The sequence below is a fragment of the Sciurus carolinensis genome, unplaced genomic scaffold (assembly GCF_902686445.1).
Source record: "Sciurus carolinensis unplaced genomic scaffold, mSciCar1.2, whole genome shotgun sequence".
NCBI classification, from domain to species: domain Eukaryota; kingdom Metazoa; phylum Chordata; class Mammalia; order Rodentia; family Sciuridae; genus Sciurus; species Sciurus carolinensis.
Genome location: NW_025920236.1, coordinates 226,406 through 298,494, shown reverse-complemented (window position 1 = coordinate 298,494; position 72,089 = coordinate 226,406). Strand labels below are relative to the sequence as shown.

General features: G+C 38.7%; 2 pseudogenes; both read left to right on the top strand.

The window, feature by feature from the left end:
* Nucleotides 1–37,129: 37,129 nt before the first annotated feature.
* LOC124975277 (high mobility group protein B1-like) lies at nt 37,130–37,811 on the top strand (annotated as a pseudogene).
* A 26,580-nt stretch (nt 37,812–64,391) lies between these two features.
* On the top strand, nt 64,392–66,610 carry LOC124975275 (RING finger protein 145-like; annotated as a pseudogene).
* The last annotated feature ends 5,479 nt before the right edge of the window (nt 66,611–72,089 follow it).

Sequence of the window (72,089 nt, the reverse complement as noted above, 5' to 3'; positions counted from 1 at the left end):
GGGATGGTGCCCAGAAATTTAACAAACCCTTCTGGTGATTCTAATGTCAAGCCATGGCTCTGAGTGCAAAGTATCTCACCAAGTCTAAGCTCTCTTTAAAAATTAAGGTCATGCAGATGGATTTCCCAGAACCTTCCATTTTTCCAGTAGATGAATACTTTTATAATGCTAGTTTTCCCAGATACTCATTTCCTCAAATATGAAATGAGATGTTTTGAAGCACAGAACACTAGCCAACAGGATGGTGACCCTGGTGGGGTTTCACCCTGGTCTTCAGAGCTCCCCCCAGATCAAGTCCCTGCAGTTTCCACCTGCAAAGACCCCTGTGCCATAGCTGGGCCTGGGCTGAGTAGGGAGTCAAGTAGAGCTGCTGCTCCACCCACTTTAGTAAGGCCTAGGCAATGGTGGACCATTCACATCTCAACCTTCCCACTCCAAACTGACCTAGTGCAACAAAAGCACTCCCTTGGTTTGTTCAATTAGCTTGCTCCTCCTGAACCAAGAGCCTTCTCTCCCTTTTTGTGTGGCTATGAGTGAAAAGAGCAGGTGGCCAGAATCATGTTGCTCCTGTCCATCAGGCACAGTTCCTGCTCCTAACACCTAGAGTATGGTTGTCATGTCCTATCCACAGACTCACTTCCTAAGTTGGCAATCTGCCTGAGGAAGATCGAGTTAATTCTATCCCTTTAGGCAAAGGACACAGGAATTCACTCAGGGTAGGATGTGACCATCCAAGACCTGCCTATCCCTGGCCTTTGGCTGTATTCTTGGAGCAGGTCAATAGATCTGGCACTTCACCCACTTGACAAACATTCACTGATTACCCACATTATAATAGGATTTCTTATGGGATACTTTTCAATGACAAGATTGTCTTATGTACATAACTGTCTATTTACAGATCACAGACTCAGGGTAGGTAAGAATAGAGAACCTCAATGCCAAAATAAAAAGTACATCATTTGCTACATCACTTACTTGAAATAATTACAGACTTCAAGGGAAAATGGGATTTGAGGTACATAAATTCCATTTATTCTAAGTTTTCTGCACAAAGCCATTCTCTAAAGGGAGATTTACCTTTACTAGGAAGCTTTGACTTGTTACATTGGATTTTACATAGGCCTGGATGAGATGCCAAGTTTTTCCACAGTAATATTTAATACAATTTTCTTAAAAAATAATAATGATCCCCTCTCTTAAAAACCAATGGTACTTAGCATAGCCATGAAAGTAAATATCCACGCTACAGTTAGCAAGAGCAACTTTGACCAGATATACAATATTGAAGGTAGAAATGTGTAGCTTAGAACAAAGATTTCCACTGCCTTCACTCACCCAAAGCTGATTCAGCTTTTTCAATTACATCAGCTACAGAAGCAACAGATTTATTTCAGGAATCACAAGACAAAACAGATATGAAAGAAATCACTACATCCTCCAGACAGTATTGGAGTAGGAGGAAGACAACCCTTCAAGAAATGAAAAACCATTAGAAGTTACTGCTTATTTCATGTTTAGAATGTGGTAAGCACTATGTTCAGTACTCACATATGCATATAGTTACTGCTGCAACAGAGGGTGATACCTCATATATTGGTGACAGAACCAAGGATCAGAGATGCTGAGTAACTTGCACAGAGTGCACAGCCAATAGAAGACAAATCTGGGAGCCAAACTCAATTCTAAAACGCCTAAGTTACTTGCTCCTTCCAAGCACCCTTCTAATAGTACAGGCCCTCACTACTTCTCAGTGTTACTAACTAAAAATGGTATTCATTTTATACACAGATCCCTTCCCACCTATATGATTCTGCTTCTATGTGGATACCCTGCTCCAAGCAAGTTCACCTTCCTGTGCTCCCTTGAGCACATGTGCTCGATATCATCAAGGCTCTGCAAAGTTACTTCACTTCTCTGGGATTCAGTTTCCTCATTGGGGAAATGGAGAAAGACCTTGGTCATGGGCAATTTATGAGAAATACGTTATGTATATAAACATGGATTAGAGGAGTATTTGGTATACAGGAAGTACTCAATAAATGGTCATCTCCTCCCTATTTTTAAGGAGCTCTATTCCCAATAACTCAGAGAGAGAAGCTACCTACCTAAAAAGGACAGAAGATGTCTTATAATGCTGCCCAGAAAGGGAGAATACTCTCTGCAGGACCCACACAGGACAGATGGAAAGCTGAGGGCTTGGAGGGGCAGGACCTCTGAGTGACTAGCACAGAGCTCAGGAAACAGGCAGGAGAGCAGGATCAGGGAGACCCTGGAACAGAGCATGAGAGTGAGCCAAGAGCACAGGGATGACTTCATCCTGCCTGCCCCAGACACATGCCAGTGCACACACCACTGTATGCTTAGGGTCAGCCTGCACAGAAGTGAGGGCCCAAGACACAAGCTACATCAGACTCTCTCTCATGAATGTGTGATTGGTTACAGAGGGAAGTGGAGACCAGAGCATGCTTATGATGGGAAAGTCCATTAGGATGGAGAAATATATAGAGTTGCAATCCCTGGAAAACTGAAGTGAAATGGAAAAGATCAAGGGTGGAATTAGCATCAGAAAAGGTGACAGGAGAACAGTAAAAGGAGGAAATCAAAGCCTCCTCACAGGCATAAACATCTTCCATCTTTGATTCATCTGTGTTGACATTCATTCTTTCATTCAGTAAATATTTGTCAGTGCCTTCTGCATCAGGCACTGACCTTGGCCCCAGGGGTGCAGAGGTGAGCAAGGTAACAAGGCCCTCAACTCTCATGAGGCTCACATTCTGGTTGGAAGAGGTCAACAAAGAAGTGTGTAAATAAACAATATCTGATAGCAACAAATGCTAGTGAGGCAAAAGGATAGAGTGGCCCCACAGATGCTCAGGAAGATCTCTTTGAGGGGGGAACTTTTTTTTTTTGTACGATTCAGAAATGAGAGGAACAATATTCCAGAAATAGACATCTAGTGTATAGAACCAGATTGGAAAGTGGGGCCCAAGTTGAGAAGGAATGCAGCAAGTTGGAGCTGCCAAAAGCAGGACAGCATGACCAGAGCATGGCAGAAAGGGGAATGGGGACAAGCTGGGTTTGGAGAGGTGAGCAGACACCTGATCTTCCAGGGTTGTGCATAAGAAGTTTGGGTTTTATCTGAATGTTGATAGAGTAACAGCAGTTGCTTCAAGATGCCTCAAAGACACCATATTATAAAAAAAATACATGGGGGATGGGAGCTGGGATTTAAATGTATTTCAAAGGTAGAGCACTTGCCTAGCATATGTGAAGCCCTGGGTTCAATTGCCAGTATTAAAAAATAAAATAAAAATTAAAGCACATCAAAAACACAATTTTCAAGGAGGGAATCACTGTAAACAACTCTTATTGACAGTAATCAAGTATCCAGAGATCAGGCTGCTCACTAGGCTTTTCTAAATATATCAGGACAAATTTTTTAAATAAGGTTTTCTTTCTTAGATATTAGAAAATTAATGTATCATAAAAGTATTGAGAGAAATCATTTTATCATTAATTCAGAAGAGGCATTTGATGAGAACCAATACCTATTCATGTTAAACAACATTCAAAATTTTAATTTATTGGCATTATAATATATGTACTTCAATCCCCAAAACAGCATATTACTTTAAGGGACAATATTAGAGGCTTTTCTACCAATGTCAAGAGTAAGACAAAGAGGACCATCATATCAGCAACCACTGAATTCTGTTAGAGATGCTGGTCAATGCAGCTAAAAAAGAGCTCAAGTCATAAAAGGCAAAGGAATGAAAGAGGAAGAAGTAAAATTCCCCTGTTTGCATATGATATAATCGTGCATATGGAAACCCTAAAGAATTATAGAATACAAGGAAATTTTAACAATAGGTTAAATATAAACATGCAAATTAGCATTGATATTCAACTTAAAACTAGTCAGAAGAGAAAACCCTGTTAGTATAGAAAAATACTGAAATACTTAGATATAAGCATGAAAGATATTCAGACCTATGAGAAAACTATAAAAACCCACCAAAAAGACACAAAACTAGGCTCAAACTAATGGAAAGGCATAAAATATTTTGGGATAGACATAGAAATGTCAGTTTCCCCAATTTATAAATTTGATCCCAATAAAAATACCATCAGGATCTGTGTGTACACCTCTGCAAATTTATTATAACATTCACTTGGCAGAAAAAAAAAAAAAACAAGGACACCCTGAAAATAAAAAGCAAAAAATGAAAATGAAAATGAGATACTGAAATGTAGTACTGAGAGTTTCTCATTAAAGCAGTGCCATGCTAGTACATGAGTAGGCAGATCAAGTGAAGCAGAATGGAAAAACCCACACACAGATCCAATCATAATAAAAATTTTAGTATTAAGGCAGCATCTCAAATCAGTGGGTCTGGCTGGTCACATATGCAAATGTAACACTGGATCCAATTCTTTTACCCCATAGCAAGAAAAAAAATTTAAGTGGATCAGAATATAAAATATGAATTCATTTAAGTACAGGAAATATTTTCTTAAAGGGGAGGAGAATTTCACAGCCTGGGAGTAGATAAAATTCACCCAAAGCCCAGGCAGAGAAAAAAATTGATAAAATTGTCAACATTAAAATTTTAAAAAGAAAATTTCCTATGTGATCAAAAATCATTAACAAAAAGAAAATACCATTTAGGACTTCCAAAACTAGAGAAAGTCCAAACACAAAACAAAACAAAACAAAAAAGAGAAAGAAAATGAGTCAGAAGAAATGCAAATGGCCCTTTAACACATGAAAAGATAACCTTGTTCATACTGAGAAACATGCGAATAATAATACTGAAAACTATTGTATTTTTTTTAAAAAACAGGGTATCACTATATTGCCCAGTCTGGCCTCAAATTTCTCAGTTCAAATTATCTGACCTCTGAAACAGTTGTCTCTATAGGTATGTGCTACCACTCACAGCTATCATTTGGATCTAGTCTGTCTCTGAAAGGCCCATTTGTTGAAGTCATGGTATCCCAGTCATAGTGCCATTGAGGTGGTGAAACTTTAGGAGGTGGATCCTAGAAGAGGAACTGAGGTCACTGGGAGTGTATCTTTGAAGGAGAGAGTCAAACCTAGGCACTTTCCTGTCTTTACTTCCTCTATGCCATGAAAGGAACAGACCTCTTCTACCACATACCCCAGCCATGATGTACTGTAGCACCACAGGCCCAAAGCAATGGAGTTGTGCAACCATAGACTGAAACCTATGAAACCATGAGCCAAAATAAATCTTTCCTCTTTTTAAGTTGATTATCTTTGGTATTATGTTACAGTGATGAAAAACTGACTAACTCGAACTGATTGTATTTCTCAACTAGACTGTCAACATTTTAACTTTGGCAACACCTATGTTGGAGAGGCTGTGGGAAAATAGGTTGCCTCTTACATTGCTGGAAGAAATGCAAAATAGTGTAATCTGAGGAAATGCCCAATAGTGTCATTGCTATGGCAGGAAAGTTGGCAATAAGCCAATTACACATACATTCATTCTTTAACCATGCAATCTCATTTGTAGTAAACTATACTAAAGAAACACTATCACCCATGATATAGAAAGTTGGAAATGTTGGCTCTCTGATCTTAACATAAAAATACAAATACAACCATTAGAAAGACAAGGTTGCATGGAAACTAAGCAGCTTATGGCCAAGGAAAGCAGGCTCTTCCCAGGAGACAAAAAACACTAGCACTGGCACACCTAGAGCAGGGCATGAAAGTGACACCAGGTACCACACAGGCAAATAAAATTTCAGCAAAAATTCAACAAACTGCTAAAGCCCAAGTGTAGTCTAGCATGAAAGTCTGAAGTTCCCAACAGAGGAGTGCTCATGTCTGTTCAAAGACTTCTCCTTGGGACTCCATCCAGCACTTATGAGAGAGACTAGGGGTAAAGGCTAGTCTTAATGGCAGTTTTTTGGCAATAGCAAAAGAATGGAAACTAACTAGAATCTGGAAAGTCCCCCAAAGGCCCATGAATAAAATGTTTGGTCTCCAGCATGGCATTTTTGTGAGGCTGTGGAAACTTTAAAAGGTGGAGGCTAGTGGGAAGTCTTTCAGTCATTGGGAAAGGGGGACACTTAAAGGATTGTGGGACCTCATCTGCTTCCTCTGGCCTTATTCTTTTAACTTTTCGGTCATGAGGTGAGCAGACTGCCCTGACACATGCTCCTGCTATCATGTGCTGTGTGGCAACAGGTCTGCAAGCAATCATGAACTGAAACCTCCAAAACCATCAGCCAAAATAAACATTTTATAAACACATTGCTGTAGTAACAGAAAGCTAACACAACCCAATCTATAAATGTCTGACTGAAGAAACCCCACATAATGAAGTGCTATAAAGCTATTAAAAGTGATATTATTTATCTCCAGAAGTACTATGATGTGGTCTCCAGAATATATTAACATACATCAGAAAATGTATAAATTTTTTATATAGATATTTATAGCGACAGGAAGGGGAACATGGTAGAGGAATCAATGATATAAGTTTATGAATTAACTTGTTTTGTAAATTTCACATTGAAGTCATGTAAACAATTTGCATAACTGAAAATATAAGTCAATTATTTTAAAAAACAGTTCCTAAAAATTGAGCATCAACAAAATAAAGAAACCTAAGTAAGCATTCAGTTTGTGGCATAACTACGAAAACAACAAAAGGAATTATTTCAAGTGACTTTAAAATACACAAGGATAAGTTATCTTTAGAACCACAGGTACAGCCAGACATGGTGGTATGCACCTGGAATCTGAGCAACTAGGGAGGCTGAGGTGGGAGGATGGTAAGTTCAGAGCCAACCTGGTCCATTTAGGAAGGCCCTAAGCAACTCATTGAGATCCAGTTTCAAAAGAAAAAATAAAATGGACTGGGAATGTGACTCAGTGGTTAAGTGTTCTTGGGTTCAATCCCCAGTACCAAAAACAAAAAAACAGAAAAATGAACCACAGATACAAAAAAATCTTTTTTCAGTATTAATAATTTTGTCACTGTTTCTTTACACTTTTGCATCTTGTATGAAAAATAAGCATTTTGAGTCAATATTAGAAATCAAACTTTTTAGCATGAAAAATGATTAAAATATAGAAAGTCAAAGGAGGTAAGAAAAAAACCTGTTAATCCTATATTTGAGTAGGAAATAGTATTCAGAACTGTTTTTCTTAAAACTGATCTAGTCCCTGCATCTGCTGAAAATGCATAGGGAGGAAATGACCAACATAAGAGCAATGAGTTTCCTTAATCTTGAATTATTGCTTCTAAAATATACCCAACAAATATCTCTCTAGAAATGGTCAACTCCCGTATTGGATGGCAAATGTACAAGAACGGTTCTCTGGAGCTGACTTGGACTCCTTCTTAAGGGCTCAGGAATGGGGCTGTGACTTCAGAACAATAGCAAAGCATTTAACTCCAGAAATATCTTGTAATTTTCTTATGCAAAGGTCCCTCAGGAACTAAAATTGGAAGGAAATGAGCAAATTTTATAGCACTATATGCCAAGCACTGTGCTAGGTACTATATTATCTCTTAATTCTCATAAGAGCCCTGAAAAATAATCCCGTATTTTAAGAAGCCTCATGACCTTATTTCTGGTCACATAATCAGTAAACTGCTAACTCAGGATCTAGCTCAGAGTATCAAATGCCAATTCACTCACTCAATATTTACCATGTGCTTATTATGTGCCAAATTCTGAGAATTCAGAGACACATAGCACACAACTTCTGCTTCAAGAAATATAGATTCTAGTAAAGAGATGCCAAAATCAACAAGAATTTCAATGTGGCAGGATATTCATCCCCCTTATGGACTATAAATTTCATGAGAGCAAGAACCAAAGCCTGACACCTACCAGATCCTCAATAAATACCTGTTGGGTAAGTCAAACATCAGGTCAATCTACAGGAGAACAATATACTGTAATAAGACCCCAAGGCCTCTGCTTGCTCTGGCAATTAGAATAGTAACCTGCAAATGAAAGATGATCAAAAGTAGTTAATTAATTATTATATATAAAAGCATAAAATAAATAGAAATGTGTTTATTCCTCTGCAATAAGAAATTTACCAGACTGAAGAACAATTTTTCTTGACACCTACTAAGCAAGTAATCTTTCTCAGCTATCAACACACTGAAAGCCAGGATACCAAGTGATATAAGGAACATCAATCCTATGCAAATTCTTCTTGATTCCTTCTGGAAATTAAAAATTGGAAATCCTGTGTGCATGTCTGTGATATTCAAGATTTTGTTGCCTGAGCATCAAACAACAGCAGTGATGGGAAGGTAGATCTCAGTTTGCTATAATAAACTGCAATGTCTGCACAAGGCGGTGAACTTCCAGTTACTCGGTAAGTATAAGCACACGTAATAGAGGGTGCTGAGACTTAGAAAACTGGAAGGGATCACCTTTAAGATTGTTTCTAGCCTCAGGCTTCTGAGTCCAAGTTTCAGGGACATTTTGAAAACATCTCCAAGTACCAGTGCTCACTCCCAGAGCAGCGGCACTGGTCTGATAACTACATCAGTGAATTAGTACACTCTGCCTGGGCTAATGCACCTACTGTGGCCCTGATAGTTTATTTATTACAGTTATGACTGCCATACTAATTAGAGCCTCACAGTGCGTCATAATGAGGCTTGTGGAGTCCAACGATGTGGTGCTGCCTGTTGAGAGCAGGGTGGTATCTGTGTTGCTAACTGTCTCAAGGACAAACAGGACTGCTGGGCCCCAGTGCTTACCAAGGTTGTTAAGAGATATTTGTCCAAGGAATGTGCGGTTGCCTGGAGACCTTATCCATGAAGGACGGGAGCGGGGCTTAGCCCCGACTCATCTCCTGCATAGTTCACCCCTTCCCTCCTCCCTTCTTCCACTAGGACCGTTCAGTTCTGGCAGGACCCAATGAGAATCAAATAGATTGGCAGGACCCAACCAGAGGAGGACTAATGTTTAGCTGTTCAAATGTTAACCAATTAAAAGAACACTGTAAAACTGCTTGCCTTTCATTATAAAAACCCTGCTAATGAGGGCTCGGGGCCTCTCTTAGCGTCACCGGTTAAGGACGCAGAGGACCAGGCTCGAGCTTGCTAGTAAATGACTCTTTCTTGCTTGCATTGATCATGGTCTCTGGTGGTCTTTGTGGGGTCTCGAGCCTTTGGGCACAACATATGGAGGCTCTTCCAGGATGCCCCAAGCCCACCCAGACACCTGATCATAGAGTCAAAAGTGACACCTTCGGCCGGTGAGAAAGGTATTGCCGTGTGTTTTCTGGTCTGGATTGCCTACAGGTTCTGGTTCTGGGCTGGCATAGTCCTGGTGGACGCGCTATAGGACCCCAGCAGGGTCTCGGGAGACGTCCCCTCAATCCATCGGGCAACTTGTCGCATCTGGTGACTCTGTCACATCTGGGAAGCTTTTGTGCTGCATCTGGGAAGCTTTTGCACTGCATCTGGGAAACTCTGTCGCATTTGGGTGACTCTCACATCTGGACACTTCTGTGCTGCATCTGGGGAGCTTCTGTGCTGCATTCGGGCGACTTGTGGCATCTGGTTAATTCTTTGTCCCATCTGGGAATTGTGTTGCATCTGGGCAACTTTTTGACACAATCAGAAATTGTTTGTTTTTGTTGACAAAGTACCAGCTAGCCAATTTTTGATTTAGCGCGCTATGTGTCTGTCTGTTTGTGTATTGTACTATATGGTCTTTACTCTTGCCTTCTATTAAATTCTTCATTGTGTTAATTTGATCTTAGGCTTAGGGATACTCATTGCAGGGTACTTTACAGTCCTTCTCCTTGTTCCTGAGAGATTTGTTTACTCCAATCCCCCTAGGCAGAGAGCTCAGCAGCTCCATTCCTCAAAAGTAGTAAGAAATAATGTTTTGTGATTTTCTGCATTCAAAACTAACCTGATTTCTCAACCAGGAAGAAAAAGGGTTAAAAAGTCCTAGGTGATCTCTCCCTCCCCCCTGCCTGGCCTTGCTGAAGCCTGCATTGGAATGTAGACTGCAGCGGTCTCGGCGGGAAGGGGGGAGTGACCTGAAGAAAAGAAAAAAAAAGGTGTCCATTTTAAACTCCTGGGCTGCTACACAGAACTAACTCATTCTCTAGGATTCTTGGTTTGTTTTGTTTTTCTCTAATGCTGTATTTTTGAGCTCATAATTTTGATCCTGCATACTTAGGTTAATGATTTTTTTTTTGATCAGTTCTACTTTTATTCAACTAGAGTTTTTGAACATCTGTTACATTGCAATGGAGATTCACCTATAAAGTTACAAGGCCTTTGATTTTGTATTATTTGTATGCCGTGCTAATGTCATCAAAACTGAGCGCTCCTAAAATTAAAATTTAAAAATGGATCCAAATACTTTTATTCACGTGATTTAAAAGGCTTTAATTTAAATTGGGTAAACTAATAAAAGTAAAATGTCTTTAGAAATAACTCACAAGTCTCTAGGTGGTCAAACTAATGAAATGTTGATGTTAAACAATGTCTAATATCAATTGTTTCTAGGACTTTTCTTCAACAGGAAAGAGACAGCAAATACTGTTCAGGACACTTGTCTGATATCTTGGTTTTTACAGAATAAGTGAATTAGAGTTAACATGCATGGGATTACTCAAATGTATTTGTTGGTGACATCTGATTAAGTTGCAAAGTTAAAATGCTCATTGTTAAATAACATCAAGTACTTTTAACTCCTTAAATTACATGGGGTAACATACTTAAATATTACTGGTGTTTTCATAGGTTGGTAAATTAAAAAGGGTTTAAAATTGCTTTGTGTCATTACTAAAAACAAGGTTATTAAGAGTTATGTTCTAACAGATAAAACCTCAACTCGGAGGGTGAGCATTCCATCTGCTCCCTTACCACTTCCGCCTGCTCCCCCTCCAGTTCTGCAAAGCTCCAAGAATCTCTTAGATTTGGATTTAGAGCTACCATCTCCCCTTTCACTGTGTTTCAGTTAGAGTACTATAAACCACAAAGTTTTTATCTTGTTAAATCGGAGTAATTTGTCTAAATTCAAAAATTTCATAAGAGTTGTTTCAGAATGTGGACAAAAAGGGGTCAACAGATAGGAAAGAGAAAAATAAAAGGTTCTGGGTTTGGAAATATATTTAATAAAAAGGAAAAAAAAATGTTTCTGGATAAGAAAGTGCCTGTGTTATGGAATACATGAGGGTCTAAGTAAGTGCTAAGAAAGTCTGTGTGTAACTAAGTTGGTTGTGTGTATGTGAGACACCTAAAGCTATTTAAGGTTTTCCCTAAGGTGAAATACTAATGTTCTGATATAAACCAAAGTTTAATCTATATGGTAAAATAACATGGTAAAATAACAAGGATTTCTTAGAAACACTAATTTACTCTTAACTTTGTGTCCATTAAGTTTTATTCTTTAAAACAATTAGTCTTAAAAATTGGGGTTTATACAATTATGGTTAAACAACTGTTAAGAGTATTGTACTATGTTACAGAGTCTAAATTTTTCTTTAAAAACTGAATTTAGTAAGATTAAAGTGTCAAGGTAATTGTAAAATGGTCATTCCTTGTATATTAAATGTATTCATATTTTCCAGGTATACAAGTTTTTAAAGCAGCAAATTTGTCAAGCTGCTATTCTCCAGAATAAACTTGTCTGTACTGGTAATATTAAACTTAAAGAGTACATTTTATTGGGGATTTATTTCTATCATTTAATTTTCTATTATGGGACATATTATCAGTAAGGTATATGTAAAATTGGTTACTTATTTCACTGAGATAAAAATTTAAATGTAAATGTATATCTAAGAGTTAGTGACAGCCTGATTTGTTTAAAGGTTCATATTGTAGAAGGTGAAAGCATTTTGCTACACAAAAGAAAAGTTAAAAGCTCTCTCAGTCTTTCTTTGATTGATTCCTGTTTTGGATATAATGTTAGACTGTGTTAACTAATGTTCATATGGACTCAGAAATCAATATATGTAAACTTCTTAAAATGACATTTAAGAAAGAGTATAATGCACAATAGCAAAACTGGGACAACAATGACTGAGATTGGGGTCCCTGACTTCATGACTATAGCATGCCTGGTGCCTGGGAGTGTTCCTGTGTAGGAGCGCAAGATGCCTAACTGTTGTAGCAGTAGCCTCCCTGTGGAGGCTCTGTACAGGAGTCCTGTGAGCTCTTACATTGATCTCAGGCACACAGCTCTTGGGCCGAAAGAAATTGTTTTGCTAGATAACCAGTGTTCATCAGTTCCCTTCGCTAGTTCCTGCCCACCTTACAGTAACTTTGGACAGTGAATTTCTTTGAGAGCTACACGGAGTTCCTAACATTGTACTTTGCAGTTGTGGGAAAAATTATGTAGATGGTCTAGTCTCTGGAACTCTCCTGAAAACAAAGAATAATGCTTACATAGTCTTTAACCTAATAATAAGACATGTATAAATGTTGCTAACATAACTCTTTAGATCTGCATTTCCATCAGAGAAGAGAGCTCCATCTGACCTCAGCTTAATCTTCAAAATCTGTGTTTATAAATCTTTATTTTCTAATACTCCTTTGACCCTCACTGAACTTGAACATTTGGTCATGCTGGTCATGGCAAAAGGGGCAAAAATTAGCTTTAGGATTAGAACATTTTACTTAAGACTTGTGAAGAGCCCTGCCTTACCTGAGATAAGGCTCTGCCTCACCCTGCTACATGTTAGAATGACTCCAAAATAAGCCAGACTTTAACTCATTTAAAGTTGTGCTCAAAAGTTTGATGTTTGTTGTAAAGATTACTGTGATCTCAAACAGGGTATATAATGTAGAACTCAGCCAAAATTCAAGATAACTATTATAAAAGCTAAATATGTTTTTACTCTTGCTAATTTCATTTTGTAAAACGGTTGCCTGTTACCATTTTGCAGAAGGAGCTGCTTCCAGAACATACAACCTAGGTAACTTGTGATAATAGGCCATCACCTTCAAAACAGATAGTATGTGGTAGTACTTTAATAAAAGGGTAAATGACTGTAAAGTTATGGACATTAAAGTTAAAGCCCAGTACTCTTACTGTATGACTGGTGAGACTGGCTTGCTGGATGATTAAGATCAAACTTAGCAACTGGAATTAAATACAGAGGCCAAGAAAAAAACAGTATCTTGTCCACAAAGTCAGCCTGAACCCAGGGAATAAGAGGACTTCTCTAAGGAGTGCTGCAACTCTGGGTCACACAACCTCCTGATCAAGGAGATTGTTGAGACTAGAGGATGAGAATCGCTCAGTGCATCTGCTGCAGAGGAGGGTCATGGAAAAAGGGAGACACCCCTAATGCTTTCAAGGAAAGCCACCTCATCGAGAAGACCCTGCCTAACCAATGGCACTAATGGAGCTAAGAAGTTGCTCTTAAGTTCTCTATGAGTGGCCCCTGTGGAAACTCAGCTGACTCTTTAACAAGACAGGAACCAGGTCAATTTGACCAGCTTGGTCTTGGACACCCAGCAAAACAGTTAAAACCAAAATATAGCCATTCTTGGGTATTTAAAAAAATAATAGTTAAAAGTAACTTAAGATGTACACATGTGTTAACCCACTAAAATTAAGAGTGGAAGCTACAAAAGAAAGATTCTTAGGCAAATGTGCCTGATAACTATCAAGGGAAACTGCCAGAGTCAGAAGATTTTAGTCAGTTTAAGGCCTACAGTCGCAGGTAGGCTTTATCTATGTTTGCTCGTATGATTATCTATCCCTAAGTAACAGAAGTATAGAGATCTCTACTAAACACAGGTTATACCAATAAAGGAATATTTTACAAAAATCAGATGACATTAAGTAGCTTAACTATATTTTTCTGGGGACCTCAATGACATTAAGAGTTATATATTGTGTTTACATTCCTGATAACCTGGACAATGTTAAAGTCCCCAAATAAAGGCCTTGTCCTCTCCAGCCTTTGCTAGGCCTAGTTATGGGAACAATTTCTCAGTTCTTCCACCTCCTGGTGAGAGATTGACTTCTGTCATTTTCATGATATTCAGTGGCATGTTTCAGATGCTGCAACATTTACTTTGTACTAATCTCATTTCAGTACTCATGTCTTTTTGTTCTTCTATCATAGAAGCACCCACCCCCAGATGAGTTTACAACCTCCTCTTCCCCAACCAGACTTCTACCTTGGACCCCTCGATTGACCCGATTTTTAAAAAAAGGAACTCCAAACTGCTTGCCCCTCGCTGCCCCCTTTTCAGCTTTGAAGCAGCCAGAAAGATCAATGCCCCCTTTCTTTTCCTTACAGCAGTTAGGAGTTCCTAAAGCTAAAGGGGGGAATGAAGCCAGAATTAAGGACAGGTAGTTAGTGTAGAAATAGGAAATTGGGTCAATTCGAGGAAGTGAAGCCATGAAGCCATCTGCCTTTGGAAGTTGGTGACTGCCCCTGGAAGAATGAAATGTCAAGGATCTCTGGAGCTCATTGATTATTAAATTTACCTGCCTTTAAAGACTGTAAGCAAGGAGGTCTATGTGCAGCTCTGGGAGAAGAATGTTGGTTTTATGCTAATCATTCTGGAGTAGTGAGGGAATCCATGGCAAAAGTCAGAGAAGGACTAACAAACAGAAAGAAAGAATGGGAAGCTAGTCAGAGCTGGTTTGAATCCTGGTTCAATTTTTCCCCTTGGTTAACTACTCTGGTGTCCGCTACAGTGGGACCCCTAATATTGTTGTTACTAGCTTTAACTATAGGACCTTGTATAATCAATAAGTTAATTGCTTTTGTTAAAGATAGAATAAATACAGTACAGTTAATGGTGCTAAAGGCCCTATATCAGCCCATTAAGCAGCAAGAATTAAAACAATAGAGACCCAAGATTGGCTTTCTAAATGTTCTTGGAAAGGGGGTAATGTTGAGAGCAGGGTGGTATCTGTGCTGCTAACTGTCTCATGGACAAACAGGACTGCTGGGCCCCTGTGCTTACCAAGGTTGTTAAGAGATATTTGTCCGAGGAATGTGCAGTTGCCTCGAGACCTTATCCATCAAGGATGGGAGCGGGTTTAGCCCCGACTCATCTCCTGCATAGTTCACCCCTTCCCTCCTCCCTTCTTCCACTAGGACCATTCAGTTCTGGCAGGACCCAATGAGAATCAAATAGATTGGCAGGACCCAACCAGAGAAGGACTAATGTTTAGCTGTTCAAATGTTAACCAATTAAAAGAACACTGTAAAACTGCTTGCCTTTAATTATAAAAACCCTGCTAATGAGGGCTCAGGGCCTCTCTTAGCATCACCGGTTAAGGATGCAGAGGACCAGGCTCGAGCTTGCTAATAAATGACTCTTTGTTGTTTGCATTGATCGTGGTCTCTGGTGGTCTTTGTGGGGTCTCGAGCCTTTGGGCACAACACTGCCCACGTGCACTCTCAGAGCATAGGGATTTATATGTCATTCCATTTAGAGGAGACTGTGACAAGGGAAGGATTAGGCTCACAGAGTATGTCCATTGCAGAATGTGGACCAGAACCTATGGTGGGTTCCAGGATTTGTTCTGGACTACCAGGCTACCTGCCCACCAATTCCTGGTCCTTCCTCCCAGGCTGATTTTGGCTGTTTGAGAATTAATCATTAAAAACAGCAATGAATTGTGGCCAAAAAACTGCAAATGCCACACAGCTAGTGAGCACTGTTTTAGAAGCCCTTGTTATAGCCACTTAGCAAGACACATGAAGGGTGATATTTATACAAAGAACCACATTTAGATCACAACCCTTGCCTTTGCCTCCTCAGTTTACAATCTTCATAGTCTTTCAGTTATACAGTCATTTATCCCATTGTTAGGCTGCCCAAGTTTGGCTTTCACATTCCTGCTAGGAAACTGGCTTAGAGACCTGGAGGTAAAAACTAAGTCAAATCTGTAAGAAAGTTTATACCTAGAATCAAGAGACCCTGATTAGCCCTGGACTACCTGACTTAATTTCAGAGAGCAGAAAAGACCTTAGAGCTGAACTGTTCTAACCACCTCACTTGACTGATGAGGAAGCAGAGGATGAGGAAGAAGAAAGCATTTGAAACACATCTATTGGCAAAGCTGAGCTGGTACACTAGGCTCCAGTTCTTCATTGAAGGTGCCACCATGCTGCCTTGTCTTGGCCTCAGGCAACATCTGTTTTCCAAGAGGCTGAGACAGTGACTAAGGCAAGCTTCCTGATAACATCACATGCTAATGGGCATCATCATCCATGTCCAGTGTGACTACAAACGTTTTTGCTTTTTATTGTTGTTGTTATTGTTTTTTAAGTTACCTGGTAGACATTTGTTTGAGAGGAGGCCTGACTTCCTTTGGAACTCAGCTCTCACCCACTGCATCCAGCTCTAGTGACACAATTCTCATCCTTACTTTCAGTAAGAGCATGAGCAAGGCAAACAGACTAAGTCAATCACTGAGGCTGATTTATCTCAGGCATCGCAAATTGACATGACCATGATACCACTTTACCAACATGGCAGAATAAATTGTTAAAGAAACCATTATAAATGTAAATCGCAAGTCCATGTCCCCTGAAATAATTAATGTTTCAACAATTTTCAATTTTCAAGGCAATGTCACAAACATTTCTTAAGCCATAAGGATAAGAGGGCTCTTGCATTATACCCATTTGACAACCTAAGTAAACCCATACACAGTACCTAACAGGACCTGGCCCACAGTAATCAATCTGAACTTAATATATGAATGAATGAAGATTTAGTTATTCACCTACTGTTATGTTACTCATAATTGACCCAACTTTAACTTGAACTCAGAGCTCCTCACTAAATACAGTGATTTTTAAAAAGACTAACATGGGCTGGGGATGCAGCTTAGTGGTAGAGCATTGCCTACCATGTATGAAGCCCTGGGTACCTAGAACAAATAAAATGACTTACATATTATAAATTAAATTAGATGCTTTTCAAAAGATGTTTATAATTTCTGGACTAAAACAGATTTTTCTTTTTATTCTTAAGGGGATCTAGTGGCTTTGGGAACATAAAATGCAGCTATAAGAGAATCTTAATTGTTGGGACAGGGACTATGGATAAGGGTTCCTTTATATTGATGAAATTAAAGCATTTATTCATGAATTTTTAAATATACATGGTATCCAGAAGTTCATGGAGAAGGTCTCAGATCTAGCAAGACAGAACACTGGATATACCAATTTTTTGGTGACTATTGCATCCTTCTAAGAACCGACTAGCCTATAGCTCAAGGGTGAAAGTCTACAAACTAACACTTCCTAGATTCTTTTTCAGCTGATTTCTTATTAAGTTGTGCCAGAGCTGGGAACATTCAGAGATGACACACACAGGTTTTTTCTAGCCAATTCTATACTGGAGGCCTCCAGAGATTCCACCTGGCTCTGCAGCAGATGAGCTCAGCATCAGGAACTTCTCACAGCCTTCCCAGTCTTCACTCCTCACTTCCCCTCTCTATTATGATGTGCACCTCTGGTTTCCTATCCTGAATCCTCACCACTCAATACCTAGAGTAGGTTTGTCTTCCTGGCCCAACACCAAAGCAACAGATAAAAGATGGCAAAGGTGCTGGAGCAAAAGAGAAAAGGGAAATGACAACGATAGAGATATGTGTGCCTGGCAATTTGAAGCATCTGGAAAGGACAAGTTGGGGAGAATAAGTCTATGGACCAGAGTCAGAAAGGAAATTTAATATGTAAGATAAACTGCAATAAACTAAACTTTGTACTAGATGCTGGGGGGAAAAAAAGTATCAGAGCAGTTCCCCGAGAATCCAAACTAGCAGAGGAAATATAAGGACTCCCAGTCAAGGTAGCAAATGCAAAATAGGAGCCGAGCATGGGATGCTGTGGGAGCTCATGAGAGAGTATTCCTATTGCACTGACATGGAGGTAAGACAGAGGAAGAATGCAGGAAGGGCTTCCCAGAGGTGATACTCTCACTGGGCTTTGAAGATTGAGTGGCAGTTGGACAACCTGGTGTGAGCTACTTCCAGACAACAGGTCCATTCCAAGTATTTAGGTTTCTCAAACTAAAAGTCAACTGGCAATGACACCCCACCTCAGAGCATTGCTTGGGCTGGAATTTAATGTTATTGATAGAAAGGGGAGCTGGTTCCTGGGTCAGAGGAGATGGCAATAGATGCTCTCATCTTTCTCCCAAGCAATGAAGTCCACAGAAGCAGTAATATAAATGGGTGAGAACTCCACATCCATCCCCAGTGCAACTATGGGTAGTTCCATGCTGATCTTTTTGCCCAGGCTGCCTTTAACGACAGAATATTTCCAAAGAAAGAACAAGGATATATGACTTTTGCATTTACCCTGCTCAGGAAAAACTGCATAGAGATATGGGGCCTTAACAGCTGCTTATAAACTGGGCCTCAAGTACCCAAAGCTTCAGGATCTAAAAAACTATCAGACCAGACATTAAGATGGTTGCACTCTGAAAGACAGGTAATTAAGACTATTTTAAAAAAGTCACCAGGTCACAAAAACTTAAAGCAAATGTTAAAACTATCACCATAATCCTAAAAACTGAACATCTTCTTGGCACCAATATGTTTATAATCAGTTATTTTATTAAAAACCCATCCCATCCCATGGCATTTACTTATGAATACATTACAATGCATGATTACTCATGGTAGGTGTTTGATGAATTCCTTCACGATGGTTTGAAAACTTGCCATTGTATGATCACTCAGGAATTCAGTTTTATCTGTTGGAACAGTTGAACATTTAGTTCTGCCACCATTTGAAACCCAAGATCCACAGATCTGAAAAGCCTCAAGTGTGTTGAACTGGGGTGCACTACACAGGTGTTTCTCTCCTTTTCAAAATGAAAAAAGGGTCTTATAACCATAATGTTTTTAAATGCCACTGTATCTGAAAATGCTGCTCAATAGATTTTTAAATAAATTCAACCTGTCATTCACTAGTTTGTAACCTTTGCCTTCTCAGTTTTATTTTCATACTAACTAAACACAGACACCTTGAAAATAATACCCATTTGATATCTATTCCCTACTTAAATGCCCAAGATTCAAGCAGAGAGGCAGGGTTTTAAAACAAGTTCTCCAGGTCTTTGTAGTCTCTCTCACCCTAATTACTAGCAAAATTTCTATGTCTCTCTTTGGGCATCATTTTCACTCAGATGGCTGAGCTAACATAAGTAAATATGACTTTTCCCATCTATAGCATTCTATCAAATTCTTTTTATTGAAATTCAGAAGGAGAAAATAAAAGAGCAACCGTTTGTCAACGGGATATTAACCCAGATGACAATCCAGCACAGGCAGGGTGAGAATGGGGAGCAGAGACCAGTGCTGAAGGGTTATGGGAAATAATATTCCTAATAGACAGCTCCCCAGGAAAAACAGAGGGACACTGTGGCTCAGGAGGAAGGAGGGGAAATTGACCAAACATTATACCTCTCCCAGTGCACCCTTTCCTAATAACAATGGGCCCTAAGTTTAGATCTTCCCCCATTGCAAATTAGCCCTAATGGAGGCATGGCAAATACTAAAACTTTGGGAAACAATGAATCCCAGAATAAGAACAATGAGTTTCAACCTTCTTACAACCACCCTCTTAAGTTTTAACCTGTACAACTATCCCCTGATGGTCAAAACTGCATGTATGCAACTTCCAATGATTACATCATTGCACCCTATAAAACCAAAATCCTCTCTGCAACTGAGGGCCATTTTCCCTTTCCAGAAAATGGGCCCCAATGGTGCCCGAGTCCACAAAGGAATAAAGGCTTCTCTGAATCCGTCCAGGTCTGTCTGCCATCCTTTGTGCTTACAAGTGTGACACAGATGGACTGGAGTTCTCTGGACTGGGTCACCAGTACAAGGCCTGTGACTATGACACAGTTGCTCTCCCCAGGACTAGACAGGGCATGCACAGGAGACTGATCAGCGCAACAAAGGCAGCAAGGAAAAAAAAATCACAAGAGCCTGCAAGGCAAACAGTAAAAATGACAAAAGTACCCAGCCTTTCATAAACCATCAGGCCAATACTTGCTTTGTTTTTCATCACAGTGCCAAAGCTGAAGTCAGTGGGCCAGGTCTATAGCCACTGTGTCAGCAGCCAGTCCACCACTCAGCAGCCTCTGGACAGAAAGGAAGCCACTTCAGATGACTGGCTGATAATGCTGCTTGGCCTTTAGGAATGCATACAGCTTTAGACATGAAGGGACCTTCAGAGTTCTCTAATCCAGTGGATCTCGATCAGCTTGAGTTATCAGTGGTCCACATTTGAGTTATAAAAATTAAATCTCTTACATTAAATTTTACCAAACATGATTACAAGATTCAAAAGGAGAGGGAGGGAGAGAGGAAGATCTTACCTCAAACAGTAATTATAGTTTAGTATCCCTAATCTATAAATCCAAAATGCTTCAAAACCTGAAACACTTCTAGTTGCAAGTATTCCAGATAAAAGTCATTCAACCTATATTTTGTAAAAAGCCTCCAAATTTCCAATTTCACACATTTCAAGGACAATTAAGTTTTAGTACATTTAATTGAAACACTGAGAAAACAGTATCATATATACATTATAACACAAACCCTACTCTTCTAGACATAAATCCACTCCAGACAACAAGGAATTTAATTTATTTTCTTTCTCTTCAAAAAAATATTGAGCCTCCATTAGGTGCCAGACACTGTCAGGTGCTGGAACAAATAGTCCCCTGCTCACAGGAGTTGGAAACTTAAGGAGGCAGCTGATGATTAAATTTAAAAACCTGCAGCAAGCCCAGCCTTTGGGAAAGCATCCTGAAGAAGAAAAGGGCCTGTGCATGGTCCTAGGAGCCTGCTGAGAGTAACAGGTCCTTCATTTCTCCACTGTGCCTGGAAGATGGAGGAACACTGGCTTCCTTCCAAGACATTAATAAGCTCAAAAAGACCTGTGGCTGCAGGGCTGACTTGCAGTATGAACAGCAAATGCCAAATAGGAGAACTTCTTGTAAAAAAGTTCCTTTCCAACTAATTTGTAGCACTAGCTTGATAAGTTTTGAAACTCTCACAGTTTTTAAGTTAAAAGCCAGTGGCCATATGTGTCTTTCCTGTGTTGTGCTTTCTATTGCTCTTTTAACAGGATAACCTGAGACTTTTAGTCTGCTTAGGCTCTACTAGCACTTCAAAGATAATCTGTTCTTTTTTCAGCCATTTATACTAGGAAAAACAAAAATTATCCATTAGGAGAGCTAAGACATTTGTTTTTCACAGCAGAATATATCAAATTATACTAAAAATCATGTCTGTAATTATTCTACGAGATTTCTTTAATTAGAGCACAACTTTATGGATATAATAGTCTCTATTCACAAAATAAAAGAGTTTAATTATACCCCATTTATGTGCAGGTAGAATTTCCCACAAGCTCATTACACAGAACACACTCACAAGCCAATATAATGCAGAAAAAAAAAGACAGAAAGTGTAATTGCTACCACCAGTCCATCTATTGAATTCTACAAGACATTTGAATCAAGCCACATACATGGAGAGAGAACCCATTAGTGGTAGTTACACTTTGCAGATCATCAGATAAACAAAAAAAAATGCAGAACCGCAGAAATCAGATAGGAGGACTATGAGAAGATGCTAGTACATGCTGGATTTAATTTAGAGAGAAACAGTCCCACATGGCCTATAAAATTTTAATCATACCATTTCATTTTTAAAAAATATCATTGGAGTTCATGTCCATGATCTTAGAGTCACTGGTAATTCAACAAATGTGCAAAGAGATCAACACTTGAGCTTAAATGTACATTTAATGTGCGCCTCTGTCCAACAGTATACAGTAATGTCAGGCCAGATGTTAGGCCAGATGTTAGGGGCAGTTTTGGTTCATCGATAACTCCCAGAAAAACGCTCCGCAGACACAGGTCCCACATGAGGAACTTTTTTATTTTATGTGGACGAATCATGCCCGCTTGGGGGAAAGGGGAAAGGAAAAGAAGAAGATGGCGCAGGGTTTCTCTTCAGTTTATCGGAATTTCGCGGGCTGGGAGGAACAGACTGACTGATGGACCAATGACATATTAGAACGTAATGTGGGAGGCAGGAAGGTTATGGCAACGTAAGCCGGAAATTCCTGTAATGGGAGAGGCGGGCTTAACGCAGATTGTCAGGTGGGTTGGGAGGCTGGGTTCCTGTAAAGGGAGAGGTGGGCATAACACAGATTGACCGGTGGTTGGGAGGCTGGGTTCCTATAGAGGGAGAGAAAGGTGACTTTATACCTAACAAGTAAGGCACCATAGAGTGATGTTTCACAAATACATTCATATGACCCAAGTTTATAAAAAGTATTTTCTATCTTTTAGTATTTTTAGTGGTAGATGGACACAATACCTTTATTTCATTTTTTTATGTGCTGCTGGGGATCAAACCCAGTGCCTCACACATTCTAGTCAAGTGCTCTACCACTGAGCCACAACCCCAGCTCTGTATTTTCTATCTTAACCCAGTATTCACAAATATATAGAAGTTGTGATAGCTTGTCTCCAAAACAATATTCAATGATCCCCACACTCCTGGTGTTTACACCCTTGTAGAGACCCCTCTCACATTGCACCAGGAGCTGTCTGTGTGACTAATGAGAATCACAGCAAAAGGGATCACATTTCACTTTTGAGATTAGGTTATAAAAGATACTGTGGCTCCTGCCTTGCAGTCACTCTCTTGTTCTTTCTTTGATCATGTGTCTGATGGCAGCAGTGATGATACATACCATAAATAGTCCTAAGGAAAGGTCCTGGTGATGAGAGGCCAAACAAGGCCCCCTGAAACACTCACAAGGGTAAGCATGGAGATGAAGTGTGAGCTTGCAAATGGGTCCTCCAACTCCCTCAGGCCTTCAGATGCCTGCATCCCTGTATGATGGCTTGTCTTCAACCCGAGTCAAACCATCCAGTTAAGCAGCTCACAGATCCCTTATCACCACTGCCCCCTGCATGCGCATGTACACACACACACACACACACCAAAAAGTAATGCTATTCTAAACTTCTAAATTTGTCATTTGTTCCAACTAGATAACAAATACAGGTATTCCACTGCACAGAAAAATTTAAGAAACTTATCTTTACTCTGAGCAGTACATAGTGTTACTTTCTATTCTACTCCACTTTTCAAAAGGCTATCTAAAAAGCACTAAAATGATTATGAGCTACAATAGGTCATAATCTAAGTAACTTATTAGATAGTAAAAATATAACATATCTGGAATCACATTTATACATACATTCAGAGAGACCTGTGTTAAACCGTATTCAGGTCTATTATTTCAATTGATTCTCACGATAATGGAGTAAAGCAAGAATTAATATCTATACTCCAGATGAGTTTAAAATGGTGCTAGAAAAAAAGACTGTTTAATATGCCTATACTTAAAGATCAAAGAGTAGCAGAACTGAGGTCAACACTGGGACCTTCTGACTCCTAAAACCCTTTTTACTAGGCCACATTTACTGTATTTCCTCAGTTATAATCTATCATAGAAATGTTGTAGCCCAGGATATACAGTTATAAATAGCTCATGTAGATATATAACAAAATTTCAAGAAACTTCACTTGCCTTTACTGAGTTAACATAGATATGTATCTTTTTATATGAGTATTCCACAGCGAATCTTATCATCATGTATATCCACAAAACTCTAACCAAAAAAATAATAATCTCAAAGTAAATACCAGATGAGAAGAGGGAAGGGAACAGGAAGAGGGAGGTAAAGGGGAAATACTAAACTTGAGCAAATTATATTTCATGTTTTTTAATTACATAAAAATGAATCCTAATGTTATGTATAACTACAAAGAAAATATACTAAATATATGTAATATTTATAAAAAATATTCTGCATTGTACATTGATGTAGTGTTTGCAATCTACTGCACAGATACCCTTTTTTTCATTTAGTTGTCCAGGACATTCAGTACTCTCCAAATTCCCTCCTACTCCCTGGTAGTTGCCCCTGGCACCTTTGCCAATTCCTGCCTCTGACTGGAGAGCCCAGAACACCTCAGTCCTTGGTCCTCCTCTCTACATATTCCAGCCTTTGCTAGTCTCACAACCCAGCCCCAGGGTCTCAAATGTTCTCTCAGTGAAAAAGGCAATCAAGTTGGTATTTCAATTCAGACCTCTTTCAAATACTCCAGGTCATGTATCTCCCCATTTTCACATCTTGACTTATATTATTTGTAAGCAATTTTCCATTTAGCACATCCAAACTAAACTCCCAATTTCCCCTTGTATCTGTTCCTATATAATGGACTTCCCAATCTCAGTTGATGGCAGTCACTTCCTTCCAGTTGTTTGGGCCCAAAACCCTGTTGTTATTAACTCTCCAACCCCCACACTCAATCTAAACTGCTATCTGTACAGACAAATGCATAATCTGATGACTTCTCACCACTTCCACTTCAAATGCCCTTCTTGCTCTATAAAATGTCCTTTCTCAATAGAACAAAAGAAGGATCCTTTGAAATCCCAGAATCCATCATTTCTTACTTAAACTCTGCCATAGCTTCCCATTTCACTCAGAGGAACACCAGAATCTTTGCTATGGGCTGCAAAGCATAGCACATGCAGAATCAGGGCCAAGTGGAAGCATGTTCAGATCTGAGGGCTTTGGTCAATAGTGAGTGCCATGAACTAACAGGTACCACCTTCCCATCAGAGAATTCTGACATTTAGCTTCAATAGAAGAACAAAAGAACTGGGCATGTTCTGTGATAACTAGACTGTACCTGGAGGGTCATTCTCAATTTCAATTGCCTACTTCAGAGAGATCAGCAAAGAGAACCATACTTAGAAGGTACCATCTAGGATGAAGAGGGGATTTGAATGTAAACCATGTGAAGGGGTAACATAAGAAATCACTAAGTTTAATATAGATAGACAAGTAATAGATCAGAAAACATCCCTGGGTAGATTTTAATGTGATTATACCTATAACCAATAGACTGCCTTAGGAACATTCCTGACATGAGATCAAAATTCCCTTGGTAAGCTCTGCAAAATCCAATCTCAAGTTTGTAAATGCATTCTATATGTTAAAGAACTCCAGATTTAGATTTCTAGCTTTGATCTCTTGCCCACATTCCAAACCTGATATGGCTAATTCTGTCTCAACTTGGCTATGTCATGATCCTATTTATCTGTTCAAACATCCATCTATATGTTGTGAATGCATTTTTTACATGTGATTAACACTTCAATCAGAGTTTGGGTTACCTTCTATCAGGTGGTGAGTCTCATGCAATTGGTTAAAGGCCCCAGGAGCAAAGACAGAGGTCCCCCAAGAAGGAAGCAATTCTTTCTCTACATTCTGACTCAAGACTGTAACAACTCCTTCCTGGATCTCCAGCCTATTCTGCAGATTTCAAACTTGCCAATTCCTTAAAATGAATTTAAATATTCAAGTGGATAGACTGTGGTCCCAGATGACTAATGCACAAGGAAATAATTGCCCCCCTTTCTTCCCATATTCATATATTATTTATAAAATACATATATACATGCATATAAAGACATACAAGCAGAGAGACATATACACGTGTGTGTGTATATATATATATATATATATATATATATATATATATATATATATAAAACCAAGCAAAAATGGTGTCGTCTGGCAGATTATGATATGGTTGCATAATAAAGATACTTAAACACACATTAGCTGCTTCAATTTTATCTATAAAAAACTTTTTTCCTGTGCTCCTTACCATGTGTTACTTTTAGTCTTTTGCTACCAAAGAAGTGTTTTTATAGTGTCATATTTTAAGTGTTTTCTAAATTCAAAGTAAAAATCTCCACTTTGGAATGTTTTCTTGGTCAATGACTATTTCTACAATCTTTATCAAATTTACTCTTGACTGAAATTAAGACATGACACAAAGATTAAATGCTACTGACCTTAATTAATTTTAAGTTCTGGTAGGATGCCACCAGAGGTCAGGCGGTCCCCGTTTCATTTCCATTGTGAGAACATTAGTTTTGACTAATCGTCTCATTAAGGGGTTTTGCCTAAGGACACATAAGGATTTCAAATCTGGGAAGGTTTCTAAGGAGGTTGATTCAGACGGAATACCATTTCTTGAATGAACTTGAAAATTCCTTGGTTTTTGAACTTCAGCTTTTCTGTCTGCCTAGACTCTCTTTAGAGCATTCTCCTGGGAGCCAAGGGTAAGCAAGGGCATTTCAACTCCAAATGGAGATGTCCAAGGAAATTAGCAGAGATGTATTTCCCACTCAAATTTTTACTCACCATTTCTAGATGATTTGCTGGTGGTTAAAATTTCTGGCATGCTCAGAGATCTCTTTCCTTTCTTTATAAAGTATCCCTGATTTAGCAAGTCTCTTTCATTCCCTCTTTCAGACCATTACTGGGATCCCACTCCATTCAGGCCTAGTGTAACTTGGAGATCCCAGCAGCTATGAGCCTGGAGAGCAGAACAAAGTTCAGATGCCAAACCTGGGCTGACATGGATGTCACTGTACTGGTGACTGGGTCTCAAAATGGCTTCAGATAACTCAGACCTTTTAGAGTGATTGTTAACTAAAATGAGCCCTTGATAAGCTTTGCTTCCTTCTGCATCTCAGCAGTTAGTAAGAATAATCTGTAAGGACCACACACCCAAAAGACATACCCACTCAGCTGGTTCAAAATGATCAGGAATGGCATAATCTACCTTCACAAAGGACTGGCTCTGTACACTAGCACACTGGGGATGGGTACCTAAGATGAGCATTCAGATTCTCCCCATGCCCCTGATTAACTAAAAGCAAACCATTGAGTATTCAACTTCCTTCTTCATCTGATATCTAGGACACAGTACAATGCCTAATCATATAATGACAGTAATTAATTAGGATAGGTTTACACTCCTCATTTACAAGGAAATTTACAAGGATTCTTTACAAGGAAAATTCATTCAAGAAAGTTGCAGGTAGACATCATAATATTTGGCATACCAGGTACCAATACTGAATGAGAAAATTGGGAGATGAAGAAGTATCAACAGTGATCACGGCATGGTACACCTACAGCGTATGTCAACACATGCTGTGGAGAGAAATCACTCTACCACCAGATTTGAAAAGTTTACTCTTAAGACCCAGTGATCAAAATTTCAAAGAGTGATCATCAGTCTATTCAGCACAGACTTCCCGAGGAACCCTGGGTAATTAGGAAAGATAGAGTGCTAATCGAGGGGAAGACCGGATTGCTGCCCTCCAAGAGTTTATGTTCTGGTGGGATGTAGGCAAGTGGACTGAGACTATTGCTCTGGAGAGTACAGAGGCCTCCATATGCATCGGTTCCATGGGGTGGGCATTGCAATATCTCTATCTTGCAGGGAAGCAAACCAAGGATAGGAGGAGACAAAAGCTAGTAAAAAGTACAGTCAGGGTCCAAACCCAGGCAGTCTGGCTTCACAAATGCACAAACACCACTCTGGTGACTGATACCTTCCCTATGAAGATGCTCTGATGTCACTTGTGTCAGACTCTCTTTATACTGGAAACCCAGTCTAACAGCTTATCAGTAGTAAGGGAACTAAAAGTAAAAACAAACAAACAAACAAACAAACAAACAAAACTTCCACACAGGGAGAAAATGGAGAGGACAGACTCTTTGAGGCCAAAAATAAATTCCAGGAAGCAAAACATAATCATGGTTCATAAAATTTGCCTCAAACTTGGTATTTTCTTCCTACTTTGATCTATGAAGTCTATGCTTGGAGAAAAAGGAAAGAGGGTGTTAAAACATAAATGTTAGAAGGAGGAAAATATTTCCTGAGTCTGTTGACATGGAATCATGAGAAAGAAGCATTGACTAGGATATTTTTTTAAAAAGTCATAAATGTGTATATTCCAGTAGCTGGAAACCATTTGCAAAGCCATATTAATTAACAGTTCTGCTTGGGACAAAGGAGGTCATACTGGGAATGCCATTTTGAAACACATCTTTCACATATCATTACCCATCCCTACAACACCTTTTCTCTTCAACAACCATATCAGGTTTTTCTGAGAAATTGGAGAAACTATGGAAATTTTATTTTCATACCAGTAACAATGATTATTAGGAAATATTTTAGCGTCTATGATAGGATTGCCCAGAAATCCGTGCTTCAGTACATAATCTTTATTAGCATAACCACCCAGGAAAGCAGTACTCTGATTAGCAGAAAATTGAGGCATAACATTAACAACCTGCCCAGATAGCAGGAGTAGAGGTGCCTGTTTAGTTTGGCGGGCGCCATAGCAAGATGGAGGTGTTGGGGAACAGAGGCACCATCTAGTGTCGGGAGTCTGCTTCTAGTCTTTCATTCAACAGTTGAGGAAAATGACACAAAAATGACTTGACCCAGTTCCTCTTCTGAGGGCAGAGTCCATAAATTTACCACCATAGTCTATCAATTGCCCCATCTCTGGCTCCAAACTGGCTGCAGCTTTCCCTCACTCAACCCATCAGTGCTCACCACTACCCAACCTGGCTTATCAGAAGAAAGACCTCTCAGTCACCTCTGGCTTTGTTAGTTGTGAACCCCCCAAAATTTAAGAAGCTGCCACTACCTGAGGATCTACTTTACATCAGGTTCAATTAATCCTATCATCTCTCTGGGATAAACAATATTATCCCCATTTTTCGAAATGGAAGGATTGACCTATAGAACTTAAATGACTCATGTAGTTAGTAAGCAGCAAGTTCTTAGTCACTAGGCTGTCTCAAAAAAAGAAAAAAAAAGTAAACTCCTATTGATAGCACCCATTTCACCTTTACTTCTGGATTCTAACTGTCTCTGCTTTGCATCTAACAATGCTGGCAGATTATGGCATATATTTCACCAACTCCATGCCTCCAATTTGCCCTGCAACTGGAAGTTAAACACGATCCAAAAAGTGGAATAATGTGAAGCCAGCAGTTTGTGGAACGGGTTTTATCATCTACTGCATGCCTGAACTAACTTAGGAACCTAAATTCTTCTGACCTACCAACCCATGCAATCAATGCCTGGCCAGAAAAATGGGACTCAGACTCCTCCTCTTCCCAGGCTAAAGATATTCCCCATATATTAAGGTCTAGCAGTCACCAAACAATACTCAGATCCCTCTCGGATAAGCAGTGATGCCTGAGTGTCTGTGAAGACCTGAGAACATCATAAGTCAAGAAATGCAGAGGGAAAGCAGTGCAAGATTCCTGAGATATTTGAAATTGACCCATAACTCACCAGCCACCATGGGAAATTCTATCACTTTGCAAGTTTTGCTTCCATAGCTAGAAAGCAAATCAGAGGGACATGATCAGATTTCTAATTTGAAACTTCGGACACAATCTCATTTTTAATGACTCTGGGAAAAAGATACTCATTACAGATCTCAACCCATCTAAATTAAAACATGAAAACTAAAAATTAAAGCAGAAAATTCTCAATTTCTCAGGTCTGTGTGACCACAGAAAAATCAAGCAAGTGGGAATACACACACTCCTAAGTGCTTTGCTAAGCCTGCAAATATTTCAACAGGAATTCCATGAAAGAGAGCCAGGAGAAAACAAATAAACAGAACCATCAGGTCCTAATTTTTAAGTTTGGTCATTTGGTGAACAACAATTTTTCATGGCCAATTTAAACTATCATGTCAAGGAAGATTATCTCTCTGCTGATGGCCAATTTTATCTGTTCTATGATGTAGAGCTCAGATTTCTCTCCAAAGGTAGGCTACTGGCTTCAAGTCTTCTCCCAATGCTAAGGACTGAAAAATGGAGTAATTAATCAATACTGTATCCAGATGCATAAGATGCCTTTGACAAAGTGGGCTAAAAATTCATATGTCCTCAGTTCTAAAACCCATTCAACGTGGATTCCCTACAAGTTCAGATGACCATAAAATAATCTCCAGAGACAATTTTAAATCTCTTCCTTCCACTTCCTACCCACCCTGCCCTTTATGTTACTGCATGAATGACTGCTATGGCCTAGCAGAATAATGTGGATCATGGCCTTTCACAACTGCTCATGATTAAATCCTTCCTAGACCCAAATTCAAGCAGAGGGATCTACTTCCTGTCTGTGGCAACACCTCAGTAGATAGCTCAGAAATATTAACATGAATTTAGCTATTAATATCCATACAAATTCAAAACTTGTTTTCCTTAAATATTCATTCTTAAAAGAGAAAAGTTAAAAGAATGGGGACCAGGGTCAAGGTTATGCTACCAGATACTGAGCATGGAACATGGTAAACACCTTCCTAAGTGAAGGAACTTTTGCAAATAGCACAAAAGCTTTAATTTTGTTTATTAAGTTAATTTGGAGCCTTCCATTATTCACTATAGCTCAGAGACAGTTAACCTCCTTTCCAAAATTCGACCATTTAATATGAAATGTTATTGTGTAAAATAACCTAAGTGTTCCTAAGACTAATTGGCAAACTGGAAAACTCTTCAAGAAACTTCAAAACGTACAGGGAAAATTCAGACCCATGCAATATACAGAAGCTAGGACAGGAGTATATATCACAACCAGGAAGTGCCCTTTGACCATTTTATCACTTGCTCTTGTAACTATCTTTCAGAACCACCTCACTCCCAGGGGTCAGTTCAGAGTTGCCTCCCCATCTTTGTCTTAAAATTTTAATTGGGATGGAGGAGACAGTGGTTCAACAACCTGGAGGCTAAACTGTGTGAAATATTTCTAATCAAGACAATAAAAAATACTCTTAGTAGACATGTTACTCCATCCCAGTGATTTATATAGAACTGAGGGCCTTTCTTAGACAAAAAAATAAATAAATAAAGGACAACCAGACAGTCAGTCTGAGTATAAAATGTAGTCAATTGTCTGAACTGCCTCTGTGACAATCAATGGGTTGGTATTTGTGGATCAGGAGTCTGGAGGCAGGCCTGCTGTGGGAGTCATGGTTTTATGATATGAGTGGACACTGAAAAGTCCCTGAGGAGAATGTGCTTTCCAAGAATGCATTAGTGCAGGCATTCATACTTCAGAGGCAGAAGAACTGTGTGAGGCTCAGAAATATTTGTGTCATGTCACCAAATCACGCTGGGTCCCAAAATATCAATTCAGGAAATTACATTTATGAGTAGGTTGAAAGTTAATGGAGCTTCCAAGTCAGGTCCAATTTTTAACCAAAAGCTATTCCATGGCCTTCTTGTTAGGGAGAGTCCCTGATGTAACCTGCATCTAATCTTGCCATTAAAACAGGGCAATCTGGTATTCAATGAAGTATTTAAGGACCGAAGTAATTGACATTCCCTGTGATAGCCCTATGAAATATCTAACCTCCCAAATCAAACTAGACAAAAAATTAAATGCACTGAAAAAGACATAGATAAATTTAGCATCTATCCTAAGTTACTATGGAAAACCAGGATGTTGAGGGCTGCCCACCTCCTTTCGAATAGCAACATGAGGTATGACAATATTCACTGAGCTCTTCTCTGATAGAGAAAATGTAAGACTTGAGCAAGCCACATGGATGAGGAAAAAAATGAAAATTCTGACCAGGACCAGAAGGAATCAGACAAAGTATCCAGAGGACAAATTTTAAGCAGGCACTGACTTCTAAGGTTGAGCCAGTGTGCCAACTCCAAGCTTCATCCTCTAGGTGTGTGATTGCAAAAGCATTTTGTCACTTTTTATACACTGACAGTGATACAAAAAACAGCCACAAGCAAGTCTATCTGAAAAACACCCAAACAATGGGGGGAGGGGACTGAGGGATCTTTTGGAACAACAAAAAAGAACAACAAAAATCCAGGCCAATCCTACTTTTTGAGACAAAAAAAATCAAGAATAGTAAAAAGAACTCAAAGCACCTGTCTATCCATCTTTACTGAGCATAGAAATGGTATAAAGCTAAAATCTAATGTGTAAATATCTGCTATGTGCCTGCTGCTCTAAATGCATTAGCTTATATAATTTTCAAAACAACCCTTGGGGTAGGTGTTATCTTTATCATTACTGCTGAAGAAATAGGAAACAAAGATTTAGTCAAGTCACCCAGATCTAGCAAACAGCAACAGTGGCCTATGCTGTTATCTTGAGACTACGGATTTTAAATCATCTACAGATGTTATTTTCAAGGAAAACAAAGCAACAAAATAATCAATATATAGTAGTCCATCCCTAATAAGAAATCACTTCCAACATAACCTCTGGTGCATGGTAGACAGATTTGGTGAGAAATTATCTTGCCTGTGTTCTAGCTTATTGATTATTTAGCTTAATGATGATTTGGGGAGGTACAGAAAGCCTAGATTGTTACCATAGTAGTGAGACAAAGAAACTAAAGTGCCAGATTTGGCTTAGGTGAGGGCAAGAGAAACAAAAATAGTACTCAAGCTCTTTGAAGCCAAATAAGCAGTGGTTCCTCCCACTAGACAACACTTGAAGGACTTTAGAAACCAAATTACTGACCTCCACATCCCCATGAAGTTGAACATGGTGCTCACGCAGCGAGGGAAGGGTGGTGGGTTGAGTTCATCCAGGCGCATGAGCAGAGCTGGGACACCAAAGAGCACCAAGTACTTCACATAGAAGAAGAGCACTTTGGCCAACACCAGTCCTCCTGAAAGACAAAGGGGCCCATTAGATACACCAGCAAGAAGGGAGCAGTCTTCTGGGACAGAGGCAGACAGACACTGAGGACCACATCCCCTGCCCTACTTCTCCACCAACTCTTTTCTCCCCCTCGTCTCACACATTTAAAACGTTATTAACCCACATTGGTTATTCAATAGATGTCTTGAATATTGAAGTCTTCTTTATTATTGTGACAGGCAACATGACCTTCATCAATCATTCTTTTACATGACAGGCAAGAGTACCTAAAAAAACACACTGTAGTTAAAAACTATTAGAAAGGTAAAAAAATTCTTCCCAAATCTTGTCAAAATCTATATCAGTTCATACCCACTAGGAGGGTAGAATCAAAAGTTAGACCAACAAGTATTGGTGAAGATGTGGGGAAATAGAACTGTCATACAGAGGCAGTATAAAACAGTACAGCTGCTCTGGGAAATAGTCCAGTGGTTCCTCCAATAATACAACAGTTACCACCTGACCCAGGAATCCCACCCTTTGGTGTATGCCCAACAGAAATGCAAGCAAATCCACACAGCAATGCTTACGCATATATCCACAGCAGCATTACCCAAAGCATTAGCCAAAGGTTGGAAACAACCTAAGTGTCCCTCAATGAACAGATAAATCTTGGTATATCCATACAAAGGACTATTATTTTACCCTGAGAAGGGATTAAGTACTGACATGCTACAACATGACTAAACTTTGAAAGCATTATGTTAAATCAAAGAAGTCAGTCACAAAAGATCACATACTGCATGATCCATTCAGATAAAATCCAGAATGAGGAACTCTATAGAGTAAGTAGAATAGTAATTTGTGCATGCTTTGGTAAGGGACAGGCAGGTGGGCATGGGGCAAGAAGGGTAGCTAAAGGCAGAATTTGTTTTTGAGATAGAAAATAATTCTCTAACTAGCAGGTGATGATAGCTGGATGCATTTGTAAGTACACTAAAAGCCACTGAACTGTGCCCTTTGAGTAGGTAAATTTTATAGTATGTAAACTGTACCCCAGTGAAAAATTAGGGAAAAAAACTACTTGAGGTCTTGTACTGGCCTCTTAGTCTTTCTCATGTGGGAATAAAGCAGGGTGTGGACAATGGGTTTGATAAGTTGATGAGGCTGTCATTCCCCAGTGAGACCATCTTACAGCACAAGCTGGGACTCAGAGTGTTCTGTGACTCCCAACCTACTCAGGTGTCCTGGATGACCACTTTGACCTCTTTACCCAGGAGGCAGGTGAAGGGCCTGGGCTACATGCTGACTGGATATCATGCATGCTGGCCTTGTCAGTGTGGTAGAGGCAGCAAGACAGGTTTCCAGAGTAGCACCGGCAAGGAGAAGGCCAGAGGCAAAGCATGGCAGGCAGCCAGGGAGAAGATGACCATTAGCCATGTGCTATCTAACCTCAAGCCACCAGTATGCAGGGAAATGCTGCAGGACATGTTGGTGCAGTTGATCAGATAATCTTCTGGAACATTGTAAAGGAAATAACTAAGCCTCAAAGAGGTACCAACAGAAAATATTACCATCTGGTCTTCTTAATGCCACAAGAGGATTTTTGAAAGAATGTCACTACTGTGAAATGTGTGGTTGTAAATGGTAGCTCCGTGCCAGAAGAAACAAAATAATTTGAGTGATGGCAGAGGGTGGTTCAAACATGAAAGTTGTACATCCCCGCAATGAGAAGACCTCAAGAATCAGTCTGGTTCCCCTTCAGAAGTGATCAAACAGGTTCTTCAGATGTTTGGAAACATGCTGGAAAGGCTGGGTATATACTCTCAGAATTCTTGAATGTTTGTGGTAGAAGTAAAGAACAAAGATAATATGTGTGTGACCAAGAAGAGAGATCTGTGTTAAAACACATCTTATAAGCACTTGGGGTGCAGGGGGACATACAGTCACTCCGAGATCAGAAACATCAGAGATAGAGAGATGGCCCCACACAAGAAAGGAAGACTGATTAAATAGCACAGTGTTTCTAGAGTTGAAAATGATCAGTGTGAAAAGTGGAAGGCATGAAAGGACCTGGGGATGACCAGGCATGGTGAAGTCTGACTTGAACTCTTACAGATAGGAAGCAGCTATACATAACAGCATTGCCCTGTTAACAGGATGCCAGCTCAGGAAGAGTGGGTTGCTTTGTGCCTCAAGTACTGCCCTTAGGACTAGGTATATAACTCCGTGGTACAGTCCTTGCCTAGCATAGCAGGGTCCTGGGTTCAATTTCCAGAACCACCAAAAATAAAAATTTAAAGTTAAAAAAGCCCAAAAATGAGAACTGCCATGATTTCGATGCTATTTTTGTACAGATGTCATATCTAAGACATATAAATTAAAATAATCAATAGCTAGGTCTACATATGTATGTATCACCACTTGTACCCTTAGAATTTGTTAGTATTTTCATATAAAAATGTGAGTAAAGAAAGGATTGTGTATATGTGTTCAATGTATCTCTATGGCTAGATCTAATTGAATTGAAGGTTTTTTTTTAATCCCAAAATGGATAAAAACCACAAAAGTCACACATTATTATGTAACAAGTACCATATTCTGTTATTAAATATTTCTTATAGATAAAGATACTAAAGGTTTAAATATATGTTTCCTTGAAATTTTAATAACTGGTTAAGAAACCTAAGAAAAAATGCATAGTGATCTTCAAAGCATTACAGTTGTACAATATCTGTTCATTTCAAAATTGTGTTTCACCTGTGGGATTAACTATTCTGTCTTGCTATTGATTTTCATTATCCCCATGAAAGATGCACAGCTCATTTTTTTCCCCCTTGAACTAAAAAATTAGTCTTGTTCTTGCAAGATTTAATTAAGTTTTGGGAGTTGACCCTAAGGATTTTGCTACATACTCTCATGCACACAAGTGGCAAGAAAGCAATAGAAGAATATAAATTACTCTACCCTGACTGAAAGTTATTTGACATATAAAAATGGAGCAACCCTTTTTGGGTTCAAAGATACAAAGTTTGACTGTATTTCAATATCATAAAAAGTTGCTGGGTACTTAAAATATACTCTCAACTAGTCAGTTATAATTGATTTTCTCTAACCTAACCCCTGTACCCCACCAAAAATCCATACATAAGTTTATGTGTAACGTTGTCCCATGACATTCATTCTAAAGAATCATTTACTGAGCACATGACCCCTGGAATCAGTTAAGGACTATAGGAAACAGACTAGAAGTCAAATCAGATAGGAGTCAGTCTTTGTGAGTTCATGGTCATTTTTTTAATTATTATTATTTTTATTTAACTTTTAATTTTTTACAGACTGCATTTTGATTCACTGTACACAAATGGGGTACATCATTTCATTTCTATGGTTCTACACAATGTAGATTCATACCATTCATGTAATCATACATATACATAGGGTAATGATGTCTGTCTCATTCCACCATTTTTTCATACCCCCCTCCCTCTCATTTCCTTCTACATATTCTAAAGGTCAGTTTTATTAGCCATATTTACCCTTCCCTTTTGCTATTTTCTTCTACCTTTGGTCTGCCTTCTTTCCTCAGCAAAATCTTATTTATCATTGAGATCCCAGCTCAAATATGGTCCTTTCTCCTTCATATAACATTCCCACTGAGCACCAACTTCTTGGTAAGCACTGAGCAATATAGTGGTGAATAAGGAGGCATGGAAACTGCCCTTGGGAGCATTGGAGTCTGAAAAAAAGAGGAGACTGGAAATCAGGAGTGGGATTAAAACTCATAAGCCTGGGATAGGAAACGACTTGAACCCAATGGCTCAGACACTATTTGTTTTATATTTCACAAGTATTCATTCTGTGTTTGTGTGCCAGGCACAGTATACATCAAAGGACATTGGTACTTTCATGGAGCTTATAGATAAAAGAATCAACCAAAAATAGACAAAATTGAGCTCTATATTAACCATCTAGGAAGTGTGCAGAACATAACCCAGCAATGGCGGCAACCATATCTTCCATCCCACGTGTACGTCTGCAATGTGATATTGCCTCTCCCTCTGGCTGATGTCTGACTGAACCACAGGGAAGACCCCAAGCAGGAAATACCCACTGAAGACCAGTCAACCAAAAATACAGTGAGAGGAAACCATTATTAATGAGGAAATTTGAGATGATTATTCTGTTACTGCAAACTGAGAGGATATTAAATTCAATGGAAAACACAAAACTGAAGAGGAGAGAAAAGAAGTACATAAATACAGTGGATGCTGCTGTTTTGAAATTGGAAGTCAGGATGGTCTTCACTGAAATGAAGGAAATTCAACAAAAGCCTGAATGGGGTAAGAGGTCAGCTGTGCAGTCACCCCATTTCCTCTTGGCCTACCATCATACTTATCTGTTCTGATTGTCATATCATACCTGTAGTTATCCTGCTGGATCACAAGCTCAAGATCAAAACTGGTGTCTTAGATTGCAGTACATTGAGCTCCACAGAGACAGCACTGGGGCAAGTGACAGCCGGACAGGCACTGGGCAACTCTGTGCCTCACTGAGGAAAAACAACTAAACATGGGCAAAGGAGATCCTAAGAAGCCGAGAGGCAAAATGTCATCATATGCATTCTTTGTGCAAACTTGCCGGGAGGAGCACAAGAAGAAGCACCCAGATGTTCCAGTCAACTTTTCAGAGTTTTCTAAGAAGTGCTCAGAGAGGTGGAAGACCATGTCTGCTAAAGAGAAGGGAAAATTTGAAGAAATGGCAAAGGCAGACAAGGCCTGTTATGAAAGAGAAATGAAAACCTATATCCCTCCTAAAGGGGAAACAAAAAAGAAGTTCAAGGATCCCAATGCACCCAAGAGGCCTCCATCGGCCTTCTTCTTGTTCTGTTCTGAATATCGCACAAAAATCAAAGGAGAACATCCTGGCCTATCCATTGGTGATGTTGCAAAGAAACTGGGAGAGATGTGGAATCACACTGCTACTGATGATAAGCAGCATTATGAAAAGAAAGCTGCTAAGCTAAAGGAAAAATATGAAAAGGATATTGCTGCCTACCGAGCTAAAGGAAAACGTGATGCAGCAAAAAAGGGAGTTGTCAAGGCTGAAAATAGCAAGAAAAAAAGGAAGAGGAGGAAGATGAGGAAGATGAAGAGGATGAGGAGGAAGAGGAAGATGAAGAAGAAGATGATGATGATGATGATGAATAAGTTGATTCTAGTGCAGTTTTTTTCTTGTCTATAAAGCATTTAACCCCCCTGTACACAACTCACTCCTTTTAAAGAAAAAAATTGAAACGTAAGGCTGTGTAAGATTTGTTTTTAAACTGTACAGTGTCTTTTTTTTGTGTAGTTAACACACTCCCAAATGTGTCTTTAGATAGCCCTGTCCCGGTGGTATTTTCGATAGCCACTAACCTGGCCTGGTACAGTATGGGGGTTGTAAATTGGCATAGAAATTTAAAGCAGGTTCTTTTTGGTGCACAGCAAAAATTAGTTATATATGGGGATGGTAGTTTTTCATCTTCATTTGTCTCTGATACAGTTTATATGAAATCATTGTTGTTCTGTTAACTGAATACCACTCTGTAATTGCAAAAAAAAAAAAGTTGCAGGTGTTTTGTTGACATTCTGAATGCTTCTAAGTAAATGCAATTTTTTTATTAGGAAAAAAAAAAAACTGGTGTCTTAGATCTTTTGTATTCCCCGCACCTAATATCTGGTCAATAGTTGTTTGACAATTCAGTTACTTCTGAAGGAAATATTTAATAACTCACTTAAAGCATGAAGGCTACCCATATCATAATATTTCTGTAGATAGTATTGATGGTCTACATCAGCTTGGAGGATTGAGTTGTTACTGAAGCTCAGACCTGCCACCAAACAAGAGTATTATGTGGGTTTGGGACCTTACACTCCCACTATCAAGAATACCAGTGAGATGGGGAAGTCCTAGCATTGTTTGCTGCTGCCTGGAAATTACTAGATTTGTGCTTAGTTCTGCCTACCAGTAGGCTATCTCCAATTTCAAGTGCATCAAACACACCTCCAAAACAATTTAACTCTCTCCCTCAAAACTAGAAACAGTACATTTTCAAGACAGAATATGAATGTCACAACTCCCTGGAGTTTGGTCCTTCCCAGATTGACCCACTGAAGTACTCAGCCCTCTCCCCACCTCTTTGTATTACCCCACCATCATTTTAATTGGCATGAAGCAGGCTGCAATTGGCTTCCACCTGGCTTATTACCATTCTTTCACCTAGTTCTCAAATGAGTTGCTAAAGATCTCACCCTGAGGGGTTGGGGAGAGCAGCATGGAGGCAGCAAGACCCATGCCAATTTTCCTGCCCTGACTTTCCCACCCTTGCTGAATTTTCCCTCATTTTACCCACTTAAACTTACACTTTCTTGTTGCTCATACTCATTCTTCTGCCAACCCATTCCATATCCTCCATATTTTTTTCTGTCAAAATTCTACCTTTCTTCAAGGTCCCACCTAAATACCATTATAGTTTTTCTAAACACCTCAGCCAAAAGAGTCACATGCTATCTTATGACTACATAACATGGTACAGCTTTCTGTGAAATACTGTGATCTCTAAGTTCTGTGGGGCAGAGACCATGGCTGGCTTCTTCACCTACACCTCCTGAGTGCCAAGCAGCGCCAGGTATATAGTGCCAATAGGCAATGTCGGCTCAGGGAATGAATAAGCTGAAAAATTAATCATTTTCTTGTACATTATCCCCTTAATTTTTACCCAACCCTGTGCCATAATATTGTTTCTACATATCAGATTAAGAAGGAAAGATTCATAAGGATTAAATGACCTTTGAAAATCTCAGGGTTAATAACATGAGGGACTTGAAACCTGTTTCTTGGTTCCAAAAATCAATTGAACATTTCCCACCAAATGTGATGTTTTTAAAATTTATATATATTCATATAACATTTACATATTTATAAATGGTTTTTCTTTAGGAGAAATGCAAGGTTATTTTATATAAACAGATTCTAAATATTTTCTCATTTTATGATTTTAATTCTAATATGCTATCATCTATATTGTCATGGTTTGGATATGTGGTATCCCCCAAAAGCTAATGTGTGGGACAATACAATCAAGTTCAGAGGTGAATTAGGTTAAGGCTCTCATAAGCCAATCAGTGCATTAATCCACTGATGGGGATTAACTGGGCAGTAACTGCAGGTGGGTAGGGTGTGGTTGGAGGAGGTGGGTCACTGGGGCCTGCCTTTGGGATTTATATTTTGTTCCTAGTTGAATGGAGTTCTCATTGCTTCCTGATGCCATTCCTGAGCAGAAATAGATCAATTTGGGAAAATCTATGAATTTGTCTGAAAAATAATTCAAACCAATAACAGAACTCAGATACAAAAGAATACAAATAGACAACACAAAATACATTAGAGAAGGAATTCAGGATATGAATAGGAAATTTTCCAAAAATAAAATCCTAAAAGAGAACCAATCAGAAATCTTACAGTCAAAAGAATGGAGAGCTTTTGCAACTTAAGGGATACCATTAAGTGAACAAACACTCCCAAGGGAATTTGAAGGTACTTAATACCCATTTCATGAATACACAGAAACTTTCAAAAACTTTAAAGCAGTGTAACATCCAGACACAAAAAGTGTAAAATTCCCCCAAATAGAGTCAATCAAAAAAGACTTTCATCAAGGCATATTATACTAAAAATGTCAAAAAGTATAAGAATTTTAAAAATAGCATCAAGTCACATATAGGGGAATGTCCATTAGATTTAATAGATTTCTCAGAAGAAACCTTATAAACCAGAGGAGAAAGGGATTCCATATTCAAAGTCCTGAAAAATAAATAAATAAAACTTGCCAACAAAGAATATTATACCCAGAAGAACTCTTTCAAAAAAAATGAAAAATAGTATTTCTCAGATAAGCAGAAAGTGAGACTTCATCACAACCAGACCAGTGCTCATAAAACACTTGAGACCCCTACACTAGGGAGAAAATGATAACCATCATCAGGAAAACACATGAATATACAAAATTCACTAGGAGATATGTGAAACAAAGACAACAATCAAATCTTAGCATGACAAAACTACGAAAAATAGGGATATAAAGGGAAAAAAGTATTTTTAAAAAACCCAGCAAAAAACAATGAAGTGGTAGGAAACATTCATACCTGTCAATAATAACCTTGAATAAAAATGGGTTAAATTAACCAATTAAGTATACACTGAGCCAGGTGTGGTGGCACATGCCTGTAATACAAATTACTCAGGAGGTTGAGGCAGGGAGATTGAAAATTCACAGGCAGACTGGGTAATAACTCAGTGAGTCTCAACATGTTTTATAAAAAAGGTGGGGGTTGTGGCTCAATGATAGACCACTTGATTCAATCCCCAGTATAGTCACGCACACACACAAAATCACCTGACTGAACATATTTTTTAAAAAAAACATGACCCAACTATATACTATCCACAAGAAATTCACTTTGCTGGTAGAGAAACAGATAGACTGAAAGTGAGGGATTGAGAAATCATGCAAATGGAAACCAAAAAGCAAGCAGGAGTACCTATAGTAATCAAATTGGATAAAACAACTTGAATTTAAAAATATGAAGTGAAACAATGAAGTTCATTATATATTGATAAAAGGATCCATTATATAATGATTAAAAGATCAATTCAGCAAGAAGATATAACAAATTTATATGCACCCTAAACAGGATCACCCAAATATATAAAGTCAATATTGCTACATCTAAAAGAGATAGAATAATTGGGGACTTCAACACCCCACCTACCTCAAAACACAGATCATCCAGATATAAAAACCAACAGAGAAACATCCAAGTTCAATCATACTGTAGAGCAAATGGGCCCAACTAAGAGTCAATTATAGAATATTTCATCCAACAGCAACAGAACACACATTCTTATAAACACATAGAACATTCTCCAGGATGGAGTGTACGTGAGGCCACAAATCAAGTCTAAATAAATTTATAAAAACTGAAATCAGTCCTTGAAGTCAAGGACTTATAAATGCAATAGCAAAGTAACCCAAAACTACTACAGGGAAATAATAAAGATCCTAGAAGAAATAAAACCAAAACTGAAAGAATACAAAATATCAATGAAACAGATTTTTTTAAATAAAATTGATCAGCACTTAACTAGACTAAGAAAAAAGGCAAAGATGGAAATAAAATCAAATGAAAAAGATACAGCAGTAAAGATGTAAAATTTCCTTTGCAGATAAAATTGTTTATTGAATTATGTTTTTATTTTTACTGCTCTTCTAACTACATTTGAGTAACACTTCTAAGTTGCTTTTCATTGTTTCTTAACACCTTTTATTTGAAAAGAAAATTCCAAGCAGTTTTTAATCAAAGGAATAGCTAGCAAAAAATAAAGTATTACAACTGATACCACAGAAATAAGAAACTATTGTAAATAATTATACACTACGAACTGTAAAATCTAGAAGAAATGAATTTGTGAATACATACATTCTACCAAAATTAGATAAAAAAGAAATAGAAAATCTGAACAGACCAATGAGTAATGAGTTTGAAGAGTATTTAAAAGTCTTTCCATATTAAATTATAGAACCTGATGTCTTCACTGCTGAATTCTACAAAACATCTGAAGAATAAACTTTTAAAAATTTTTCCAAGCTCTTTTTATGAGACCAGTGTGACTCCGGCACCAAAACCAAAGACACAACAAAAACTATAGACCCATATCCCTAATGAACATAGATGCAAAAACTCAAATACAAACTGAATAAAAAGTAAAAACAAACTCAATTCAATAGCACATCACAAAAATCATACCATGATCAAATGGGACTGATTCCAGGGATGCAAGGATAATTCAACACATGCAAATCAATGTACATGATACAATATGTCAACAACAATAGAGAAACCATATGATCATCAATGGATACAGAAAAGCATTTGTTAAGATTCAAAATCCTTTCAAGATTAAAATTCTCCAAATGTTAGATATAGAAAGAACATCCCTCAAAATACTAAGAACAGTATATGAAAAATAAAATCAACAATACCAAGGGGGGAAAAGCTGAAAACATTTCCTATAAGATCAGAATCTTTCCCCACTCTTATTTAATATGGTACCAGAAGTCTTAGCAAGAGCAATTAAGCAAAAAAAAAAAAAAAGACATCTAAAAAGAATGAAGTTACATTACCCATGTTTGCAGATGGTACCATTTTATACCTAGAAAAACCAAATAATCAAAAAGCTGTTAGAACTGATAGATAAACTCAGTAAACTTTTCCAAAACATAAGTCAATACATAAAAAGCAACATTCTATACAACAAAAATGAACCTGCTGAAAAAGTAATTAAAGCAATCCCACTCATAACAGCTATAACAAAATATTCAGGAATAAAATTAATCAAGGAAGAGAAAGATCTCTACAATGAAAATTATAAAACACATTATAAATTATAGTGGACACACAAAATATGGACAGATAATCCAGTGAATATTAAAATGACCAGATTACCCAAAGCAATCTACAGATCCATGGTAGTCCCCATAATACCAATGACTTTCTTCACAGAAAGCAGAAAAAACAATTCTAAATTTCATATGGATTCATGAAAAACTCAAAATAACCAGTTTGATCCTGAGGAAAAATAACAGGGCTGGAGGCATCAAAACACATGAGTTCAAGCCTACTTACACAAAGCTATAGAAACCAAAACAGTATGGTTCTGGCACAAAAACTGACACCAATGAAACAGAAGAGAATCAAATAAATCCACATTCATCGAGCCAACTGATTTCCAACAGTGTCTATACAAAGAGCATACACTGGAGAAAAGAGTCTCTCCAAGAAATGGTGCCAACAAACTGGCCATACATACTAAGAATGAAACTCAATCCCTCCCCTCTCACCATACTCAAGTCAACTCAAACTGGATCAAGGACCTCGATGTAAAACTTGAAATTATGAAATTCCTACAAGAAGATATAGGAGAAATACTTAAAGATGTTGGAATAGGTGATGATTTTTAAGATAGGACCCCAAAAGCACTGGCAACAAAAGCAAAAACAGACAACAGGATTATATTGAACTAAGGTTTATACAGCAAAGGAAACAAGAGTTAAGAGACACCTACAGAAAGGGAAAAAAACTTGCAAACTATTTATCTCCCAAGGTATCGATATCCAACAAACATAAGGAACTAAAAAAACTGAACACTGAAAAGAAATAATCCAATTAATAATGAGCTAATGATCTAAATAGATTCTACTAAAAAAGATGACACTCAAATAGCCAAAAGGTAGAGGAAAATGTGCTCAATATTGCTAATTGGGGAAAATGGAAAACAAAACATCAATGATGGTGGCACACAGCTGTAATCCCAGCAGCTCAAGAGGTTGGGGTGGGAGGATGGCGAGTTCAAAGCCAGCCTCAGCAACAGTGAGGTGCTAAGCAACACAGTGAGACCCTGTCTCTAAATAAATTAGAAAAAAGGGTTGAGGATGGTGCTCAGTGGTTGAGTGCAGTGTCCCCCGAGTTCAATTCCCAATACCATTAAAAAAAATAACAATGACAATGTGGAGAAAAGGGAACTTTTGTTCTTTTTAGATATATACATGACAGTAGAATGTATTTTGACATGTGCATGAAGCATTCCATTCTTGTGGTTGAACATGTGGAGTTTCACAGGTCATTTATTCATGTATGAACATAAGAAAAGTTATCTCTGATGCATTCTACTGTCTTTCCTATTCCCATAAACCCCTGCCTTCCCTTAATTCCCCTTTGTCTAATCCAATGAACTTCTATTCTTTCTTCTCCCCACCCCTTATTTTGTGTTAGCATCTGCATATGAGAGAGAACATTCGACTTTGGGGTTTTGGAGGATTGGTTTATTTCACTTAGCATGATAGTCTCCAATTCCATCCATTTAGCAGCAAATACCAAAATTGTGTTCTACCTTATGGCCGAGTAATATTCCAGTGTGTTTACATACCACATTTTTTTAACCCATTCAAGGTTGAAGGTCACCAAGACTGGTTCCATAGTTTAACTATTGGGTGAATTGCGCTGCTATCAACATTGATGTAACCACATCACTATAGTATGCCAATTTTTCAGTCCTTTGGGTATATACCCAGAGTGGAATAAAGGTCAAATGGTGGTTCCATTCCAAATTTTTCTGAGGAATCTTCATACTGCTTTCTGGAGTGGTTGCACCAGTGTGCACTCCCACCAGCAAAGTACGAGTGAAACTTTTTCCCGCCCCTACATCCTCACTAACATCTGTTACCTGTATTCTTGATAATTGCTATTCTGCTTGGTGCAAAATGGCATCTCAGTGTGGTTTTAGTTTGCATTTGTCTAATTGTTAGAGATGTTCAACATTTTTTTCATATTTGTTGACCATATTTCTTCTGTGAAGTGCCTGTTCAGTTCCTTTATCCATTTATTGATTGGGTTATTTGAGTTTTTTTATGTTAAGTTTTTTTAGTTCTTTATACATCCTGGAAATTAATGCTCTGAGGTAAAGGTGGCAAAGATTTTCTCCCATTTTGTAGCTCTCTTCACATTCTTGTTCATTTCAAAAGTGATCTCTTACTTTAGGGGGAATGTAAATTAGTGCTGTCATTATGGAAAAAATGTTGCAATGAACATGAGTGATAGCTCTTAAATTTGATTTCAAATCCTGTGAACATGTACACAATCAGATTGCTGGATTGAGTGGTGTTCTGTTTTATAAGAGTTTTAATAGTTTGTTGTCAGATCATTTTAATAGCTCAGACCCATTAAACATCCATCTTGGAAAAAAATAGTATGAAGATTCCTCAAAAAATTAATAATTTCAAGCAATTTCACTAATGTATATATCAAAAAAAGATACTCCACTTCATGTTCATTGTAGCACCATTCACAATAACTAAAACATGGAATCTACCTGGATGACTGTCAGTGGATAAATTTGATAAAGAAATGTGGTATATATACACAAATTATTCAGTCAAAAAAAAAAAAGAAATCCTGTCAACCAACATGGATAGAACCAGAGGTATTCATGTTAATCAAAATAAGCCTGACACCAAAACAAATACCACATGTTATCACTTATTTGTGGGAACTCAATAGTTAATCTCAGACTAGAATATAATAGTGGTCACTGGAGTCTGGGAAGGGCAGGCAACAGGGGAGACAAAGTTAAATAAGGGACACCAAAAGAGGAGAAATTAGTTCTAGTTTTTCTATAGCACAGTAGAGTAACTATTGGTTAAAACTATCTGCAATGGGGATGTAGCTCAGTTGGTAGGTAGCTCAGTTGGTGGAGTACTTGCCTAGCATGTGTGAAGCACTGGGTTCAAACCCCAGTACCACCAACAGACACACACACACACATATGCACACACACTACAAAACTATTATCTATTTCAGAATGACCAGGCAAGTACAAATATTCCCAACATAAAATAATGTTTAAGGAGATGGAAATGTTATATAACCCTATAATAAGTTGTGTATATACATATGTATGTATCACATTACCATAATGTACCCCATAAGGATGTATAATATTATGTTAAAAAAAAAACAGTCCACGACAACCACTAACCCTGGGAAAGAAAAACAGCACTGTCTTTCCAAAGACCAGTTTGGCAGTGAACAGCAAAAACATTTGATCCAGGAAATCATCACAGATGAGTTCAAGAAGGCTTATGTAAATATGTAAATATAAATTCTCAGAACTGGTTAACTAAATTACAATAAAGTCATAAAAACTATCATAAAACTCCTCAAAAACTCATACTTAAAAGGACAAAACCTAAAATAGTATTTCATCACATGAAGAAAAGATCATATTTTAAGTTCAAAAGTACATTGTAAGGAATGAAGGACAACAAGCAAATCCTTGTAGATTATCTGGACAAATGCAGAAAGCAAATGAGTAAAGCAGAGGGGAGTAGGGAGAATGACTTTCACAATTATATTTTGTATACTCTGTACTGTTAATATGCTCAGTATCGTGTGCGTAACTATAGTTAAAAACATATTTGTGTGAGTTACACATTTATGCATGTATATTCATTTATTTAACACATTTGTATTACATGTTGGAATGTTTAGTGCATTTTTATGTTCCCAGTTACAAATCGGGGAATATGTTATAAATAATGAATACTTTTGCTCTACTTGCAAATCATTTATAGCTCCATATCTATGCATAAATGTACTGGCAAAAAGAACCATCTGAACAGAGACAAACATGGTGAGCCATGGGACAACCACAGACTGAGATCAATGGTCTTCAATTTTTCAAATTTCAAACAGCTGTCAAGGCTCAGAACACAATAGCCCAAAACATGGTACCTTGGTTTACTGAGTATTTAAGCTGAAGAAAGTTTAAGAAACCACAGAAGCAAGGTCGCTTTCTAAACTTATCCTCCTTTTTCCTAGGGCCATAAAAAACTCTCCCTTCCTCCCTTCTTCCCTGAAGACCTTCATATGACCAATGTCCTGCCTTCTACTTGCAGGAAAGAAATGAAAACAGACATAGAAAATAATCTGAACAAACAGGTCTTACCAGGTGCCCCTGAGTTTATTATCATTAGCTCATACCCTCATGTCCAACCATATTTCTAAGTGACTGTCCATTCTTCAAATTCTAGCATAAAAAATGTTCTGTGTCTTTGGGTCTTCATTTCTGAAGCTTCCCGTGTCACATAAAACTTGGGTTAAATACATTTGTTATGCATTTCTCTTATTAGTCTATTTTTTGTTATGGGGTGCCAGCCAGGAACCTAGCAATGGGCATGAAAAAGATTAATTTATCTCCTTACAAACCCCACATTGGTTTTTGACTGGCCAGTCACTGTAATACTACAATACACCTGGAGAGGAAGCCAAGGCAGAAGAACAAAGCCTGGAAGTCCACACACCTGGCTCTCACATTGGCTTGACCATGAACTGCCTATGACCCTAGAAAGGCCACTAAGCCTCTGAGCCTCCATCTTCCAGGCTACAACATAAGTATGTTAGACAACCTAATTAATTCATATTTCAAATTATGGTGTTTAAAATCTCCCAAATGTCTCACTCCCACATAAAAATGTCAGCCCTGGAGAGATAATAGTCCCATCTATAAGTGATCCACAGGAGAGTTTCTCACACTATTTCCACTTTATGGCGACTCTTGCTGTACAAATATAAACCCTATGACAGTTAGGTGCCTCTTTGATGCCCCCCCTGGAAAAGTTATTCTGTTTAACACCTATTAAGTATTTAATTAATCATGCAGAAGTACCACTTATATTTGCTCTGTTCTCAATTCTGACTTCTCAGACAATGAACCATTCATCCCAGTTTATCTGAGACTGGGAAGCTGAGCAGGATAGGGTTTTAAGTGCTAAACCCAGGACAGACCCAAGCAAACCAGGATGGCAGGGTACTCACTCTAGCTCACAATATGTTGGTTTTCTTCTACTAAAAGCATTCCGCATCAAAACAAAATATACCTGATATACACTGCTGCTCCATTCAAAAGCAGCTGTAGATCATCCACAATGAATTCCTTGGGTTGTCCTCAGGTAAGAGCATCTGCATTCACCACTTTCCATTAAGTACTTGTTATGGTTTGGACATGGTATCCCCCCAAAGCCCACATGCTAGACAATTTAATATTTGGAGGAGAAAATGGGTGATAGCCTTAACCTAATCAGTGAATTAATCTCTAGTGGGATTAACTGAGTGGTACCTGGAAGCAGGTGGGGTGTAGCTGGAAGAAGTAGTTCACTGTGGGGCATGGCTATGGAGTATACATTTTGTATCTGGAGAGGGGAGTCTCTGCTTTCTGATCATCATGGGAGCTGTTCACTTTGTCACACTCTTCCACCATGATGTTCTGCTTTACCTTGAGCCCCAGGGAATGGAGTCTATCTATGGACAGAGAACACTGAAACTCTGAGCCCCTAAATAAACTTTTACTCTCCTAAAAAATTGTTCTGGTCAGGTTCTTTAGTCACAGCAGCAAAAAAGCTGACTAAAACAATGCTCTTAAAATGGCAGAGTTTGTACTCTAGAGTAATAACAAAGGAATTTTTCTAAATATTCAACAAACACCATGTAAGAAAAATCCCTTTTTTGGCATTGAATCACTGTACATTATTTTGATACACCATTAATGCCCTAAAGACGGCAGCAACCAAAAACAAAATACATGACCAACAGAACAGTCAGTAAATTGTGTTCACTTGTTAATTCTCCTCACAAACATGCTCGTAGCACTTACTCTGTGCCAGGCCAACAATGGTGAGAGAGATACTGTAACATGCAAATTGCAATCCCAAAATCTTGATATTAATCAAAGCATTTAACAAATACATTTCCCAAATTGGCTCCAGTCTGATTATGTGTAATCAAAGTTAAAACATTATTTCACCCTTAAGATCATAGAAAATAGGCATATCCACAGAATGAGTGTTCTTTTCTTAAACCCTTCAGAGCACCTCATACTATTTGTGAAACTACTCTGAAAGTATCAAAAAGGGTCACAGAATAAAAGATAAAGGGAACTGTTCTAAGCTGAAAGACACAAGGAAACTGTTCTGAGGCTTTGGTGAATCTACCATACCAAGGCACTCTTCAAGATCAGCGTGCCATAATTCAGAAGCACTTCAAGTAGCTAAAAGCTCACATGCCTCCTCCACTAAGAAAAATCTTAAAACAGAGGACAAAATAGAGTGCCAGATTTTCAGAAGTTCTCCATCTACTCAAGAGAGAAAGAGGGGAAGACAGGCAATAGCTCATTTCAGGCTTACATGATCAGAAGTCAGCACATACATTCATGCAGGCAACACAAGAGAAGTTACCAATGACAATGTTCAGTTGCAGCTGGTCACTGGAATGGTGGAAAGACATCTTATAAAAACATCGAGGGAGAGCACCTTGAAGGGTGTGGCTTTAGAAGGCTGATGGTACCTCAACCACTGGCTGACCCAGGCAGTAATCCCAGCCTCCATCCCCGACTCTGCCTATTCCCTGCAACCTCCACAGTTAACCATTTAGAAATGCCCAGTCACGTCCAACTCAGGAATGCCTCAGCTGTGGAGATTCAGGGAAAACAAGGCAAGAAAACATCTTCCTGTAAGTCAAGTGGTATAAGAGTATTTGACAGGGACTATAATTCTGAGCCTCCTGAGTCCCCTTCGGACTGCCCTGGGTTCAGAACTCTGACACTTGTAGATAGTGTCTCTGATAACCCTACTGCTTTATGAATCTCTTCTTGGGAATAGTTTGAATAAACAAAGATTTCACAGGGTGTTGGTCAGGAATGTTAGACTGTTTTACATTACTCTAACAAAATAACAGATAATTAACTCATAAAGAGAAAAGGTTTATTTTGGTTCACAGTTTGGAGGTTCTAGTCCATGATGAACTGGCCCCATGAATTTTGGGCCTATGGCAGGAGCATGTGGTGGACCAAAAAGGAAGAGGAAGGGGTCAGGTTCTCATGGTCTCCTCCAGGGGAGACCTTCTATAGGCCTACCCCTTGAAGGAGTACCTTCCCAATAGTGCCACCCTGGAAACATGGTCTTTCAGCCAGTTTTTTTATTTTTATTAAAGAATTATAAGTATATACAGTGGGTTCCTTTTGACAAAATAATATATGTAAGAAATTTATTTAAATCCCCATCCTGCCCCTTTCCTTTCCCTCTTCCCTCTCCTCTGTTGATCTTCCTTCACTCCTTTATTTGTTTTTGAGGTACTTTCTACAAATACAAAAAGATGCTATTCTTTTGTGGTTCATTTATGTATGTTTATAACATGATGTTGTTAAATTCATTCCATATTTTTCCCTTTTCTCCTTTTCTTCTTCTACTCTACCTATCTACCCTGTATCTTTATGATATCTTATCCCTTTCCCTACCACCTTCTTTCTCTTAACTTTGTCCCAGCTTCCACATATGAGAAAAAACATTCAGTTCTTGATTTTCTGAGTCTGGCTTATTTTACTTAGCATGATTTCCTCCTCTTACCAGCAAATGCCATTATTCCATTCTTCTTTAAGACTGAGTAAAACTCCATAGTGTATATGTACCATATTTTCTTGATCCATTCATCCATTGACAGGCATCTGGGTGGATTCCATAGTTTGACCTTCATTTCACCAAGTCTTTGACACATGGACCATTGGGGAGGGAGTGGACCTTTAAGATCCAAACTACAGCATCATGCCTAGAAGCCCAAGTGCTCTCCTCTCTCAAACTCCTCCATGTCTCCCATGTGTAGGTCTTTAGGCCACCAGTCCTGATGGTCAGGAAGTGGTACACAGTGAAGACATCATGCCATCTCTTCCTGCCTGAAGGTGGGCGACAGTCATCTTTGGGTCTTGGCCAAAGTGGACAGAGAGCATCATGTAAGAAAATTTCTACTGCTCATTCCATGCCCCATTGACCATGGCTTCCTAAAATGAATAGCCATCATTACAGAGTAGATGTTCACATTGTTTTGTTCCCTCCCCTGATTGGCCAGGTGATGTAGTTTCTGCTTCACTCTAAATGAAACAGAGAGCAAGGAAAATCTTCAGTGGCTTTTGGCAGGCCAAGGATCATCAAAGTTGTTCTTAGCATCCAAACACGCAGTCAAAGAGGCACAGATCAAAGGGGGAGGTTTTATTTGAGGCTGCATTGTCCTGCTCCTCATTACAGCCCTTCCATCATTCCCTGTTGAAAGAAACAAGGACAAGGAATTTGTGCTGTGGCTGGCTGTCATGTGCTGACAGACAGACAAACTCAGAACTTCTGGAATCTAATCAGTCTCCAGATAAAGTGAAACTGAAATGAAATCCATTGCAATATAAGCGGAAAAGAGAGACAACCTTCATGGGGTCAGAAAAACCATTTGTGAGAGCTATTGTATTGGCCTACATTCTCCCTGTAATGGAGGAGGTCGAAATGACTGGAGGGAAGCTGGGGGGACTCAGGTCTCTGCAGGTGATTCCAGCCCTCCAGTACTGCTGGCACCCACAGCCCTGGGGAAAATAAATGACATCTTGGTACCTAGGAGATGTGAGCGGCTGGAGTGGAGGCTCAGATGCATTTTGTAAGGTGAAGTCATCCTCATCAAGGCTGGGGAATCTGCTTTCCAAACTCCATGGCTGGGAAGTTCTGTGTATGTTATGTCTGTTTATTTTAACTTTACAGTGAAGCTTTAAAAACAAAACAAACTTTTAATAAACTAGTTAGTTTATTAGTGTGCTCATAAACTAGTTGCTTGCTGGTTTTTTATTTCCCTTCCTGTCTGGGACAAGAACCTGACCTGGCTATGGGAGAGGTGGGAAGTTTGAGTCAGGCAGACCCTTCCATCTTCAGGTCTCAACCTCCCCATCATACAACAGGGCTTAGGTTAGGTGAGAGCTCCCCAAATTATCTTAAAACATTTTAATGCTTGGGGAAAGCATTGGTACAGGAATTTAAGTGTCCTAGTGATAAAACAAGCATGTGCAAGGTAAATACAGGTGGGCAGGTAAATTGCCACACAGTCTCCTGGCTTTTGTTTGCAGAGAGCTAGTGATTTGCCTCTTGCTCCTCACCCCAAATCTGCCCAGCTCACTTTCTTTGTTTCTCCTGGACAAAGGCCAAGATCCTTCCCAACTTTGACTTGAGGACTTTGCAATGGGCAGTGGGTTCTCAGACCCTGAGGAGGTTGCATCATCCCAAATTTCATTTTTTTTTTTTTTTTGGAAGACAAGTTCCCCTGGTCTCTGACAGGCCTCTGACAGACTTTATTATGGGGTGGCACTGAGTTCAAACTGAATCTTTCAGAGTGAAAGAAAGGCTCCTTGTTCCTCTGAGGCAAAGTTATTGTGCCTTGAGAGGAAAGCCTTATCATTCCCAATGAGCCGCTCATCTGCCTTTTCTCCCTGGATCAATGTGAGTGGTTATTAATCTCCCTTAATTTCCTGCAGCTGACTCACTTTGCAATGGCTGTTTGGGGATAAGTTTCTTTTGTTCCTTTCCCCCCACCCTGTTTCTCTTTTGAAGCAAACAGATTTTTTTGAGTTCTACATGAATGTCACCCCAAGTTTTTTGTAAGAAACAACTCTCTTGCTGAAACTTCTTGTGGGGCAGGACATTAGAGCAATAAGCAAGGATGAAACCATTTCCTATGTCTTCAGAAGAAGCCTGAGATGGACATCAGGCTTCTGTGCTGAAATGGAGGGCAAATGGGGTGAAGGGGACCTGCATTCAAGTGTGGATCCACACTCACTGCTGTGTGATCTTGGGAAATCTGCTTATCCTCTCCTGGTCACATTGTTGCCATGGGTTTAAGAAGGGGTTTGAGTTTGATTAATGCTGTCAATTAAAAAAACATTGTGGAATTATCTGTTCAATTGAAATCTATTGAAATAAAAAAAATAAATTGTGAAATGTTTTTAGTAGGTAAAAAGTAGCTAATAAAATATATTTATCCCAGGGTTTCTCAGCATTTACTGCTATAGACCTTTCAGGACAGATAATTGTGGGGGTTGCTCCTATAGGATGATTTTCTGTGTCCCTGGCCTCTACACAAGAGATATCTGTAGTTCTGATGACCAGAAACATCTTCAGATGTTCCCAATGTTCCCAGGGTGGGGATGGGAGGTGGTAGGATCAGCTCTGAGGAGAATCACAGCTTTTACTTAGACTGTTGAAGGTGAGATTCTTGAGGGGAGACAGAAGGAGTATTTCCAAGATCCATTCTCTGACATCCTCATTCAGTGTTTCAGGAGGCAGTTTAAAATCAGGTAGACTCAAAGTCCTGACATGTCTCTGCTGAAAAAGCTTCCATGTGGACCCAGGATCCTCTTTCCTGGTAGGGTTTTCAGTTGGGGGATCTGCAGGGAACTCAACAGCTTTCTCAGTGTTCTGGTGGCTCCCAGCTTAGAAGGACGTGCAGGCTGCCTTGCTTAGCCATTCTGATTTGGAACCTCCTCCAAGAGGATTTTGATCTTAACAGCAATGAGAAAACATGCTCTTGACTCCTGTGTCTGTTCCAAAAAAGACTTGTCTGTTCTGTGCCATTAAAACAAGATGTCTTCTTCCTTCCTCAATGAATTTGACCACCCTGGCTCTTTGGAGTGCTGCCATTGGAACCTAGGACAGGTACTTGAACAGAAGAATGTCAGAAAGATCACCAAGAACATGATGTGCCAGAGATAGGGCAATGAACACACCCAAGGTACACTTGGATCCCCACTGAGTCATGTAATATGGGACCTCCAAGACTCAACCTAGTCTCTGTCTCAGCCTCCACCAGGTGGACTCAAGTAATCCTCTGCTTCCTCATCTACAAAATGCACACACCATGACCTCCTTTACAGGGTGGCTGGGAAGAGTAGCTTGATGATCTATGAGCCCTCCTCCACAGTGGTCTCTTGGAAAGTGCTCATGAGGGTGACTAGGCCTGTGACCATCTCAGGGTTGGCACTATCATGCCCCCATCTTCCTGGTCAGACAAGTTTGCCATGAAGTCCAGTCTCTCCCACAGTGACCAAGACCTGGTCAGACTAGGGCAGGACTCCTGGGCCCCATGTACCACCTAGGGACACATGACTTTCCTAGGGACAAAAACCTTTCTTCTGAGACTTCAAAGAATATCTCTTTTCTAAGTCTTCATTTCCTGGCTTGTTGAAATGGCCTTCTGGGTTTATGGGGTTAATCACTCACCTCCCACCCCAAGTACTGTTGTGGGTCTGATGTGCCACAATGCTTGATTTGGAGTCTTCCTCCTTTAAGATCTCTTCAAGGTTTATGTGTTTTTTATTTTACTTCAACTATGTCTTTCCCTCAAATAAAAGTATCTACTTTTTTGAATTATAAAAATAGCCTATGTGCCAGGTGCCATGATGCATGCCTGTAATCCGAGAGACTCAGGAGGCTGAGGCAGGAGGATGGCTTGGACCTCAGGCAGGCAGAGCACTTAGCGGTTCCCTGCAGACCCAAGGTGAAGAAGAGGAAAATGAGACCTCTTTCTAGAGCCCTGAGAAGGCCCAGAGCTGGGGCTCGGGGATGAGGGGGCTGGACTAGGGGTGACTAGGGCCCCCAAGGAACAGAAAAATCTACTCTTGTGAACTAATTCCCTGGGATGAGCTCTTCATTACCGAACAGGAAAAAAATAGACATAAAAGCAGATGTCCTCAGGGAATTTTACTTTCAAAATGCTGCCAGGACCTTGATAAGATGACTTTTCCAAACCACCGTGTTGTCAAGTTTAAAATGAGGGTAAACCCTGCCTTCCAGGGTTGTCCTGAGGATTCAGTGAGACAATACCTGCCACCCTGTAGTTCATAGGGCCCAGCAGAGTGCATGGTTGGCACCCTGGCAGAGGAAAGTGACAAACTGCTACCACATGTATAGGGAAGATCCTGGTTAGGAGTTGGGAACCTGGGTTTGGGTCCCAGTCCCACCCTTTCTACCACTCAATGTCCCTGTTCCTGTGATGAGGAGACTGCCTTTGGTTTTGTCTAGGCCTTCCTAGTTATACTCCTGTTCCTGGAATCTGTGCAGGATACTTCTTGTCTCCAAGGACAAATTTGCCATGTAGAATAGCAGGTAAAAGCTGGGTCAAAGGAAGCAAAGCTGGTAAAAGGAAGAGGGAAACTAGTACTTGGTTCTCCTAAGCCTTAATTCTCTCATCTATAAAATGGGAATAACAACACCAACTTCACAAAAGTTGTAGCAAGATTAAAAAATGATAAATCATTTAGCATAGTGGAAGTCATGGTAATAATAACAAAATCAGTAAACATTACATAATTATTGTATAATATTAATATTAATTTTTATATACTTTAAATAATTAGTTTCCTCTGGTTGAAAGGAGCTGAACTGTCATCAACTCAGTACAAAAACACGCTCTTTTTGTTAATGGTGCTAAATTATGATGCAGATCATCTGCTCTGGTGGAAAAATCAAACTTTAACTTTTTTGGGGTTTCCCAACCTGCTTCCCAATTCTAAATGCTGGTTTCAGAGCTAACATGTGGGTTGGGGGAGGGGGCTTGCATGGTCTCTTAATTCTTGATCATTGATTCAGATAAAGTTCAACATCCATCATCTCACCAGTGGCCTTATAGGCCCAGACGACTCATGTCCTTTGTGGGTTACATTTGGGGCACCAGCCACTCATGAGATGGTGGGTTTTCTCCCTGGCTACATGTTACCATTCTACTTTTGGGTCCAAGTCTTATCCCCAGTCTTCAAAAATTTTATTTTGTTTTGTTGCTACAATAAAATACCTGAGACTGGATAATTTATAAAGAATAGTTTATTTTGCTCATGGGTCTGGAGGGTGGGAGGTCTAAGAGAATGGCACTGGTATCTGCTCAGCATCTGTCAAGGACTTTCTGGTTGCATGATAACATGGTGGAGGTCACCATGTGGTCAGGCAGATCAAGTACGCTCCTGCAGGTCTCTCATCCTCTTTTTGTAAAACCACTAATGCAATTATAGGGCCCCATCCTCATGACCTCATCCAGGTCATGATTACCTTTCAAAGATCCCATGTACAAATATCACTGCCATGTGACTTTGAGGACTAAGTCTCTAGCATATGAGATTTTTGGGGACATGTTCAAACCTTAGCACGCCCTTTCCATCCAGGAAACCTGATGAAGATTCTCTCTGTTCATAACCCACAGGTTCTCCTCTGTCTACCCTCCTCCAGTATTCCCTGCCTCTGCTGGGGCTGAACTTCTGGAATCCATATTCTGAAACTGAAATGTTTGGTAGTGGTCACTCCTTTATCTGCCTTGCCACATCCTTCCTACATCATATCATCAGCAACTGGGAGCAAACTAATAATATGACACAATGAATGGTGAAGTCACATACATCTACACACAAATTTCTATGTCAATTATCTATGACTGAGTGACAAACCACCCCAGGACATAGCTCACATTTCTGTGGGTCAGCAGTTTGGCTGTTCTGTGGGTCAGCAGAACTGGCAGTTCTGCTGGTCTCAGCAAGTTTCACTGAGCAAGGTTTGCTCTGTGGTCAGCTGTCAGTTAGCTTGGAGACTGCAAGTGTGAGTTGGGTGCCGTCCACTGGAGCAATGGGGACATCTGGGTCCTGTGGATCTCATCATGCAGCAGGCCAGCCAGACTGTTCATATGCACTTATTGCAGGGTCTCAAGGAGCATCAAGAGAAGGCAAACCCCATGAAGAAGAAAGCCTCCGTTTGTGTTGTATTTGCTGTTGTTTCATGGCCCAGTGTAAGTCACATGACTAAGCCCAGAACCAGTGTAGAAGAGGACTATACAAGAATGTGTGGACATACATATGGACAAAATTGGAGCTTACCCAATAATTCACCATACCTTTCCAATTCATTGAGCCCTCTTTGGATTGAAACACACCTTCTCCCCTGATATGGTCCTGTAACCCTCTGAGCTATGACAACATAGTTTGAAGCTCAAAGATGAAGGGTAGGTAGAGTGGACAGTATCCTCAAGGCTGTGGTGAGGAGCAGGCTAGAGGATAGCAGCTTCCAGCTGTGAAGTCTGGAGCTATTGATCCTTCAGTTAGGAGTTGGAAGGTAGAAAATAAGCAGGGAACAGCTATATTGCTGCTTCAATTTGAATCTGGTATGTCCCCTAAAGGCCCAGGCGGTAAAGACTTCATCTCCAGCTTGGTGCTTGGGGAGGTGGTGGACCGTTGAAGAGGTGGAGCCTAGTGGGAGGTGTTTAGGTCACCAGGGCTGTGCCCTTAAAAGGCAGTGTGAGATGTCAATCTCTTTCTTTTTTTCTTTCATTTTCTGACCCCCATGAGGTGAGCAGCTTGCTTTCTATCATTCCTGTGATGATGTCCTGCCTTGCCACAGGCCCAAAAGCCACTGGGATGACTGATCATGGAAGTCTCCAATACTGTGAGCCAAAATAAACTTTTCTTCTTTGTAAGTTTATTATCTTCAATATCTGGTTGTAGTAACAGGAAGCTAATGAACGCCATTGCTTTAGCTTAACTATCTTCTCTCTTGCATCCCAAAGCTGTCCAAATATCAGTTGCACTTACCACATTCTACCTTCTATTTGAGTTACCTGCATAACTCCCTGACCTAAATCAATGTTCCCTAAGATAATCTTTATGCCTATGTTCCTATATACCCCTCCTAACCTCCTGCCCAGGGTTACACATAGTAGCTATTGAGTAAAATTAATTCAACACTCCCTAAGAAGGGATGGAAAAATAACATTTTAATTTATTATATTCTCCTTCATTCCTTGTGCCCACTGGACCTTTTCTTGGTCAGCTAGGCCATTCTACATTCATTGCTTCAGGAAAGAATCAGTATAAAACAGCAAAAATGAGAATGAATTCTGGATTTCTGAGGCTTAAAGACCTCTAACGTTCAATAGACTAGATAAAACTCGTGCTCAGGAACACTAGTAAGTTTGGGATTTCTCTGTCAGACTGTGCTGTGCTGAGTACCTCAGCACCCTTCTCTGCTCTAAATCCACTGCAATGACAGATACCACTTAGAACAAATATTAAGAAGAATCTCTGCTCAAACTCAAGCCTAAAACTGGAGCATATGTTGGTAAGCTTTTCATTGCTGTAGCAAAATACCTGAGATAATCAAGTTAAAAGGAAGAAATATTAACTTTGGCTTACAGTTTTAGAGGTTACAGTACAAAGTCTCTTGGTCCCAGAAGTGTGGGCTTGTGTTGATGCAACACATCATGGCAGAAGGGTAAGCAGACCTGCTTACTTCATGGTGACTGAGAAGCAGAAAGAGGGAGAGAGGAAGGAACTAGGGACAAGAAATACCTGTCCATAGCATGCTCCTACGCACCAATTATTCCCCACCTCTTACAGTTTCCACCACCTTCCAATAATGCCATCAGCCTTGAATTCCTCAGTGATTAATCCATTGACAAGGTCGGAGTCATCATGATCCACTCACTTCCCAAAGCCCTGCCTCTGAACATTGCTGCATTGGGAACTAAGATTTCAACACATGAGCTTTTGGGGGACATTCCAGATCCAAATCATAAAGAAGCACAAAACAATGATCAGTGTTGGGCCACAGGCTTGGGTCTGAAAACAGTGGTGACAGGGAATTCAACTCTAAAGGGTGTTGCTGGACACTCAATATAGAAGTTGAGTTAGATTTGAATAAAGCTGTGGTTATGGTGCTCCTGAGTTTGTGGCTTGGGCTTCTCACATACTTCGTACATGCTGTTTGTGTAGTACAACTCTTCACTTAGGCAGGTCTCTTCTTGATGGATTCTTTCTTCATGAAAATCAGCGCCATTTGACCTGGACCGATAAATGAGCTTGTACTGCTGGCAGAGAACTGTGCAGTTCCTGGAATGGACCAGAGTGTTTTCAGGGCTGTGTTTGAGCTGGGCTTTTGGCCATTGAGTATCAGTATGAAGAGCTGACCAAATCCAACAGTTGGCTCTTGGAACATGTGCAAATGGGCACATGTGGAGGTCAGCAAGGCATTCTGTTCAGCTTCATTACCTGAGTACAGTCTAGAACAAAAGTGACCCAGGTCTGACAGCGAGAGAATACAGCAATGGCCTTGACTTCCAACACCCTGGGTAAGACCCAGCAAAACCTTTCAAAATGGGACCCTACTAATTTATCTTCCAGCAAGTTGCTGAAAAATAATTTACCTAGAGTCAGACAAATCTCAGATCAGCTTCATACATCTTTACCTGTGCTTACACTCATGTGATCACTAGGATCACAACACAAAATCTTTTTATGACCTCAAAAAGTCCCAGTACCCCTTTTTCCTTAATGCTCCCCATTGGCATTACCACCATTCTGATCTCTGTCACCATAGATCAACTTTGTCTGTTGGTATCTGGCTTCTTTTAGTCAAGACAATATTTCTGAGATCCAATCATATTGCTGAGTATGTTAATAATATCCTTTATTTTGTGGATGACTAGTAATCAATTGTTTGAATGTGCCACAATTTATTTATACATTCTCCTGACAATGAAGATTGATGTGTCTCCAGTTTGGGACTATTACCATAAAGTTGCTGTGAACATTCCTTTGCAAGTATTTTTGTGAAGATATACATTTGTTTTTCTTGGTTATTTATCTAAGAGTATAATTCTTCAGTCACAGAGTAGGTGGATGCTTAATTTTATTAGAAGCTGCCAAGCAGTTCCACAAAGTTTTTACCATTTTACATCCCACCAGCAACGTACACTCTACATCATTACCATATTTGATATAGTTAATTTTAAAATATTTTTATTTTTAGCCATTTTGTTGGATGTGGTTTGAATTACATTAACTTAATGATGAATAATATTAAACACTCTTTCTTCTGCTTATTATCTATTTTGATAACTTCTTTTGCAAATGTACTTGCTCAAGAATTTTGTCCATTTTAAAATGGATTATACAACTTTTCATTATTGAGCTATAGTAGTTCTTATATATTCCAGATTGTGGTTGCTTTGCCAAGTAGATGCATTATGAAGGTTATCTCCTGGTCACTGACTTGTCATTTCAGTTTCTAGTGTTGTTTATTTGGTGAGAAAAAACATTTAAATTTTTTGAAGTATAATTTATTATTTTCCCCTTTTCTGTCTGGTTAGTACCTTTTATATTATCAGAGTTGCTTGCCAATCTTAGTATCATGAACATTTCCATTCTCCTGCGTTTCTTCTAGAATCTTCATAATTCAATTTTCATACTTAGGTCTATGATGTATCTTTAACTACTCATTGTGTGTGATGAGGTAGGGGTCAAGGTCCCTTAAAGTAAGTCTTGATATCTGTTGAAGTGAAAGTCCTTCAACATGTTTGAATATCCTTTGGTTTTCCATATAAGTTTTAGAGTTAGTTTTTTAATGTAATCAAACCAAACCAAAACAAAAGAGGACTGCTTGAGTTTTTATTTGCATTGAATTTACTCTAGTTAAAATAGACTTGAGAGAATCGACAGTCTTCATATTATTGCATCCTTGAACCATGAACATGGTTTATCTCACATTTATTTAAGTCTTCCTTAATTTTTCTTAGCAATGTTTTATACTTTAGACATAGAAGTCTTTCAAATCTTCAGTTTAATATATTCCTGAGTATTTAATATTTTAGTGCTATCATTCTTAGCATTTAACAAAGACCAATTTCTGATTTTTTGGTTAATAGAAAAAAACAAAATTGATTATTTTTATGTTGAGAATTAAAATGTTTTCATAAACTTAGTAAGACTATTTTGTCACCATAATAACAAGGAGTCACCAGAAATGGTTTATAAACTTGTTCAAAAAATCAATGACAACTTGGCTTAATAAGTATGTTTCTGAAAATCAATAAGTTATTGTTAGCCCTTTGCTTCTGAAAAATCAGCCAGTAAAGGACAAACTCCCTTGAATGAACAAACCTTGGAGTGCCAACAAGTTAACAATGGGCTAACCTTCTTGTACAGATGGAAGCAACCCATCTATGTTATCTGAGTTCAAAAACCCTAAATTCCATTGGCTAATTTCTTTTGTGATTTTCTGACTCCTGGGTAATTTGGAATTGTGTTACTTAACTTTCAAGAGTTTGGAAATCTAATTTTATTTGTGTTATTGCTTTTTAAACTGTGGTCAGAGGATATAATCGACATGATTTAAATATTTTGCAATTGGTTAAAACTTGCTTTAGAGACCATGATGTGGTGTGGTAAATGTTTCCTGTACATTTGAAAAGAACATATAGTCTAGAGTTGTTAATGTAGAGCTCTGTATATGTCAGTTCTATCAAATTGATTAATGCTGTTCAAATTTATACCTTTACTGATTTGACCTGCTTATTTAATTAATTGTAGAGAGAGGGCTGTGTTAAAACTTCTATCTGGGATTATGTTTTCTATTTTTTCTTTTAATTCATTTTTTACCTCATACATCTGGAGGTGCTATTGTTATGTGCATACAAAATTAATACTGTTAAACAATCAATCATTCATATCCATGTGTTTTGCATCCATGAATTCAGTCAAGCTTGAATAGAAAATATATTTTAATTTTTATTTTTATTGTTGCATTAAAATTATACATCGTAGTGGGATTCACTGTGCTATGTTTATATGCACACATAACATAACTTGATCAATATCATTCCCTTTCTGAATCTGGCTTATTTTACTTAACATGAGTCACCAATAAAATAATGACCATCTTTATCTGGAATCTTTCTTGCCTTGAAATCTGCTGCTCTGAATGTACTGAAAATCTCTCTCTTAAATTGTAGTGCTTAGTCTATTTTCATTAAATGAGTTTTCTCATATAGGTATACTTAATTCTACCTTTTTGTTATTGATTTTGATTTTTCTTTCTTTCTTTTGGCAGTGCAGATATAACCCAGGGGCACTTTACCACTGAGTCACATCCCCAGTCTTTTTATTTTTTATTTAGAGACAGGGTCTCACTAAGTTACTTAGAGTCTTGCTAACTGGTCTTGAACTTGCGATCTTTCTACCTCGGCTTCCTGAGGTGCTGGGATTACAGGCATGTGCCACTGCTCCTGTTGATTTTATATTTTTCTTACCTGTTCTTTTTGTGGTTTTCCCCCTTTTCTATTTTCTTTTGCATTAATCCAATATTTTCTAAGGATTTTTTGGGGGGTTCTCTGTTATTGGGGGCTCTGCTATTGGGATTTTTAGCTACAAAAGAAACTTAAATAAAACATAATTCCTTTTGCCGTCTATTTTACTTCTGTGTCTTTAGGAGCCTTGTGATATTTGCATTATTTTGTCATTTTCTTTTAGTCTGAAGAACATTTTGTAAAATTGGCAGTAAAGTTTCCACTTTCAATCCCAATTTAAGTAATTTGAATCTTCCTTTTGTCTTGAAAAATCTAGAAAATGTTTTGTGAATTTTTCAACTTTTTCAAAGAACTGGGTTTTGGTTTCATTTGATTTCTCTTTATTGATTTCTCACCTCTATTTTGTTGACCTCCATTCTAATCTTTATTAATCCTTTTGCTTTGCTTGCATTGGAGTTAGTGACTCTGCTGTTTTTGGTTCCTTAATGTAGGAGCTTATATTGTTGATTTGAGCTCTTCTTTTTAATGTGGGCATTACATTTGTGAATTTCCCTTGGAGCACTGTTTTCATTGTACTTCAGAACTTGTGATGAATTGTGCTTTTGTTTCCATTCCTCTCAAACATTTTCTACTTGCTTACATTGTGTTGTTTACATTTCATATGCTTGTGAAATTTATTAATTTATTTTGTTATTGATTTCTGGTTTCCTTCTGTTCTGGTAGGAGAAATTATTTTAGATGATTTCAAACTTTCAAAGTTTATTGCAGCTTACTTTTTACCCTAACATGGTACATTGTTTTAGTCAGTTTTTTCATGGTTTAGACTAAAAGACCTGAAAGGAACAATTAGAGGAGAAAAAGTGTATTTTGAGCTCATGGTTTCAGAGATCTCAGTCCATAGATGGCCAACTCCATTCCTCAGGGCCTGAGAAGAGGCAGAACATAATGGCAGAGGAAAGAAGCAGGGACATGGTAATAGGAAGTGGGGAGAGAGAGAGAGAGAGAGAGAGAGAGAGAGAGAGAGAGAGAGAGAGAGAGAGAGAGAGAGGCATTGACTCACCTCCTCCAGCTGCACCCTACCAACCTAAAGTCACCACTTGGTCAATCCCTATCAGGAGATTAATTCACTTGTTGGACTAAGGTTCTCATAACCCAATCATTTCACCTCTAAACCTCTTGCACTATTTCACACATGAACTTTTTGGGACACCTCATATCTAAACATAACATATATCATGGAGAAGTGGCCACATTCACTTGAGGAAAAACATGAATTCTGCTTTTGCCTATCAGAGTGTACTACATATATCTGTTAGGTCTTGTTGGTTTACGCTATTTTTTAAATCTTTTTGTTCCCCCTTGAAAATGTTCTGTCTGGACTTTCTATCCACTATTGAAAGTGAGATACCAATTATGATTAAAGAACTATTTATCTCTTCAATTCTGTGAAATTCTGCTTTATGGATTTGGGGACCCTGTTATTACATGCTTATGTGTTTAAATTTTGGTATCTTCTTGGTGATTGATTTTCTTTGTCTCTTATTACAAATTTTGCTTTAAAGTCTATTTTGTCTCACATTTATGTAGGTACTGTGATCTTCTTTGGTTACTTATTACACAGAATAACTTTTCCCATCATTTTATTTTTAACCTATTTGAGTCTTTGGTTGTGAAGTGAGCATATAATTGGATCATATGTTTTTATCCATTCTTCCAATCTCTGTTTTTAATTTGAGAATTTAATCCTTTTACATTTAATGGAAAAATTGATAAGGAATGATTTAATTCTGCCATTTTTCTATTTGTAGTTGTTTTTTGTTCCTCTGTTACTTACTTTGCATTAGATAGATGTTTTTTAGTGTACTATTGGTTTCCCTTTTATTTTCTTTTATTATAAATTTTCCCTTTATTTTTCTCAGTGATTTTCCTAGGGATTACAACTAACATCTTAATTTATAGCAATCTAGTTTAACACCAACTCGTCTGCAATAGTATACTAAACCTTTTCTTCTATATAGTTCCATCTCCCCCTTTGTTTATATTGTCACAAATTAAATCTTTATACGTTGTGTGTTCATCAAATAAATTATAGATATTACTTTATAATAATTTATGTAGTTTGTCTTTTAAAGCATGTAGAGAGGAGGGAGTGCAGGAGGTCATGGCCGCTGCTGCCGCCGCCCGCTGCTGAGGGGCTCGGCTGGTGAGCGCCTGCCGCCACGGAAGATGGTGAACGCACTGGCCCGGCTGCTGCCGCGCCTCCATCTCCCAAGAGGCAGCAACCAAGGCCCGGCGCTGAAGAGCCACCGCTGTGAGCCGCGCGCCGTCCCGCCGCCTGGATAGAACAGGAGGGCAGGCAAGAGAGCAGGGGAGTTGCGGAGACCATCAGCCCGAAGCGCCGTCCCGCAGGGAGGGAAGCTGCAGCCAGAGTTCTGCTCCAAGAACAAACAAAAACAAAAAAACGTGGCTGTAAAGGAGAAACTGGAGGCAGTGTTAAATGTGGCCCTGAGGGTCCCCAGCATGATGCTGTTGGATGTCCTCTACATATGGGATGTCAGCTCCTTTTTCCAGTAGATCCAAAGAAGTAGCCTCAATAATAACCCTCTTTTTCAGTATAAGTATTTGGTTCTTAATATGCATTAAGTAGGTTATATATTAAGTGTTGTGTTACTCACATTACCCAGGCAGCATCTGGTCCAGTTTTATTTACATATTTTGACTGCCCTGCTCTTCTATGCTGGACATCAAATCTCCAGGGACTATGTTAGGCGTGAACTGGAGTCTGCCTATGAGGGACCAATGTATTTAGAACCTCTCTCTATGAATCGGTTTACCACTGCCTTAATAAGTCAGTTGGTGGTGTGTACTTTATGTTCCTGTGTCATGAAAATGAAGCAGATTTGACTCTTTTCAGCTCATATGCTTCCTCTGCTAGCATAACTCTGCCTTGTTCCACAGGAAACTATTGTTATTATCAACAAATTTGCTATGATTTTTACTGGATTGGAAGTTCTTTATTTTCTTGACTCTAATCTTTTAGTACCTTATAACCTTGCTAAGTCTACATACAGAGAATTGGTTCAGGTAGTGGAGGTATATGGCCTTTTAGCCTTGGGAATGTCCTTGTGGAATCAACTGGTAGTCCCTGTTCTTTTCATGGTTTTCTGGCTCATCTTATTTGCTCTTCAGATTTACTCCTATTTCAGTACTTGAGATCAGCCTGCATCACGGGAGAGGTTTCTTTTCCTTTTTCTTACAAGTATTGCTGAATGCTGCAGCACTCCTTACTCTCTTTTGGGTTTGGTCTTCACAGTTTCTTTTGTTGCTTTGGGTGCTCTGACACTCTGCAAGTTTTACTTGCAGGGTTACTGAGCTTTCATGAATGACCCTGCCATGAATAGGGGCATGACAGAGGGAGTGACACTGTTGATTCTGGCAGTGCAGACTGGGTTGATAGAACTGCAGGTGTTTCACTGGGCATTCCTGCTAAGTATTATCCTCTTCATTGCTGTAGTTTCTATCCTGCAATCTATGTTAGAGATTGCAGATCCTATTGTTCTGGCGCTGGGAGCATTTATGGGAGTTTATGGAAACACTTCCATGCTGTGAGCCTTTGTTTATTTTTACTGGTATTCCCTGCATATGGCTTATATGATTTGCCAGTTTTCAACATGGATTTTTGACTTCTTATAATCGTTTCTAGTAGTATTCTCACCTCTCTTCAGGTTCTGGGAACACTTTTTATTTATGTCTTATTTATGGTTGAGGAATTCAGAAAAGAGCCAGTGGAAAACATGGACGATGTCATCTACTACGTGAATGGCCCTTACTGCCTGCTGAAGTTTCTTGTGGCCCTCTGTGTGGTGGCCTATGGAGTCTCAGAGACCATCTTTGGAGAGTGCACTGTGATGGGCTCCATGATCATCTTCATCCATTCCTACTATAATGTGTGGCTTTGGACCCAGCTAGGCTGGGAGAGCATTCCCTGCCAGGATGCTGTGAATAAGATTAAGTCACTACCCATTGCTACAAAAAAGCAGCTGGAGAAACACAATGATATCTGTGCCATCTGTTATCAGGACATGAAATCTGCTGTGATCACACTTTGCAGTCATTTCTTCTATGCATACTGTCTTAAGAAATGGCTGTATGTCCAGGAGACCTGCCCTCTTTGCCACTGCCACCTCAAAAACTCCTCTCGGCTTCCTGGATCAGGGATGGAGCTGGCTGCACAGCCTCATGCTGGAGCTGAGCAAAATGTCATGCTTCAGGAAGGTACTGAGCCTGCAGACCATGAGCATCTTCCGGGAACCAGGATACGGGAAGGTTCTGGGAACAGTAGTGAGCTCATCACCAGAAGATCAGATAACCAGGAAGGGGCTGTTGACCCCAAAGAGAGTTCTCAGAGTGTGAAAGATGAAGCATGTCCCAGTGAGTCAACCTAGAGAAAAGGAGGTGGATATTCTGCTTCAGGACCCTGGAGAAGCTGGCTGAAGATGAACTTTGTGCATGGATCAAAGGATTGAATATGTGAAATGATCAGGCAGGAAGCTAACATTCCAAGGAACTACTCCAGGAAGTGCACTCAGTGGAGACCCCTGCTTTCATCCCCTTGAATGCAATGTATGCTAATCAAAATGTATTTATATGTTCTATATTGATGTTCTGTAGAGGTTTGCCAAGAATATTCAACCTCAGCATCTTCAAGAACAGCCCCTAATATGTGAGGCATTAAATGAAATCAGATTTGAGTATGTGGAGGGGGCTAAGGAAAAGTGGATAAAGAGCATGAGGACAGCATGGGAAGAAGCAGGCAGAGTGGAACTGGCGTTTCCCCAGGAAGGGATCATTCAAGTTACGAAGTATGAGTGGTGACCAGCCCTTTTTCTCCACTCTCTTTTCCCTCAGTTGATTGGAACTCAGTCAGGGGATTATTTAGTTTTGTACATCACTGCAATTAAATCAAAGATATAGAAGCATTGATTGTATTCAAAGATTGCAGCACACTCATTCTTCAGATGTGCTTTAGGGAAGGGTGTGGGTGGGTGTTTGGCCTTGTAGGTGCATTCATGTAACCTGAGACTCTTGAACTTCATGATGGAGTCTTCATTATTTTGATGTATATGGAACATTTGTTAATATATTGTATACTTTGTTGGCTGTGTGAAGTAAACTAAAACTCTAATGAACACTTTGGAGTCCACTTTAGTGTAGGAAGCCAAAGTGGGAGGGGCTTTAGGGCACTGATAAAGGCCCTGAGTGTACTTCTCAACCCCCTGTAATGTTTACTTCTTGCAATTGTATTAAAACAGTGTTAAATTAGGGCAATATTTGCACTTTAGGAATGAGTACATAACTGTATGATCACACTGCAAATGCCACTTTTCAAGCTGTTAATAGACTTTGCACCGTTTTTTGACAAAGATGTGTCATATTTAAATTTTTACATTCATCATGGTTACAGGTAGAACTGGGGAGGGGGGAACGTAATATTTTATGGGAATTTTGATATGAAAAGAAACTAGTCATTCTTTTATACAATAGGCTTGGCTCAAAAAGTGTTTTTCAGACTCAGTATTCCTAATGTGGGATGTGTCTTTATTTTATTTTTAGTAGCAAATTTGGATGTAGACTGACAGACATAGCTGAATGTCTTAATAAATTTAAATTTGAAGATTAAAAAATGTAGAAAAGAGAGGCATTGCAGAGTACTTTAATATTAACTTTAAAACTTACCTGTTAATTGACTTCACAGGTATCTCTTCATGTAGATTTGAGTTACTGTCTAGTGTCCTTTTGTTTCAACCTCAAGAAATTTCATTATCATTTATTGTAGGATGGTCTACTGGTGAATGTCTTTGTTGTTGTTTGTATAGGAATGTTTTAATTTCTCATTTCTGAAGTATTGTTGTAGAAGGACCATTTTTAAAATTTTCAGTACTTCATGTATGTAATTGCCATTGCCTCCATCATTTTTAATAAGAAATTAGCTATTGATCTTACTGAGGATCCTTGAGTCACTCTATCCTGGTTGCATTCAGGTTTCCCCCTTTATCTTTTAACAGTTTCATGATTACATACATCAGTGTGAATCTTTCAGTTTATGCCTCTTGGTGTTTGTGTAAAGATTCATTCATTTTATTAAATTCAAGAAGTTTTCACGCATGATTTTTTAAAATTTTTATATTTTATTTGTTCTAATTAGTTGAATATGACAGTAGAATGCATTTATACATGATTTTTTCAACTATTTTTAATGTGCTTTTCTCTTTATCCTCCACTTTGAGGATTCTTTTTATAGGTATGTTGGGATGCTTGATGGTGTCCCAGAGCATCAAGTTTTTTAATGTTTCTTTTCTTTTGTTTTCTCGATTTGGGTAAACTTAAGCAACCTATCCTCAAGTCTGTTTATCTTTTTGCCATTAAATTTTATTGGAATTCTGCAGTGAAATTTTCATGTCAGCTGTTAATACTTTTCAACTTCTGAATTTTTTTGTTTTGGTTCCTTTTTAAAGTTTCTATATTGTCACTGATACTCCATATTTGGCTAGGCCTTGTTCTTATGATTTCCTTTGATTCTTCATACTTAGTTTTCTTCAGCTTTCAGGGCATATTTAAAATAGTTATTCAGTCTTTGTCTTGTAAGTGCAATGTTCAGGTTTCCTGAGAAAAAGCTCCTACTAATTCCTGCCCCCTGCCCTATCACCTTCGTATTGGCCATACTTTCCTTTGTATGCCTCAAGATTTTTCACTGAAAACTGGAGATTTTCAGTATTATTATGTGGAAGTTCTAGAGATCACGTCCACACCCTTTCTAGGGTGTGTTGTTGCTGTTTATGATTGATTTTGTTTGTTTAATAGCTTTTATAAACTAACATTGTAAAGTTTGTGGATTATCTCTCTGTGTGTTCCCACACTCTGCTGGCCAAATTTATAACGACTTTAGCCTTCACTTTGCACTGTGCAGAGTCTGAAGGTGAGCCAGATATGAGAGCATGGGCTTTCATAGGTATTTTCTGAGTGTTTGCCCACCCTTAACCATGCACACAATTTTCTAGCTTCCCAGGAATATGTGGGAACTTTCAAAGCTCATCCTACAAAGTATTTGCTTCTCTAGGCTATCCACCAAGTTTTTCATAAGTGTATTATTTCCCCTTGCCCCAGGTGTGACAAGCATTTTAATTTTTTTTTTTTTTACAAAAGACCCCTGGTTAGCCACCTGTCCACCCCGGAAGTGTTCTGAGTTAGGTAAAATAAAAATAAGATTTTTGAACTAGTCCCTTGGGAAGCCACCAGGGAAGTCCCCTCTGGTCTATCTGACATAAGAGACCCATACTGGAAATGTAGGCTGCCACCTTTGAGATCACCAGAGAACTGGGGAGTGATGAGAATGTCAAAAAGGTCACAAAGTTCTCTTATCAAGACTCAGCCACCTTTTTTTCTAAATAAATGTTTGTCTGATAACTGTAAAGCTTTAAGTAGTTTCCAGGGCTCAGATAAAATGGATTCTGGCAGCTTTTGTCAGTGTATTTAGTTTTTGTGGAAGAATGGGCCCTTGGAATTCCATGCCATTTTCTCTCATGTCACTCCATAGCTTTTGAGAAACATTCTTTATTATTTCTTAGACTGAGTCTGCTGATAACATATTCTCTCAGCTTATTTCTCCCCAATATGTCTTCTTTCTTTATTTTTGAAGGTTATTTCCCTGATACAGAATTTAGATAGGCAATGCTTTCCTTTCATAATCTTCATCTTCCAACTTCCTGTTTCTAATGAAAATAGTCACCATTCTTATTATTTTGTTTTTTCTATAACTCAAATGGTTTTTGTTTCCTGGATGCTGGCAAGATTATTTTTTCTAGGTTTAGTTTTCAGAAAATTACTATGATGTACTAAGGAGTAATATTTTTTCTTCGCAGTAATCTTACTTAGAATTTCCTGAGATTCCTAGATATGCCAGCTGATGTCTTTCCTCAGTTTTTTTAGTCAATAATTTTTCAAATAGAAAAATTCATTCTCTTTTTCCTGTCTTCTAGACTTGAAGTATACATGTTTGATAATTATATTATCTTATATTACTGAAGCATTTATTTTCTTTGCTATTATTGTTTTCAATTTTGCTAATCCGTCCCTTAGCTCAGTCAGTCTGCTATCAAATCCATTGAATTAACTATATTTTATGTTCTCTTCTTTAGTTTTAGAATTTTCATTTGGTTTCTTATAGGCTTTTAATTTCTTCATTGAAATGCTCTATCTTTTCACTCAGTTTGTCTGATTTCCCCTCTAAATTTACTTTAATGTGTCAATAGTAGTCATTTTTAATTTTCTGTTGAAACCTAAATTTTTGTCATGTATCAGAACTGACTCTGTTGACCTTTTGAATATAGGCCACATTTTCTTGTTTCTTTTTCTTGTTTTTTTTTTTTCCTATTTTATGCCAGAGATTGTAATTAGGACTGATGTGATCAATTTAATCAAAAGTTGAGCTGAGTCGGGGTTGGGACTTTGAGTAGTTACAGCTGACCTCTGATTTCAAATATCTTGAAGATGGAATCAAGACCCTCCCTTGAGGGGGCTTTGAGAGGAAGCCCTATGAATATACAATATTTCTCTCTGTTTTCCAGAGTTTCCTTCAGCTTCTCAGTGTCTCTTTTTTACTCAGCAAAATTCCTGTGGGGGAGAATTTGCTGCCAGGGAACAGAATGCATATCTTAGGCACTTTTCCAGACTTTACTGTCCTGGGATAAACCACATTATGCTTTAGAAGCTTAGATGGTTTATCCTTTTCCCTAAGGAACTCCACTGTCAGGGGTCAGTTCACTCCTCTACCTATCTGTGGCCCTAACTTGGCAATTTCTCCTAAAGATATAATTGTATTTATCCATACTCATCAATACTCACTTAGGAACAACTTGTTCCATCTGTGAAATTTAGTTCAATTAAGCTTCTGTGTGTCCACAGTTCTTTGATGGTTTTAAAAATATATAATTTGAGCAATTTATCCAGTGTTTTCTTCTTATTGCTGGAAGATCTAGAATAAGTTTTTTATGTCCTACCTGGAAGGAAAAGTCCATGAATGCTTGAAGTTTTCATTTAGTTTCTTATAAAGCAGATATATTTTTTAAAAGAAATTATTTTTTCAATCTTAGAAAAGTTAAAATGAGAACTATTTAAGTTCTAATATCAAGACAGAGCATTTTGTAATGTGGTAAACCACATTGATTATTTTCAAATATTAAACCAACCTTGCATACAAGTGTAACTGAGGGAAAACCTAAATAAATTCTAGCTTCACTCACTTTTTGTTGTCTTCAAAAATTACTCATTTTGAAGATCATGTTCGTGAACAAGGTATTATTAGTCTCCCACTAGCTTGGTTGTAGATGGTTCTCATAGCTGAAGCCCTCCTAATGGTTTAAAACTATTGTCTTTTCCTATCTCTCCTCATTCTCCAGTGAATGATAGCTTCTTCATCTTAATGATCAACTTCAAGGTTAGATGTTCCTGTAAAAAGAAAATAAAAATATACCAGTCATAAAATGTACTAATCAGTAACTTTTTTCTCTGGTTTTACAGAGTGCTGGGCATCTGATGGTCCTCAGATAATATCAAATTTTTGGTCAAAGACTTGCTGATCTTGTTCTTTAATATAAGGTGGAATAATGTTTAACTTTTAGGGAGATGATGTCTTTATCTAAAAGAAATTACAGCGACTTGCCTAGAAGACAAAGGTTAAGTATTGCAAGAATGTTCCAAAGAAAAGAGAAAAAAAAATCCACTGAGTACAGAGATGGCTCTCAGGCCTGAATGAATGACTTGGTACACATTCTTCCCATTCATTGGGACCTGAGTCCTCGTTTCCCTCCCTATAAAGCCCTTTCACGTCTCTGATTCCGTAAGAAGGTCTTGGTTTTGGGGATGGTA